This window comes from Cupressus sempervirens, chromosome 4 (genome assembly GCF_028749045.1).
Source record: "Cupressus sempervirens isolate cs-2001-9-10 chromosome 4, ASM2874904v1, whole genome shotgun sequence".
Classification (NCBI taxonomy): domain Eukaryota; kingdom Viridiplantae; phylum Streptophyta; class Pinopsida; order Cupressales; family Cupressaceae; genus Cupressus; species Cupressus sempervirens.
In genome coordinates, this window is record NC_143121.1 from 914,288,256 (window position 1) to 914,360,344 (window position 72,089).

General features: G+C 35.3%; 1 protein-coding gene across 1 annotated transcript; it reads right to left on the minus strand.

Moving 5' to 3' along the window:
- Window positions 1-17,491: 17,491 nt before the first annotated feature.
- On the minus strand, window positions 17,492-42,064 carry LOC149564379 (heat shock protein 90-5, chloroplastic-like). Its single transcript, XM_089827436.1, has 20 exons — window positions 41,839-42,064; window positions 41,308-41,541; window positions 41,136-41,209; window positions 40,788-40,913; window positions 40,596-40,689; window positions 40,420-40,500; window positions 40,096-40,239; window positions 39,857-39,973; window positions 39,688-39,735; window positions 39,474-39,551; window positions 38,423-38,527; window positions 38,185-38,325; window positions 32,231-32,323; window positions 31,696-31,773; window positions 31,231-31,485; window positions 30,985-31,087; window positions 19,015-19,189; window positions 18,724-18,829; window positions 18,166-18,255; window positions 17,492-18,049 (listed from the first exon to the last, which is right to left on the minus strand). The coding sequence occupies exons 1-20, from the start codon at window positions 41,944-41,946 to the stop codon at window positions 17,792-17,794; spliced, it is 2,508 nt and encodes an 835-aa protein (XP_089683562.1). The 5' UTR covers window positions 41,947-42,064; the 3' UTR covers window positions 17,492-17,791.
- Between the last annotated feature and the right edge of the window lie 30,025 nt (window positions 42,065-72,089).

The window sequence follows — 72,089 nt, forward strand, 5'->3', positions numbered from 1 at the left end:
CTTCATGAAAACATATATTTAAGAACAGACAAATAATTATGTAGCAAGTGATTTAGCTTTTCCAACTCCTCAAAGTAAGAGTTCTTTTATGGAGCCTAGGGGCCAAAGTGTGATATGAAATGCACTCCACCTCCATTCAACAACAAAGTAGTCAAATAATCCTCTTATAGAAAACACTATTCAATTGCATTCTTAGTCACAAGAGAAAAATTACATCCTAAGATCATAATTTCATAATCATGAACATGATAGTTTAGGCATTCATTGTATAATTGAATCATTATCAACGAGAGAGACAACATTTTACCTATAGTGGAGACCAAAATCCCTTGGTCCAGGTTTTTCTCCTCTATCACAGTTGCATCTTTATTGTGTACTAGTTATTATCACATCTTCAATAAATCTCATTGTCATTTGGAACCTTATCTAGAATAATCTAGGATATGCAGAAATTGACACCCTAACAAACACATCTCTGTATTAAATTATCTGCCTACAATTATTGTATTCAATATGGATGGGGGTAATTAATAGAAAATCCATAGAATATGATATTTTGATCATTTTCAATTTGACATGTGTTCGGTCTCAGGTACTCTAGTGGCTGAAGAAGAAATGTTAATTATTACATACTAGTCACTATTCTACACTTTTTTTGTGCCTCTCTATAAGATCGATAATTTCCCTTTGAATGTTCATCCTTTCCACAAAATCAACACTTTACATTTTTGCCTCTTGACTTTGATCTCTTTGCAAATTCATATTGTCTCTAGTTGTGGGACGAGTTTTCCAAAATCTATGTATAATTGAATAGATTATTTTTTAAGTCAACTATAAATATTTTGTATCGATCTTGGATCACACCAAACAATCCATCAACAAGGAGCAAGTGAAGAATAAGATTGTAGACATGATCTAGAAAGAAGCAACATGTAAGACACAAGGACTCTGAGATCAAGGGACAAAAGAGATGAAGAGTTGGTGAAGGAGAATGAAATTAAGGAAAATGAATGATTTAGAACAATACTAAAAGAGAGTAATTATAAAATTTTAAAAATTAAAACTAATAAATAAATATGTTGAATATTCTTTCAAGGCAAAATATCACAATTATATTGATTTGGTGAATATTACAACCATTAGAGTTGACCTTGATTCCAAATTGGACTAGCACTAGGCATAAGTATTGAATTACCACGTTCAAAGTTATTTTTTTCCTTATATAAAATCCTTGTTAAAAATTAATTAGAAACAAATGATTAACTTGAAGACTTTCATAATATCATGTCCAAAGGGTGATTTTTTGGAAAGTTATTTAATTAATTGTATGATATCTATGGGACTTATGAGTGTGTTATCCCAATGAAGTGTGTGGTTGTGTCCAGGGATTCTCCATGTACAAAAATGAATCACACAAATAATTTATGCAACATTATATTATATTTTTAGACCCACCTTGGAACCAAGATAACCCAATTTTTTTACCTATTACACCTATATCTTTGGGATATCGTAGGAAAATACCACTGTCCATGGCATGGGCACTCACCGTACATAAATCTCAAGGATTGACACTTCAAAAAATACCAATTGATATTGGTAACATAGAATGTGACAAGGTTTGAATTTTATGTCTATATCAAGAGTTAAGTCACTAGACAAATTACATATAGAACCACCATTCTCATTTTATCGATATGCAATCTAATGAAAAACAAATCCACATACAATTATTAGGCAAAAGGAAGAGTCACAATTGCAGCAGTTATCATTGTAGTGCAAAAGGGTACAAAATTTCATTCTTTCACTTATTATATATGAATTTATGTGTGTTCCCTTCATCACTTTTTAATTGGCTACATTTAACTTACATTTTAAGGTCATCTTTCCCTTTTGAGTAAAGTTGTTCTATTAAATGTATGGTGAGAAGATGCCCATTGTCCCAAAGTAAATCACATTTTTTTAAAATCGGTTTCTTTTTGTTTAAGAAATGGTCTAGTCATTTCATTTTACTTCATTCATTATATTAATCTTGTAAACAAAAAGTATTTACAAGCATCGATTATTTTTTGTCCAATTAGTTTAATTTGTGAGCAAAACATATACCAATCAAACTATCTTTGTGTTTTGTATACCTCTTCTACGTTTATTTTAGTTTTATAATTATTTATGTATATGAATTTATTATATATATTTTTATTTATTTATTTATTTATTTGTTTGTTTATTTATTTATTTATTTATTTATTTATTTATTTATTTATTTATTTATTTATTTATTTATTTATTTATATATGTGAGTAAATGATTAATTTAGTTTTCAAACTTTTAAGTTTCCTTTCATTTTATATTAAATGTTTAACAAAAACAATAAATGTTGACAACCATCTTATATAGATGTGCACCTTTTGTCACTATCAGTGTACCCCTTGCTCCTTCAGGTGCAAGTGGTAGTTATTGAAAATAGTAAATTATCGTTTTGATGTTGACATAGATATTGGCGTTTGTCCACTACCGAGCATCGACTTTCCTCATTTGAGATAAAATTTTGAATACTTTAGTCAAAGTTAAACTTATGACTACTCAAAAAAATAAAAAAAATAAAAATCTTTCTATCTTGATCTTTAGCTTTAACAAATTAAATTAAAATCTTTATATCTCGATCTTTAACTTCAACAAATTATGAGCATGTCCATGCTTGTGAAAGAAAATATTTTATCAATTTGGACTAAAGGTTGAATATATATGTATCATTTTTTTAAATACTTTTAGTGCATAAAATGGTTATCTTTTACATATTAGAGTATTTTTCGTTTATGCTTATTAATTAAATCATATCGATTTAATTATATAATTTTCTATTACTCTAGTTACTTAAGCTTCATTTAGGTACATTATTAATTAATTATTAATTATTAATGTGCAACCTAGTTTTTTTAGTTTAGGGTTTCTATCTCACCTTTATAAGGTTGAGCCTTGTACTTTTTTCATTATCTCTTATGCATTTTTCACATTTGAAAGCAACTTTTCTTCTGTCTCCATTATTCTTCTCTTGTGACAAGTTATTGGCTAATAGGTTCTTCTTGGGTTGTGTAGAATTGATATTAATCAATTCTTTCATTATATCAGAGCTCAGATCTGTGGCTGCTTGTTCTTGATTTGAAGAATTTTTTGGAGCTTCAAGGGTTTGATCTTTCAGAAGTTTTTTTTTGGTTGGATATGGAGATACACTTTTGTTGGAGGCCTCTTGAGCAAAAATAGACCTCGCCAATAGATTCAGAGGATCAATCCGAAGAATTTTGATATAAAATTCGACCTATTTTGATTACCAGAGCAATCTGTAAAAAAATTAGCCATTGACACGCAATTTGAGGTAAATTTTTTGGAAAATGTGCAAATGTTTTTTATTATTTTAAAAATTTGCAAAAAAAAAAAAAATTGGATTGATTTCTAAAAGTTTCAAAAAAATTATTACAACTTTTTCAAAAAAGTTGTTTGCATGTGTTTAAAAACTTTTTATCAACTTTAAAAAGTTGATTGGACTCTATGTAAGAGGAAGGTACACCTGCACAGAGTGTACAGTCGGCGTCAGGGTGCAACCTGCGCAGGCAGGGTAAGTAGGGACGTGTCAACAGGGTACGCTTGTACACCTGCACGTGTCAGGGGAATATGCCATTTTTTGTCATTTTTTAAATTTTAAAAAAAAAATTCCTTCTCCTCCACCATTTTTGGTGGATATTTTGGTGACATCCACCTTTTTTGGCGAGAATTTTGGAGATCTGCCAATTTTGGCTTTTTTGCACATGCAAAAAAAAAATTTGCATTTTTTAGCACGCATTTTGAGGTGCCACATTAGCACACAGTCAGTAGTGACATCAACATCCAGTCAACCTCCACATCAGCGACCAGTCAGCTAGTGATGTCAGCACCCAATCAACCGCCACATTAGCGCACTGTCATCGATGATATCATCAAAATGTCTTTTTCGGGTCTGTAATTTTCCAAAGAACTCCTCTTTTGGACATGCAATTGGTTTTTTGGTCATAACTTGGGCATACGGAGGTCTTTTTCCAATCCGAAAGAAGTCCCAGAAAGCTGGTTCAGAGACGGAGACAATGGTGTTGGTTTCATTTGGTTTTGATTTCATTTGAGCTTCCAATTTTAATATTGAAGTAGAGACTTCTATTTCTCTCTTCTCTTCATCCAAAATCCAAGTTCTTTTCTCAGTTTTTATGCTTTCTATAGTTGTTTTATTTGGTATTTGAGGGATATAATTATCTATTGTGGGGGGGGCACTTTCTTTTATGTAATTTAATTTAGAATAAGACCCTTCTACTTTCGTCTTCTTCTCTCAATCGCAGACTCCTATGTCGCCTGCCTTACACCACACAACTACCATACTTGGAAAGGACAGATGACTAGATTTCTTATGGCAAAGGGGTTATGGTCATGTCTCAATGCGGCTCAGCCAGTTCTACAGAGGCCTTATGAGCTTCTTATGCAGCGCAATAAAATGGATGAGGCAATGGGCCTCATTGCAATGAATATTTCAGATGGGTTACTATTTCACCTGGATGGTTTGAATACACACAGGGCTATGTGGGACAAGTTTTCAACTTTATTTGGCACAATGAATCAATTCAAGATTCTACAGATAGATGCAGAGTTTACCTCCTTGATTCCTGAATCATTTACCAGCATTGAGGATTTCTTGATGAAATTCAAGTCTCTTTGATCTATGTTACAGGTTGCTGGAAAGACAAAATCTGATAATGAGTGTATCTTCCTGATACTGTCCAAGCTTTGAGGACCTCATCAGATTTTCACTTCTACCTTCTACTCCACTATGGATGCTCTAGGTGCACGACATGTTATGCCTTCTTTTGAGACCTTTTGTGACTGGTTGACTCATGAGCAATCAAAGCTCACTCAGATGGATTCTCTTACAAGTTCACAGTCACAGGCATTGCTTCCCAAGCCACCTCAAAGCACACAAAAGCCGAAGTAGATATCAGATTCCTCTTCTCAACACTCTATTGGCCCACCATCTTCTTCTAAGAAGGAGAAACAGAAGACTGAAAGACCTACATGTTCCTATTGTCAAAAGGGAACACATGATGAGTCACTTTGCTATCAGAAGAAGTTTGATGGTTACGAGAAACAGATAGCGAATTTGCAAGCTCTTCTTCAGAAGAGCAATCTTTCCTCTCCATCCTCTTCTGGCTCACAGGGGTCTGCTTATCAGTCTTCTTCTATCAATCCTACATCTGGATAGGATCTTGGAAAGGGTCGTGCATTACAAGCTTCTTTCACATCCCCTTCATAGGTCCCTTGGATACTGGATTCAGGTGCTTCTCACCATATGGCATCTTCTCAAGAGATCTCTTCTTTTGAGGCTTCTCCTATTCCCCATATTATCATTGGGAATAAAACTATTATGACTATCTACGAGAAAGGCACTGTATGCATTCAGGATGGCACATTCAATGATGTGTTGTATGTTCCATCTCTGTCTGCAAACCTTCTCTCGGTTTATTAGATTTCTCATAGTGGGTCAGGGAAGACAGTTGAGTTCACTCTAGATTCAGTTTTCATCTGAGATAGTATGACAGGAGGTATTGTTGCTACAAGGACAGTTGATCTTTCCACCCGTCTCTACTCCTTTTCACACTTTGATCCACCTTTTCCAGAGCATGACTCTCCTCCTTTGAGAGAGCATCATGTGGTATAGTCAAGTTTCTTGAACCTTTGTGTGGTTCCTAAGACTATTGTTGTGACTGCCTTGCCACCTCCTCTTGAGCTCTTTTCTGTTCAGCATAATTCTTCTTCAACACTGCTTGATCCTCCAGCTCCATTCATCGAACCACTAGGTGCAGTTGTTGAGGATTCTACAGAGGACATTCATCTCCTCTTTGATGACAATGTCAACACACCTGTCATACCACTTACATTGGGGATTCCCTTTCAGGATCCTTGTGTCTACTCCTTTGAGCATCAGCTCGGCCTTCCAGTGACACCTCAACTTTTGAGTTTCCCTCTACAGTGTCCATTGACTTTCACTCCTCTAAATTGTAGTCATAGTGGTTTGTTCATTGATCCAGGGGTTCTTCCATTCTGGGGGGGCTTTAGAGCCTCAACCCTCTCTCATGGGGGGGTTGAAGTCACACTTTGTACTTATGGCTTTGAGAGAGTCTCTTGAAGTCATTACATCTCTTTTTGGAGAGGGGTTTTTCCCACTAGATTTTCTCCTTTACTCCGATTTATAGAGATTTCCTTGTACTGCGTACCTAATCAGGGCTTGTTGTCAAGACCCTTTTTTTTTTTTTTGCTTTCATAGCTTTGCTAGGTAAGCTTACTCCCTGCTTTCAACTTAAGGTGGGGTATTAGAGTATTTTTCGTTTATGCTTATTAATTAAATCATATTGATTTAATTATATAAGTTTCTATTACTCTAGTTACTTAAGCTTCATTTAGGTACATTATTAATTAATTATTGATTAATAATGTGCAATCTAGTTTTTTTAGTTTAGGGTTTCTATCTCACCTTTATAAGGTTGAGCCTTGTACTTTTTTCATTATCTCTTATGCATTTTTCACATTTGAGAGCAACTTTTCTTCTATCTCCATTATTCTTCTCTTGTGACAGGCTATTGGCTAACAGGTTCTTCTTGGGTTGTGTAGAATTGATATTAATCAATTCTTTCATTACATCTTTTTATTCTTATTCGTTTGTTTTTTAAATATAATTTTAACAAATGCCACATAGTGGCATGTACTTGCTTTCATAGTTTAGAAATTAATTATAATATAATTAAAATAATTATGTATTCTATTATTTAGTTATTCAATGCTAAATTTAGTATAATAAAAGAGCAAAATATATGTATGAAAAGATTCAAAATCATTTGTTTGAATTTTTACTCTTCAATATGTTAAATCATATTATAATTATCTCTTATTATACTAGTACAGTTAAAGTTATTTGTATCTTTTATCACGAGATTTCAAATATTAGAAATAATTAAAATATTAGTTAATGAATAAGTAAATTTATAAATTTATTCATTTAATTGTACTTATGTGCTATAGTTGATAATAAAGAAATAGATTGAATTTTATGAAGTGTTCATAAAATAATTTGATTTATAGAAATTGATTTACTAATTGATAAGTGAATTCAAATATATTTATTTTACTTGTGTTTATTATTAATAATAATACAAATTATATCTTGTATGTCTTCATCTAGAATGATTTTTTATTTCATATGATTTTTTAAAATCAATTTCTTTTAATCTATGTGTTATAGTAAAAATATAATTATAATTCTATTTTTTAATTATAATTACTAATTCAATATTTTACCATGTTCGAATATTTTGATTGAACATTTGAAATAATTATTTAAACTATTATTATAGAATGATAGGGTTTCAAGCTACAATTTACAACTTCAGAATTACAATGCAATCAAAAGATTATTGGTATTAAACTTGTATTTTCAAAAGTATATATTAAAGTCAATAATGAGATTAAATTTCTAATAAGGAAAAATATTATGCCCTCATTTTACTCATGATTGTATATGATTTAATTTGACATGAAACAATTCAAATTTTTAGTTATTAATTTGTGTCTCAAATTTCACATTACAATTTTTTAAGGTTATTCCCCTCACACTAACCTCTACAACATTTTTGCCTTGTTTTTTAATGCTTTCATTTCTTATATATATTGTTTTTTTCATTTGAAATTATATATTTTTCCATAAACAAATACAAAGCTATATATTTTACACTAATAGTTATATATTCATATTATTATGTTTGTATGAAAATTTAGAAAATAGCAAAAGGACATCACAAAAATAAATGTTTACAAATTTTAATATGGACGAAAATCTTGCCGAAGATAATGTAATATGGAGGAAGTCCCAAAAAAATGTCCCTATAACACAAATTGGTTTGAACCAATAAAATACAAATAAATAGTTTTTATTATAAAATATATATAAATTTAAACTTTGTAAAATCTATAGTTATTTAGAAAGAAAAAAAATAAAGTGTTGTGATTGGTTACACTTAATTGAATGTTTAGGCAAACTGAATGCAATATATTGCCTACGGCAAGTACAATAAATTTAAAAGTTAGGTTTGATGAAAATTGGATGTAAAGATTTATAATTAAATTTTTGTAAGATTTAAAATTTACTTGTTTTTTAATCAGGATAGAATTTTTTGGAAATAGCTAGGTGAGATGAGTTTTGACTAGTATGATTTTTTGTGAATAATTGAAAAAAAAAATTGAAAATAGCTAGATGAGATGAGTTTTGACTAGTATGAGTTTTTGTGAATAATTGAAAAATATTTACTTTAATAATTCTTTAATTTGTGATATATATATATATATATATATATATATAATTTTAAAAAATTGAGGAAAAAAATTTTGAATATATTATTGTTTTTCTACTATTTTGGCAAAAAGAGGGGTAAAAATTTATTAAGACAGAAAGGAATACAACAAGGAGAGCTCAACAAGGAGCTCGATCCTGAGCAACAAGATCATCAAATTCTTGCACCATCTCAAAGGACAATTGTCCCCTATCCCTAATATTCCAACCCGGATCATGACTAGATGCCCATTTGGCTAAACAATCAACAGTTCTATTCCATTCACAAGGAATATACGTGAACCTAATGAACTGAAAAGAGGAAGAGAAGAAAAGAATCTGCTTAACTACAGTGGCCAGCTGCCAACTAACATCCTCAAGCTCTTGCGAAGAAAGCATGTTCACCACCACCTGGGAATCAGACTCACAGATAATCTTACTCCATCCCCGCAAGCAACACTATTCCACAGCATATAAAATAGCCTGAGCTTCCATGAGATTGTTAGTATAATCACCCTTATGAACTGAGAAGAAAATTTTAACATCCCCAGAACTACAACGAGCCACTTCACCAATACCAGCCAGACTAGGATTCCCATGGGAAGAACCATCAGTGTTAATTTTCAGAACTCCACAGGGAGGAGGAGTCCAGTGCCCATCCTAGTTAACCCGACCCTTCCTCTAATGGTGAAGCTGCCTGGACATAAAAGGAAACCTATGAGCTGCAGCCCCATCCTGCAGATGAAAATTGAGGCGATTACAGATAGCAAGATCAACCGGATCCATACCCCCATCAAGCTCACACTTCACAAGAATAGTTTCCTGAAGAGAATGTGATATTTTCCACCAAAGATGCAAAACACCAAGCCGAACATCTTGGAATATGCGACGATTCCTCTCCAACCAGATATGCCAAAGCATAAAAGATGGGCCAGCAATCCAAGCAGCATGGAGAAAAGAAGACTTGGAGGGAGCAGTACCCAAGCGGGCCCAGAACTCGAGCAAATAGGAAGCATGCCGACAAGAGCAACCCCAAGCGCTCCACCAAAGGTGCCATATCTGAATAGAATAGGAGCAATGGAAGAACATATGGGAGACAGACTCCTCTCCATTACCACACAAAACACAATAAGAGGGGCCCTGAAATCCACGTTTACAAAGATTATCCCAGGTAAGACAACGGTTGTGAGCCACTAGCCACATGAAAAAATTGCACTTGGACCAAGAAACTTTATTCCAAACTTGCTTCCACCAAGGGACCTCAGCATCCCCAAATAATTGTCTAATTATCTCTTGATACCCAGCAGAGACATGATATTTACCAGACAAGGTACCACCCCAAGCCAAAACATCTGGACCAAGCAAAGAAGAACACTCTCTAGAGGCCAAAATTTGAGAAAGCTCCTAACGATCCATGTCTATACCTCCAAGAGGCCAATCAGAAGAATGCTTCCATCTGTAACCAACAACAAGTCCCAATTGATAAGGAGTCTTGTAATGAGCCACTTTATCCCATCCAGCGGCAAGAAAAGAGTCACAAAGAGGCTGAAGATGAGGGTATATGGATAAAATGGAAGGGAATCCATCCCAAGCATCAGACCAAAACAAAGCCTGAGAACCTCCTTTACATATCCAAAATAGACCCCTCTTTACCAACATCGCACCTATCTTCAAAGTATGCCAAACCATTGAGCCACGACCTTCAAGAGGAAGTGCAGAAACAGAGCAAGGATCAGCACCATGAAAATATTTATGAGTGATAATACGAGCCCAAAGTTGATGTTGTCTAGAGCACCATCGCCAATAAAGTTTAGCAGCCAAAGCTTGACTACTCAATCGAGCAGATCGAAGACCAAGACCACCTTCCTTTTTAGGCCTACAGACAGTTGCCCAATTAACCAAGCTCCATAGTACTACGCAAATTACCACTCCAAAGGAATTGCTGAGAAAGAGCATCAAACTCCTTGAGAAAGTAAATAGGTGCAGCGTGAACCATGCTTCGATAAGTAGGAAGAGCTTGGATAACAGCTTGAAGAAGAGTAACCCGAGCAGCAGTAGAAAGCCATCTATGAGTCCAATGATTTACCTTATCCTGAAGCTTAGTAATCAAATTTTGCCAGAAGAGATGTGGCTGCCTGGAAATAGCAATAGGGATGCCAAGATAAGTCAAAGGAAGTGATCCTATCTGAAACCGTAGGATACCAACGATCCTGTGCTTAATAGAATCAGGAGTGTTAAAAAAGTAAATGGAAGATTTGTGCTCATTCACTTTCTGGCATGAAGCTTCCAAATAAACATCCAAAGCATGTCGAAAGGCTTCATCTTCCTTGATCCTAGCAAGACCAACAAGAGCAGAATCATCAACAAATTGAAGATGGGAAAGAGAAGGTAAGCCATTACGCCACCGCCAGCTTTGAATAAAATTCTGGGACACCTGATGCTTAATGAATCTGCCCAAGCCTTCAGCCATGATGATGAATAGATATGGGGAGAGAGGGTCACCCTGGCCAAGGCCTCTAGAAGCACCAAATAGTTGAGAATGTTGACCATTAATAAGAACAAAAAAAGAGGCAGAAGTAACACAACTCATAATCCAACTCACCCAGTCAGAGTTAAATCCAAAAAAAAAAAGAATACTCCTTAGGAAGCTCCATTTAACTCTATCGTAAGCCTTAGCCATATCCAGCTTAACAAACATGGCTCTCTCCCTTGAAGTAGCCATAGAGTGAATAGCCTTAGTAGCAATAACCACCCCATCCAAAATTTGTCTGACAGCAACAAAATCACCTTGTTCTTCTGAGATAATAATGGGAAGCCACCTTTTCAATCTCTCAGCAATCAACTTAGTAATAACTTTGTAAACCACATTACATAAGGCAATTGGTCTAAAAAACTCCAATTGATTAGCACCCTCTCTCTTAGGAATAAGAGTCAAGAATGTAGAGTTCAAAGCTCGAAGCATCTGCTTGCTAGCATAGGATTCTTTAACCACCTCCAACGAATCATGATTAATGATGTCCCAAAATTCCTAAAAGAATTCAACTGGAAAGCCATCAGGACCAGGAGCCTTCCCCTTAGGCATGCCAAAGACCACCTCCTCCAGCTCTTCCAAAGAAATAGGACGCATGAGATAATCATTCATTTCCTGAGTGATAAGGGAAGGAATAGAGGACAAAATAAGATTTTCTTCATTATCAGCAGGAGGAGAGTCCTCAGAGAAGAGGGTAGAGAAGTACCAAATAGCCTCCTGGAACAAAGCTGGCAAGGAATTCAGTTGGATACCTTGAGAATTAACCAAAGAAGAGATAGTGCTCTGATTCCGACGAGATTGCACTGTTTTATGGAAAAAGGCAGTGTTACGATCACCTTCCTGGAGCCAATCAACTCTAGTCTTTTCCTTCCAAAAAATTTCCTCTCGAAGTTCCCATTCTTCTAGAGCTCTAGAAGCAAGGGATTCAACCTTGCCAAGATCCTCTGAGAAACCTCGATCTCTAATCTCCCTTGTGATGACATCAAGATCTTCTTGAGCAAGCCTCTTCATAAAGTGAAGGTTCCCAAAGCATTCCCTATTCCATATCTTGAGCTGCCTTTTAACATATTGAAGCCTTTTAGAAAATGAGAACATTGTAGTACCATATGCAGGAGCACCATCTTTCCACCAACAGAAAACACAATCATGAAGAGAGGAGTCCCGAAGCCACATCAACTGGAACTTAAAAGGAGGATGCTTCAGAACATAAGCCCCTATAGCGGAAAATTTGATTGGCCAATGATCTGAACCCCTCCAATCAAGGATTTCTAAAGAGATAGTAAGGGTGCCACTAACCCAGAAGCAAGAAACAAGAAATCTATCCAGACATTCTGAGATAGCAGCAACACCAGTCCTGCGATTATTCCAGGTATAGAGACCATTAGAAGGCTTAACATCAGAGAGATGCAAAAGAGATATATGTTGCCGAAGAAGAGCAGAAGAAGGCCCCAATCTAGCCAAACCACCATGCTTCTCCTCCAGACTTAAAACTGAATTGAAGTCCCCTGCTAACACCCAAGGATGATAAGGATGACAATTTCTAACATATTGAATATGTTCCCAAAGTTCCTCCTTTCCCACAAAATCAACAGGTGCATACACATTAGTAACCATGATCACCTCTCCTGAGTCTAGAGCAGAAGCTACCATAGAGAGAGCTGAGTGAGAAGACATCCAGTTGCAAACATAATTTAATAGATTTTGTCTCTATCAATTCATTTTTAAGGATGTTCTTTATGTTACTTGATCTTCGCATCTAGTAAAAGCTAGTGTAATATGTATTGTCTTGATTGTTCTTTTACATTCTTTTTTCTTCACCGTTTGATGGACCCTTCAAATGACACTGTTTAGGTTTACCTCATTCAAAATTGTTTGTGTCATGGCATCAATTTTCTTACAAATTAACTCCTTACTTTCACATTCATGGTATCTGTTTTAGGTGTAGAGTAAAAATAGATACTCCAAACATTGTGCTGATTACAATGGCCCAATCAACTGCTCAATTTCCATCATCACTACAAGAGATGCAGTGTGTTTCAAGAGTCGCTATATTTTTAAGGATTCTTGTGTTGGGTATTATCATCATTTGCAGGTGCATAATTGACCTCTATGTCACAACGACCTCATTGGATCCACCTTGCCTATGAAAATCAAACATTTGGATCTTTATGCAAGAAAGAATGAAGAAACATATATTCCCATTAGCTCAATAAGGCCATAGAAGCCACACTTGTGGGGGTTTCAAACAATGTCAAAATTGCTCACTATGGGTATGAATATGAGAAAAATTATGTGTTTCTCCCCCTTCTTCCACTGTCTATATAGGTTTTATCCAAATAGGTATGGAATATAATCTCAACAAAATTTAGTGATTTGATGAATTTATATGGTTCGTGAGAATTGACCAATATAGTATAACATTAATTTAATTGAAATCAAGTGTTAAAGTTGTATGTTTTGTTGGGATTGAGAGAATTCACATCAATTTTTTTCTCTCAAAACTCAACATCTTGTTCAATTCATATGTAAGGATTATTTCAAATTTGAAACATTTTTTATTTGAATATGCAGTTTTTGCTCCACTAATCCCTTTTTGGGATAGAGGGTTGTATTGGCATTGTCTTGGTATATTCTCAACAATATTGTGTTTGTGTTTGCAGGCCTATTCTTTGTATAAGTTGGTTCATACGCTACTTTGAAAGTAGTTAAATGGTTTTATGTAAAATTCACCCTCAAAACTCACAAAAGATGGAATCTATGCTCCTTTTCGTTGATGATATCAACAACTTTCTTAGAATTTTATTTTATTCAATTGTGTTCAATAGACATTAATGGACTTTTATATAGCACTTGAGCTATTTTTTATTTATTTAGAGTCAACTTTGTTGCATCTGATCAGATAGTTCATTTAGTAAACAGAGACATCTTGGATATATTAATGTTTTTGCTATTATAGAATAGATGAACCTAAATTTATTGGTAATGATTCATTTGAAGCCATTATGTTTTCTAGGGATATATGCTAGTTTTGTTGACTTAAAAATTTTGTTTTTCAACTTTGGAAGACATCGTTATCTACTTGTAAACTTGCTTATTGCCATGTAAGATTTCTTGGCATTAATTTTACATCTAGAACAAATTTATTATCTATTGTTTACAAAAGGTAAGGACTTCATCTCCATCAGACCTCTTGTTAATTTGAATGGCTAGAATTATTCTCCTACATTTTGATTCAAACTTGAATTGTTTACAAAAAAATGATCTAAGAAACTAATACTAAAACAAGCTTTGACAAATTATCAAGATATGAGGACTCAAAATGACAACATTTCCTCATACAATGGTCTAGATTATTAGTGTCTTGTGTGGGTTCATTTTATATAGTTTTTGTGGAGGTATTTATTGGAATTTGAAGTCAAAAGTTATATTTAACCCATCCAATGAATGGTTGAGATTAAGACTGAGTAATTCCATGTGATTCCACCTCATTGGCTTGATTTAAGTCATTTGTCCTTTAGTGGTTTGAGTGATATTACGACAATAAATTAATTCTACCCATGGCTTTTTTTGTCTTTTTTTAATTAAATAGGCTATGACAATTAACTAATGAATGCTCTTTGATTATTGATGTTGATGTTTTGATTACTGATGAATTGTGTAATTAAATTGATCGAATTCAATTAGACAATTGACTTGATTTGAAGCTTTGGTTAGGGTTTGACCACCTGATTAGAATTTAGGGCAATTATATAAGATTTACATCTTTTGGTAGAGCTAGACCAATTAAACAAGATTTAGGTGATTACAAATGTTTCTTTTGATATTTGTGTTTTCTTGATGCAAATTTTTCCACTCCTATAAGAATAAGGTTGCAATTGATGCAACTATCTAGTTGTCATAACTCACATTATTCAAAGACACCCATTCCATAACATCGTTAATTTAGTGATACAAAATGAAATCTACCATGAATTGTGTATCATTTTCAAAACACAGCGCCTGACTTTTTATGGAATTGAACATAGCTACAAGTATGTTAAGATGCACTCAAGGATGTAATTACTGATATATATCATTTAGTATTGGCATAGTGATAAAGTTTGGAAAGTTTATTGAAATCATATAGAATGGATAATCATAGTAATATTGTTTTTGGCAACAACATTATGGAGTTGATGGATCAGCCATATAGGCAGAGGAATGGATCAAATAGTTAGAATTGAGAGGTGTTCAGTGTGCCAGTGACTAGACAGTGAGTCATAGTATTTATGATGTGCAATGAAGAATTTTATCTTTCCAAAGTGTGTTGTTGATATGGAAGCATCATCAGAGGTATATCCACTTAAATCCAAATTTGCATCAATTAGAGTTCGGTATAGATTTGATATTTGATTAGTTGAATCAATGACAACGGCTAGAACAGAACAACTGACAATGCAAAGTTGTCTAGCTTTAGTAGTCCAATCAAGTCAAAATCAAATTAATTTGTTTGATCAATGAATTGTTTTGGGCTGACATCAAGGCATAGAAATTGATTGATATGATTTGATAGATTTTAATGACGTACACGAGACTAACGTAACCTATGGGACCCAAATGATCACCCCCCCAAGGCAAGAGCAAAACTAATCTAGTTGCAGAGTTTTGGTTAATTTGTCTCTCCTTCTCTAAAGTTTGATGATCAGAGCCACTGTTCTCTTCACTTGATCTTCCTCGAATAAATAATTTAAGTCCTTGTTTTGCAATATCTCTGTATAACCAGATCTGATCTCATTTTATGCCAGGCAATCCATAACAAAGTGCTGCTCTATCTCAACTGCTCCCATATTATAGAATAAACACGTTTTATCTACCCACTCTTCCTTTGGAACTTGCCATCTACCAATTTCACAATGCAGCCGGTGTGAACTAGTTCTAAATTGTGCCATCGGCATTTTTGCTTTCCAATTAATAGGTGCTCTTATATAGGCCTTTTCATCATAACTAAAAGTGGGGTTAAATTCATAAATGTAATAAAAAAAAATTCCGCCCTAGATTGAGTGACACACCAAATTTGAATTGCTTGTGGAGTTGACTCATGATAACACATTTTCGAGTTTTCTCATTGATTTGAAGCAAGCTTATCAATGGAGTTAAAAGATTGAATTACATTGATGTTGTTGGTGTTGTGGTGATTGTGATGCTTGAAGTTGTTAGTGCAAAGGTATTGTAATATACATTCAAAGTACAGAAATTGAGAAGTGCATTGGATCTATCAAGTTGTGAGAATTGTAATATAAATTCAAAGTAGGGAAATTGAGAAGTGCATTGGATCTGTCTAGCTGTGAGTGCTATCATCAAATCACTTTCACTCATTGGCTCTAACAAATTGTCCAGCTAAATCTCTTAACCGAGTCTCTACTACCACAATAAGCACGATCCTCCTAGGTCCAAAGAACAAATTTTCTAACCAGGTGACTCTCGAAAGGAGCTTAAAATCTCTTAATCAGGTAAATCCTAATAAGTATTTGTAATAGCTTTTAACGAGGGTTACAATTCACTGCAAGGAATGCTCAATTAAGGTTAAAAGGAAATATGAGATTATGACAGTACTAGTATGTTTTCAGCAGCGTCTGATGGGATCTCCTCGTGATTGGAGCAGCAACTCATAAACTACAGCAATTAATAATAATGATGGATGCAGTAAATTGGTAATGGTTGTAGAAGTGACAATGATCATATTATATGTGCAGTGTAGTAAAGTTGACATCAGCTGGATTTGAAAGGTCTAATTTTAATAAATCTCACTCTTAAATAAAGGGATCTACCCCCACTAAGGTAACCAAAAGAAAAGGAAAATATTGTTGATCAGATTTATAAGTTGGGATTTAATTATATTTGTTCACAATTGATTCACAAAAAGTCCCTCAAAAACCCTTTTAAAAGAATATTTCTATGATATATTAGCTAATAAATGTATGCACGTCATAAGAAAAGACAACACAGCACAGCAATTACACAAACAGCACATATATATTAGCTCGAGCTTGCCCATGAGACTTTGCAACCTGAAAACTTTGAAGAAGGAAATGATCTGTGGTTTTTGGATTGGCATGGAAGTCATAAACATTTCCTGCATTTAAACTTTTATTTTTTCTTTGTTTGGCAGGTTGGCTGGCAGATTGCATGGTTGGACGAGCACCCCTTTTCCAGCCAACATCTGTGAAAGAAATCTTCCTGTTGAGCAACTAACATGCATGACTATTATGTGTGGAGGTCACAAAACTGTTAAGGAGAATGCAAGGCCATGCAGTTAAGAGAGTAAACGCAAATTGATAGTAAAAGAGTCTTGACATCTGGTAACAAATTCTGAAAACTTGGAACTTCATAGTGTTTTATCATATTACAAGTGCAGCAGTAGATAGATGTTACTCTCCCTCTATGACATTGACTGTATATGGCAGCCATTAATATTTCTGAACCTATTTGGGTCAAAGGTTGGTTTTGGCAAAAAATAATCTACAAGTATAAAAATTGAAAATAAAAACAAATGGATGAAAAAAACTGGTGGAGACAAATATTCCAGCTACTTTTGCACTAAAAAGCCTGTTTGCTTAATTTATATATAACGCTGTTAACAATAACAACTCGTGAAGATCAGCACCATGACACCCTTTATAAACAACTTATATTTTGCTGACTTCAGAACTATGAATACTAGTAACAGCTTCATACCCACCTACAGCTACAAAGAAAGATAAGAAAATATGGGTGTCAAACTCGTGGAAATCTAACTAGCTTTCTCAGCCTACTAACCATGGTCAAACAAACAACTCACTAACACTCGAAACCACTATCCAATTCAGAATAATGCCAATCTAGAAAACCATCTAGTTCTTTGAAGAACTACTCTCAGCTTGCACTTCAGCAGATTCAATAATTTCTGCCTCTGAAGCTTCATTAACTTTTGATGACGGTTCTTGCTTTTGGCCAGCTTCAATGACTTCTGTCTCTTCAACTCCAACTGCTGCTGATAATTCTGATGCATTTTCATTAGATCCCTCTGTACTAGGACCTGCCCATTTTCCAGCTAATGCAATATCCATCATACTATAGATTTTACCACCCATTTCGGCAGGATTCTCAGGCTGCAATCAACAATAATATGATATCAAGTTTCTAGTTGCCAATTCTTTCAAATAAATGTTTATTGAATAAAAAAATTGTACATGATAATCTAGAAAGCATTTAAATAATAACTCACAGTAAAACCACTGGAAATCAAAGCTGTATCATATAAGAGATCAATTGCTTTCAGGGCATCTTCACTCCTTGGAGCTTCTTTGCATGCAGCCTGGACATAACAAAAAATCATATTGAGATGATAATACACATCATGATTCTATTCTTCACTTTTTCAAAAAAGTTGAACAGTTTGATGACCAACCACACGAGCTTGACCAAAACGTCAGAAAAAATTTAAAATAAATTTCAGTAGCCAACAAGAGTTTGATACAAAAAGACTGAACAAATTTAAGATATTGGCATGCATAACTCATCCTAGTACAACATTAAGGAGATTTTCATAAAACGGTTGCAGTTGTTGAAACAATAAGAATCCAGATCTTATCTTCAGATCACTCTCAACATAACCAATTTTCACATAAAGCAAGAAGGAAACAAGCCTCTAAATAAGAATATTGCAGTGCCACTTGAAAAATAAAATTGGGCAAACTGTACACAACTGGAATTGAATTGTTATAGAGCCTAATAAACATTTAAATATTTATAGTAGTATGTTTTATAAAGGCTAAATATTCACCTTTAAATTTTTTATAATAGCGTGATCTGGATTTATCTCCAAAATCCGTCTTGAGCGCATGAATTCCATGCTAGACGTATCCCCCATCGTTTGAGCCTTCATGAGCCTTCAGAACCACTATCTATGTTAATAAACGGAAATTTGAAATTCATGCCCTCAACATAATGAATTTCAAAATAGCTAGAATGTAAGAGATCCTGCTGACCCCATTAATTTAATGAGGTCTACTTACAAATTTTAACCATAGAATGAAAAATCTAACATTATATTTGATAACAAAAATAGCTTTACCTTTCCATATTTGCTGACCATCCAAACCTCCCAGAAACAAGCACGCAGGGTGAAGAACTTAGTCGATTAGTTATTTCAACCTTTGACACTTTGTCCCCCAGATGGTTCTTCATCCAGTCACAGACTGATGTAAATTCTTTTTTGATTTGTTTTTCCTTCACTTCATCCCTATCACCTGAAGTATTATATAGCCATGATATGCACATATCAGAAGATGTCAAATCATATTCAACTTACTTGACTCACTGCAGTACATCAGGAAAGACAATCTATGGTGCAGAGACAATTAAAGTTGAAGTCAACATTTGCCTCATGAGTCAGGTCCCTGCTAGTGCTTTAGCCTTTTTATATAAAGTACTAAATACAAGACCATACAAAAGCTTCGAAATCTTGAACAGAACAGAACGGCACACAATAGATCTTTGGCATTAAATGGCTAGGATAATGAAACAATTATACTAAATCTCACTGGTATTTAAAAGTGTTGCCTTGGCTGGTTTTCCAGCTCTAAGAACAGTGCTTTATTCTACAAAAGAGAGTTTAATTACACAGTAATACTAAAAAAAATATTGGTGACTAAAATTGTAAAGAAATTTAAACAGCTAACCATATCATGCAACACAAATGCCCCAAAATGTGTGTCTTGACACAAACAAGATCTAACCCTACATATACAGAAATATTAAACCAACAACAAGACAGACCAAACTGTCAAGAAACAAAAATCAAATATGAAAAGCAATACTTCTGAGCATAGAATACTAGTAGAGTACACAAGAAGTACCAAAAACTTGCCAAATTTTCGGCAAAAGCTCACCGCATACTTGTCGAGTTTTTGTTAAAAACTTGGTCACAATTCTATAACAACACTTAAAAAGCCAAAAACAGCCCAAATTAGTTTTATTTCTCATTTCTTCACTTGTTTTTTGCTAAGGTGCAAAATAGTCTTTAAAACACTTGAAACTGAATTCCATCGATTTGAGGCAGATTTGAAGTGGAGATTTGAAGTAATTTTTGAAGAGGATGGCATCAATGATTTGGAGAGGCAGGCTAGGGAGGAGGGAGGATGACATAGAGTTGAATTAGTCATTGCTAGAGACAGGAGAAGCTAGAGGCCAAGCTAAAGCCAGAATGGAAGATGAACCAGACTGAGTAAGACATACCGAGCGAGGAGGCAGTCATAGCCAGTGCAGACTCCTAGGAATAGAGCCCCTAGTTCTACCTTTCTCTTAGGTTTTATTAGAGCTGGGAACAGGTAGATGTAGTTGTAATGTTGCATTTACTTTTAGTATTACATTAAAAAAATTACTATTTTGCTTCCAGCCAGCAGCATTCCTTGGGGGAATGCAATTTTGTACCCACTATGTTAAGTATATCTAACTAGAACCTACAGGTCTGATAGTACAGACCGTACTTCCTCTTCTTATCATTATATATCTTCAGACTAGCATCATATTATGTATATCTCTTCCTACAAGAGTCCACGACTTCTCATGAAGAAACTCTATTATGCTTAACTAAACTAACACATTGTTAGTCAAGTATTATTAGATTTGTCTTCCCAGATTGCCGACTTAGAGGAGGTTTACTTAATGCTAGTTTAGGAAGGGATATGTCCCTTTGAGGGACATACCCTTTAGTAAGGATATATAGGAGGGTTATTGGTGCAGTTAGAGAACACACAGAAACAATTAAGTCTGCTCTTCTAAGCACCAATACCCTGCAATTATAGATCAGAAGATACTCTCAGTCACAAGGTTAATTATTACTTATTATATCAGCATAAGAGAAGTTCGGTGTTCTCCATATATTACACCATTAAGGTTATTTTCTCAGCAATATATTACACGGATATTTGCAGATATATATAATTCTCAGATCAGAATTATAAGTGTAAACTTCATCATATTCAGAACGTAGAAGATCATTGTCAGCAATCAAAGAAGGAAATAGAAGTCTGATTCAAAGAATTTTCAGAATCTTTACATGGTATCAGAGCTCTGGTAGTCAACCCTAAGCTCTGCAAAATTCAATTATCAGACTATATACATCTAGCAACTATCTTCTATCTTCAATGGCATACACAATCAGACCCGAGGATAGGTTTGATGGGAAAGAGCACTTTGAAACTTGGAAATTCAGAATCATGATGATTCTTGAAGAGAACAATGTAAAACAATTCGTTGACGGAGCATCCAAACAACCCCCAGTTGAACCTCACAAATCTATCTAGAGCAGAGGAAATAGAAAAGCTATTCAAATCATCTTGGATGGAGTAAAAAATGATATCATACCTATGCTTACAAAACATCAAACTGCCTTTGATATGATGAATGCATATGAAGTAAACAATGCAACTAGGATTCTTGCACTAAAAAGACAACTAAATCACATTTAGATAAAGAAAGGAGAATCGATAAATTCTTAGTTCCTACATTAGAGATGAACTATCAAGTACAGGAACCACCATTAGTGACACAAAATTAACACTTATGGCTATAGATGGATTGTCAAATTCATCGGAAACATTTGCACAAGGAATAAGTGCCAGAGATAATTTTCCAAACTTTAGCAAACTCGAGAACGATTGTCTTCAAGAGGAATCCAAAAAACTAAAGAAAGGAGGGAAACCGGAAGCAGAAGATTAAGAACTTCACATTCTTAATACAAACTCCTATAAAGGCAAGAAGAAGCATTTCAAAAAGAAAAAGGGAAATCAAAAGAATGGAAAACCCAAGAAAGATCTATCTAAAATGAAGTGTTTCAAATGTGAAAAATTTGGACACTACAAATCTAATTCTCCTGAAAATTCCCAACAACAAGCAAACTGTACAAATGTTATTAGAGAAGAAGATACTTATGATCCTAAAAACCGTGTTTTGTATTCCTCTCTATCAAATGAAATTTCAAATAAAGCATGAATAATTGATAGCGAATCTTCTAGACATATAACGAGATACAAAGAAACTCTAGACTCTTTATCAAAGAAGGTTAACGATGAAGTTGCAATTGGTGATAATTCAGCACACTTCGTTGAAGGAATTGGAAATTGTACTTTGAAGCTAAAATCAGGAAATACTCTTCTTCTTACAGGTGTACTCTATGTACCAGGAATTACCAGGAATTAAAAGAAACCTAATTTCAATTACAGCACTTGAAGATGACGGGCACAATGTTGCATTCGTGGATAGCAAAGCATTCACTTGGGCTAAGAACTCCATCAAGAAAGAAAAGTTAATTGGTCAAAGAAAAGAATATTTGTATGAATTGAATACAGACTCTATTCAATCTATTCAAGCCCTAGTTTATGACGCTACGATATAAATGAAATATGGCACAAAAGATTAGGGCATCTAAATTTCAAAACTTTATCAACTATGGAGAAGATGGTTACTAGATTACCTAAACTAAATAAAGACCACCCAAGTATTTGCAAAGGGTGTACTTTGGGTAAGAACACCAAAAGTCCCTTTCATGACAGTACTAGGAAAACAAATAATGTACTAGAATTAATTCATTCAGATTTATGTGGACCTATGTCTGTTCCTTCTCTTAAGAGTATTCTGGCATTATATCTTGTTCATAGATGACTTCTCTAGGAAAACATGGATTTACTTTTTTAAATGCAAAGAATCAGAAGAAATCCTACAGAGATTTAAAGAATTCAAAGCATTAACTGAAAAAAATTCCAAGACATAAAATTAAAACCCTTAGAACTGATAACAAGGGAGAATATACCTCAGACTTGTTTAAAAGGTTTTGTAAAGAATCAAGGATTAAGAGGGAATACATTGTTCCTTATAATCTAGAACAAAACACAGTAGCAGAAAGAAAAAACGGGACAATTATAGGAGCTGCTAGAGCTATGATTTTTGACCAAAATCTAGAATATTATCTTTGGGCAGAAGCCTCCTGTACTGCTGTATATATTCAAAACAGAAGCCCTCACTCCTAGCTGAAAGATAAAACCCCTGAAGAAGTATTTACTAAAGTAAAACCCAATATAAGTCATCTTAGAATTTTTGGGTGTACTGTATATATCCATGTTCCAAAAGAAAAGAGAACCAAGTTAAAACCCTCTCGGAGGAAAGGTATTTTTGTAGGGTATAGTGAAACATCTAAGGCATATAGGATTTGCATACCTGGACACAAAAGCATTGAACTTAGTAGGGATCTAATCTTTGAAGAGGATCTTGCATTCAAAAGAGCCATAAGTTCTGATGAACCTTCTCCTTTATCTAGTTTTGAAAAAAATAGTGAATCTAAGTCCCAGAGGGAGAACTTTGAAGAAATCAAAGAGGAAATTCAAAAAATGAACCTTGAAGAAAATTCAAAGAAAACACCACTTTGGGCCATTAAAACAGTTGACGCGGCTCAAGACTTTGTTGCACCTTACGAAAAAGTCAGAGAAAGCAAAAGACCTAAAAGATTCTCTAGTTATTCAACAAACATGAGTGATTTATCCAAAACAAAACCAACCAATCCTTCTGATGCTATTAAACATACAGCTTGGAAAGAAGCTATCACAAAAGAATACCAATCTATCATGAAAAATGATGTTTGGGAAATTGTTCCAAGACCTAAAGGAAAAATTGTTGTTTCTTCCAAGTGGATATTTAAAATAAAGCATGTTGCTGACAGTAGTTTTGAGAAGTATTGGAAGGTACATCAGATGGATGTAAAAACAGCATTCCTAAATAGAAAGATTTCAGAAGAATTATATTTGGAGCAACCTGAAAGATTTAAAACTCATGATCCTAACGCTTTTGTTTTTAGGCTCAAAAAAGCTCTCTATGGGATTAAACAAGCTCCCAAGGCCTGGTATAAAAGAATTGATAAGTATCTCACCAGCTTAGGATTCCCCAAGAATGAAGTTGATCCAAATTTATATTATGAAAGAGATAAAGATGATATGGTAATTTTGATACTATATGTCGATGATTTACTAATAACAAGTGATGATCATCTCATAGATCAATGCAAGAAAGATCTAACTAGACAATTCGAAATGAAAGATTTGGGACTCCTTCATTACTTCCTAGGACTGGAAGTACGACAGAACTCTGACAATATCATACTTAATCAAGAAAAGTATACATCAGACATTTTGAAGAGATTTGGAATGTGGAATTGCAAACCTATGTCTTCTCCAATGGAGACTAATCTACATAAACATAAGGAAGCAACAATAGAATCACCTTCCATAGATTCTACTCTCTACAGATAGATGATTGGGTCCCTTATGTACTTCGTAAATACAAGACCAGATATTTGCTATGCAGTTAATGCCTTAAGTCAGTTTATGTGTGAACCAAAGGAGATTCACCTAGTTGCAGTTAAACACATTATGAGACTAATCTACATAAACTTAACGAAGCAGCACTAGAATCACCTTCCAGAGATTCTACTCTCTACAGACAGATGATTGGGTCCCTTATGTATGTAGTAAATACAAGACCGGATATTTGCTATGCAGTTAATGCCTTAAGTCAGTTTATGTGTGAACCAAAGGAGATTCACCTAGTTGCGGTTAAACACATTATGAGACTAATCTACATAAACTTAAGTAACCAATAGTAGAATCACCTTCCAGAGATTCTACTCTCGGAAGACAGATGATTGGGTCCCCTATGTACTTAGTAAATACAAAACTGGATATTTGCTATGCAATTAATGCCTTAAGTCAGTTTATGTGTGAACTAAAGGAGATTCACCTAGTTGCAGTTAAACACATTATGAGATACTTACAAGGCACTCTTAATTTTGAACTCAAATACGAGAAAGTTGCTTTAGACTTACATGGATTCACCGATTTAGATTGGGATGGAAGTGTTAAAGACAGGAAAAGTACTTCAGGGTGTTGTTTTAGTTTAGGATCAGCAATGATATCTTGGATATGCAAAAAACATTCTTCAATAGCTCAGAGCTCCATAGAAGCCGAATATTGCAGCAGCGATGGCCTCTCGAGAAGCAGTCTGGCTGAGGAAGGTACTTGTGGGATTATTTGGGCAAGCTATGAATCCTACAATTATTCATCGTGATAATCAAAGTTCCATTAAGCTCTCGGTGAATCCAATTTTCCATGACAGATCCAAGCATATTGAAATTCCTTACCATTATGTAAGAGATATGATAGACAGGAATTCTATAAAATTGGAATTCATTTGCACTGCAGATATCTAGAGTGAAGATGGAACACTTCCGGAGGAGACTTGGTATGGTTAAGTTGTAATCCAATTGTACTCTCTTGATTATTAATAAAATAATTTTATTTTGTCAGGCTATTGACTGTTATGGGCTCCACTATTTGTGTTCATTATTTTAGAGGTGACGATCTCTAAAATGATGAACACTTGTATAAAAGGCATTATGAGAGATGACAATCTCTTAGATAATGTACTAAACAGTAGAGTTTTACTGTAAGATCTAGATGAGTTTTAGAGCATATTGTGATGTTGAAATTGCTATGTTCATGAATCACAAAATTGGATAAAGGAAGAATCTTAGTATTCTCCAGGTTTATCCTGCATTCTGGTAGATCTTAAACTCAAGATCTTGGTGTGATATAGAAATACCAATTTCTATGAATCACAACTTGGATAAATGAAGAGATTACTCTTCAGATTTATCCTGTTTATTATCACTGGTAGCAATGATTTGTCATATCACAAGCTTAGTAATATTGTCGTCAAGAAATAATGTAACAGGATGTGCCCGTTGGGGTAACGAGATGTAACCGTTAAGGCATCGGGAGGTATGTCGTCAAGCCGACATGTATCGGGATGTATCCGAAAGGTTCTATTATTGTAGTCGACATGTTGTATGTGGCTGACGGATACCTTCGAGAAGGTTCCTCGAATAGTATTTATATCCCCCTTCAAGATCATTGTAATCATCATATCAAAACCTAATGTAATATCTTGGCGTATGCGAATATAATTGAAAGAGTTATGCTATTTTGTTCTATTGTTTCTTTACCCACTACAGTAAACATTTGGCGTCGTTGCCCAATGGACTTGGAAAGGTAGGAGAATGAAGAGTAATGCCGAATCAACTGAACAAGAATAAGAACAAGCTAAAGGACAAGGATGAAATATGCATAGCACACGGAGATCTAATTTTGGCGCAATAAGCCGAACGCAAAAAGAGATTCCAAAAGATTGCTGCAGACGGACACAGAAGCGCAGAAGCATTGTTGGAGGAGATGCAACAGCGGGTGGAGTTGGTGGAAGAAGCACGCGAGGAGTTTTTGAATTGGTGTTCGCCGAGGGAAGACAATCTAGACGGAAGAGAATTGACTCGCACGGCTCGGAGTGCTGAAGTAGCAAGAGCATGGAGTGAACTCTTCGTCCGGGATCCACTTCCAGAAGGAACAAATTCACTTAACGAAGACCCTTCTTCACCAAACACAGCTGTCGGGATACCAAGTGTGAGCGTCGGCATATCAAGTGTGAGCGTTGGAATACCAAGCGTGAGCGTCGGGATGGCGGGACCAAAGGAGAAGTTACCTAAATTTGATGGTGATGGAGCAACTGATCCCATCCGACATTGTAAAACCTATGAAACGATTTGGAGAGCCAATGGCATAACGGATACAATTGAATGGATGAGGCAATTTCCGACAACCCTACGGAGTGTTGCAATTGATTGGTTTACTGATACCGATCCACAAAAGTTAAACAGTTAGGATAACATTAAAAAGGAGTTCATCGCCGAATTTCAACTCTTGCGTGACGATAATGAAATTGTAGCGGAAATATTCAATACTAAGCAGGGGAAGAATGAAACAGTCTGAGTCTTCGCAAGGAAATTGAAGGATTTGATCAATAAGATGGAGAATAAGCCAACTAACAAGTTACAGAAAAGATGGTTCATTGAAGGCCTTCACCCAAAGATGTGAAAGAAGATGAAGATTGTGCCACCATCGACATACATTGAAGCATATAACCGAGCAATGAACCTGGAAAGTGAGCAAAAGACCAAGAAGAAGAAAAAAAGAATAGTTCATCTAATTCAGATGATGACACCTCTTCACGAGAAGATAGCAGACCAAGAAGAAAAAAAAGAATAGTTCATCTAATTCAAATGATGACGCCTCTTCAGGAGAAGATAGCAGTGATGATGAGGGTAGCAGCAAGAAGGTTCGTGCCCTTTAGAAAGACATGATTTGAATGATGAAGGAATTCAAGAGCATGAACAAAGAGACTAAGGGCAATGAACTATGGTGCATGAAGTGCAAGAAGGAAGGCCATACGAAGGGATCCTGCTCGAAAGAGCAATATTGTGAGATCTGCCAAATTATGGGACACTCTAAAAAGGAATGCCCTTTCAATCTAAAAACAAAAACACCGCAGCAAGTGTTCTTGACACAGGAAGCGTCCGCGTCCGGAGGCAGCGAAAACAACAGTACAGAGGGTGCCACGTCGAGAGGATATAGAAATAATCGGTGCAGTCAAAACAACAACAACAGTGGCAACAACAATAATGGCGAGAGGAGTCGAATCCAGTATGATGCAAATGGCCGACCGATAGTCCAATGTCGCGCATGCAATCTATGGGGTCACTTCGCTCAAGAGTGCACAACAGCTAACACACCAAAGTTGTTATGCCGATGATATGGACCAGGCGATCATGACGATGCTAAATGCTCGAAGTCTAGAGTAAACTTGATTACCGTCGAGACGAACGAGGAAGAAGTTCTAGCAATCACTAGGAAATAGGCGAAGCTCTACCCTGATCTGACGGAGGAAAAGAAGAGATTGGAGGACGCACGGGCAGAGATCCAGAGAGCGACGCAGGCAGAAACGGCACACCTGAAGGACACGCCTGGTACCTCCATACGGAACTGCATAGAACAAAACATCATATCGACAAATATTGCAGGCCGAGGTACTCGTCAGGATAAATGATTTGTTGCTCACTATGCCTCAACTCCGTACGGCACTCACGAATATAGTCCCCATTGCTAAGCAACCAGTAGATCGAGAAAGCGAGAAACAAGGGGACGCAAGTGCAGAAGACCCGATGTTGTTAGCTCTTTCATCTGAATGCTATCCGGCGGTTGTCAAAATGGGCATTCTCGAAACTATGTTAACAGACACAATCGTGGACGGAGGGTCTAGTGTCAATGTGTTGCCAGAGGATACCTGGAGGAAGTTGGGACAGCCAACATTGTGGCCACCTACCTTTCAGTTGTTAACAGCCGATCAACATGGAATCAAACCATTGGGAATACTCACAGCGCAACCAGTAACGATTGGAACACAACCCTTCCTATTGGACTTCGTTGTCATTCCCCTGAGGCGGAAAGGATACGATGTTATTCTAGGTCGGGGTGGCTGATAAAAGCCAAGGCAAAGCACGATTGGAAGAAAAATACTTTATCACTTGAAAGCAAAGGCCGAAAGTATGTCATTGATTTGCACACTCAAATAGTTGGGGAAGAAGCTCTATCGTCAGATTCTAAAAGAGAAGAGGATGAAAAGAGGCAGAGTATGGAAAGAGATCATGAGGAAGTTCTAAGATTGGAAGGAGATGACGATTTGGATTCAGTAAATGGTCTTTACCATTGGCAGATAGAGGACTATGAATTGTTTCACAGTTGCAACGTACTGACAATAGAGGAAGGACACAATGTTGATGAATTTTCAAGGAAATTCACCGAGATGAAGGAAGGAATTGCGCCACTGGATGTGACACCCGCACATAAGTTCACCAAAGAGGAACCCATCAAATATAATGAAGCCACGCTGCAGACCATGAATTTAGGAGATGAAGCCGAACCACGGAACATACTAGTGGGAGATAACTGGGACCCAATACTGAAGGCAACAGCATTCAAGATATTTTTGGAATACAACGATGTGTTTGCATGGATATACAAGGACCTGAAAGGAGTACCCCCCAAAAATGTGTGTGCACCGCATCCTGTTGATCGAAGGCGTAGTACCTGTACGAAAGTGGCCCTACAAGATGAACAAGAACTACGCGGCATGAGTTACGGAGGAAATCAACCGGATGTTGGAAGTTGGCATTATCTTCAAAGTGCAAACTAGCGAATGGGTGTCACCGATAGTGATCTCCCTAAAGAAGGATACCACTCAGATCCGGATATGCGTCGATTTCAAATGCCTGAATGCAGTCACCATCAAGGATCCGTTTCCAATCCCATTCACCGACATCCTGGAGGAGGTTGCATTGATGGTAAAGGAAATGGTGGAGGAGAACTCACAGATTAGAGCTGATTTGCAGATACGGACAAATCAGGTGTATCAGCTTCAACGCAGCTGGTCTTCATAGTCAAAGACTCAGCCTTCGGCTTCATGATGTATAAATCCATGTTCTTTTTGCTTTATGAATAATGTAGTTAGTGGTTGGGTTTTTTTTGTTGTCTAGTTGTTGGGAGACGACTTTTCTTTTTGAGGGGGGATGATGTCATCAGGAAATAATGTAACAGGATGTGCCCATTGGGGTAACGGGATGTAACCGTCGAGGTATCAGGAGGTATGCCATCAGTATCGGGATGTATCCGGAAGGTTCTATTATTGTAGTCGACATGTATGTGGCCGACGGATACCTTCGAGAAGGTTCCTCAGATAGTATTTATATCCCCCTTCGGGATCATCGTAATCATCATATCCGAACCTAATGTAATATCTTGGTGTATGCGAATATAATTGAAGGACTTCTCCTATTCTTATCTGCTATTCTGTTCTATTGTTTCTTTACCCAGTACGGTAAACAAATATGACTTTGTATCATGTGTTCTATGATACCACATACTAAGAAGAATCAGAAAGATATAGAGTATTAATTCTTGCTTATTCATTTTTATTGGTGTTGCTAAATATAATATCTCTCTATAGGATTATCAGGTTAAGAGGGAGTGTTAGTATATCTAACCAGATAACCTACAGGTCTGATAGTACAAACCGTACTTCCTCTTCTTATCATTATATATCTTCAGACTAGCATCAGATTATGTATATCTCTTCCTACAAGAGCCGGCGACTTCTCATGAAGAAACTCTTTTATGCTTAACTAAACTAACACATTGTTAGTTAAGTGTTATTAGATTTCTCTTCCTAGATCACCGACTTAGAGGAGGTTTAGTTAAGACTAGTTTAGAAAGGGATATGTCCCTTTGAGGGACATACCCTTTAGTAAGGATATATAGGAGGGTTATTGGTGCAGTTAGAGAACACACAGAAACAATTAAGTCTGCTCTTCTAAGCACCAATAACCTGTAATTAAAGATCAGATGATACTCTCAGTCACAAGGTTAATTATTACTTATTATATCAGCATAAGAGAACTTCGGTGTTCTCCATATATTACACCATTAAGGTTATTTTCTCAGCAATATATTACACGGATATTTGCAAATATATATGATTGTCAGATCAGAATTATAAGTGCAAACTTCATCATATTCAGAACGAAGAAGATCATTGTCAGCAATCAAAGAAGGAAATAGAAGTCTGATTCAAAGAATTTTCAGAATCTTTACACGCTATGCGTTCAAATACATCTAGACTAAGCTTGCTTCTTTCATGCTCTCATTTATTGACTCATTGGATGCAAAAGAAATGCATTTCTAAATAAATTTAAGCAATGTTTTTAAGTTGGCAAGTATTTTGCCTGAGTTATTGCCTAAAACTGGCCAAGTTTTTTCCAAATATTTTTTCAGGCCTTGGCAAGATTTTGGATTTAAGGAGTTTTCCAACTATGCTTATGAGCACCTCAAAAAGAATACCCTAGGTACATTCAATATAAAGCAAGTGTTGCTTATCAAACAATTGATAATAACTTGGGAAAAGCATCATAAATCCCAAACAAAACCTTCTGGAATTACACAACTGCTGTACACGAAGGTAACATATGCACCAAAAATAAAAGCAAGAAAAGAATATTAGTGGAAGAATGGTATTCAATAAAATGCAAAATCAGGACCGTGCACAAGTAAATTACCTAAGTCTAGGTCTTCTTTAGTAATATCCACAAATGACTTGTCTTTGTAGTTCTTAAGGTTCTGAATAGTGACCTCATCAATTGGGTCAACAAGATATAGAACCTGTGAATCAAAGTTAAACAGCGAATCATACTTCAAGATAAATACCATTATACCAGTAACAATACACAATTAATAGTGTGTAGTCCTTAAACACATGTCATAAACACCAATAACAATAAACAACAGAATTCAAATGAAACTACCTCATATTCTTTCTCTAGAAGCTTTTCTAAGAAAGGTGCATCTCTGGCACTAGTAATGCTATCTGAAGCAATATAATAGATGTCCTTCTGCCCTTCCTTCATGCTCTCAATATACTGATCCAAGCTGATAAGCTCGTCCTCGCTATATGATGAAAAGAATCGAAGAAGAGGAGCCAATTTTTTGTGATTTGAATTATCTTCAATAACACCTATCTTAAGATTCTTCCCAAAGTTATCCCAAAACTTTTTGTAGTCCTGCATAAATATATAAGTACTTTGAGACTGATATTAAAAAGGTCAGAGTAAATTGTGTTCAGGAATAAGAAACAACAGACACATTCGAAATTTATCTTGATATTGGTATTATCAAAAATAGATACAGCACCCAAGTTGCATTATCCTCGCAAACAACTTTATATGTTTATGCATCATACAAGAGCAAACCACTTGAAAAATCTACAATACCTCTTTATTCTCACTAAGAGCAATGCCTGAGATCATCTCAAATGTCTTTTTCAAAAGGCGTTTCCTCATGACTCGAACCTGCATAGGAATGCCATAACATTATAATACCCTCCTAAGAGAAGCCTCCTTGCACAATCCCATTATTATAATCTTTCAGAAGTCGACCTCAAAAGAAAAACTTGGAGGACTAATTCGATATAAATAATACGCAAACTTTTCCAGATAAAATCAGTGGACCTTAATAATAATAAATTCAGGATGCTCAGCCACTCCTATAATTATACAAAGATAAGATTGAAATATCAGATAGAAATTTTAAAAGAACATAGATGTTAATTTGATAGTTTGTTCAAAAATCCCACAGAAAACATATTAGAGTAGACATCGACTAATAGACAAACTTGTCTCAACATGAAACTACAGATGACATATCAATAGATCACCTTAGTTCCAGTTATTCCATGATATTAAAACCATGAACTTGCATTGGAAAATAGATTTAAAAATATTTAAAATCCATAAATGAAAGACTTACAATGCGACTCTCCTGAAGAATCTCCCTGGAGACATTAAGCGGCAAGTCATTTGAATCGACCACTCCCTTAACGAAGCCCAAATACCGTGGAAACTACACAAGGACAACTGGAACTTTAGTATAGGATGCTAGAATCATGATTACACTAATAAACTATATTTAAAAAACAGCATACAGTTACATGAAGACCAATAAAAAAAAGTTAACCACTTTTAGATTAAATCAAAAAAGCAAAAGAACAGTATTCAGTAGGCCAATAGGGATCCAAGTTATCATCTGTGTAAAGTGTTCCTTTTAGATATTGTCCAACAATGTTTTATAGAGAGTCTTTACATTTAACAGTAGCCATCTTTCAAAATTTAGAGATCTAAAAATTGAGACACCTTGTAGAATACACTAGAGAAATTCATCAGCAATTCAGAGGGTTTAAGGGATTACTCTAGGCTCAAAATCATCTGCATAATAATGCATAACAAAACTATGCTGAATAATTTAGATTTAATAATGTTTCCTTCGAACTTTTAATTTAGCTGCATAGATATTTTACAGCCAAATTTGTCCCCAAAAACCAGAAATTTCATGATAGCCAAATTACCAGACGTTTCAATGATAGCCAAATTAGGGCATTTGCCCTTTTACAAATATTAGGTGAATTTAACAAGTGCATACAACATGTCTCTGCAGATATGGGAAGCTATCATGTAACCATCCCTCAAGAAACATTGTTGCAAATCCAGTATGAAAAAATTAATTCCTGCCCACAGAAGAAAAATTTCAGCATTCTCTGACAGCTGATCATTGACTTCAATATTAAGAAGATGTAGTTCTGTAAAAACTATAATTTTACTTCAATCCTCAAACCAAAAAAACTTTAGACACGGTGGCTCAATCTTCAAATGCGAAGTTCATGGAGCAATAACCAGTGCAATGTATGGTTGCAACAGCATAAAAAAATTTGGAAGGTTTAATTGCCTTTGGAATGAAAATCAAAAAGGCTTATTGTTCCCAGTGTACGGTGGCCAAAATGTTGATAATTCAACAGATAAAAGGATCAATGTTGACATTTTGTTTTACACTAACATTTTTTCTTTATATCAAGTGGGAGGTGCTATACACAAGGAACATATTTCCAGCAACTTGAGGATACTCATTGGTGCAGAAGCACCTTAGGGAAAGGCAAACCCTAATAGTGATTTTGGCTTGTAGATAGTCTAGCCAACCATTGCTTTAATAAGGACTAAATATAAAGTCCCAAGGTGTGTCTAGTGTGTGTAAATAGGTTTGAGTCTAATGCTTGCTCTTGGTTAGGTTGATAAGGCCTAGTTATTGTTCTAAGGTCCTGAGGGAGCCAAACTTGGTCAAAGTTGCAAAATACCTCAAAAATGAGGGATGTGTTAAAATGTGGTCCATAGGTGTTTTTGGATCAAATTGGATGGATATGAATCAAACTTGACAAGTTTGGAATGATACAAAGTCATTTTTGCAAAAATTGTCAAAGTTGTCATGACAACTTTTCCTCAAATGTTGGGGGGAACATTTGTTAGGTCTGAGGCTCGACCTTAGGGTCCAAACAGGTGGAATAAGAGTATTTAAGCTCATCCAAACCCTAATTATGGGTGGTAGACATTTGTGTACGGACTGAACCAAAAGAATTGAACGGACTGCTGTGCCAGTTTTGTGTTTTTGGCTTTCATCTATACATCAATAGATTGAAAAGCTGACTGTTTCTATTGATAAGTTAAGGTTCATCCTGTAATTGATCTGTGCATTGTTGTTTTGGAGGTTTGGATCAATTTCCTGCTGTTTTGTAAATTTTCTTGTTTCCCCAGTTTCACTGTCCTGAACATAACTGTTTGTGTGAAAATGTCTACAACTTGAGTTCCAGCCATGGGATCTTGATGGCCACTTGGAATCAAGAAGCAGCCACTGTATATATTGTAAATATGGAAGGAGTTGATCAGAGTCAATTTGGCATTTTTGCAAGCAAGCCCTAGGCAAGCATGGAGAAGTTTGGGTAGGAAATGGAACGCTTGCAAGACAGTTTACGGGAATTTGCTTGATTGGTTTGAGCCAATCTTGCTTGGGGCAATGATGATGCTGAAGTCAAGTGTCCTGGTCCCAAAGGAGAGGATCTGAGAAGAAGATTCAAGCATCTTATGAAACCAAACAAACAGAGTTTCTGTCATTTCCCTAGAAACCCTTAAAAGTAGGGTTTTTTGGATAGGTACAGTACGGACACTTTGGAGGGCTAAAACCTAGAAAATCCTCAACTCTAGGTTCATATGAAGAAAAGTCTAGAAGACATCAGAGGGGCTTGTTAAGACATTTTAAGATTTATTCCAGATTCCTTGTTTGTAGGAGGCCTAATTGGGGCTCATAGCTCTACAAGGCCTAACAATGCAAAATTGAGATTTTGAAGCCTAATACCTTGAAAGATAGTGCAGAAAGGTTGGGAAATGGTCAAGAACCTTGTGAGGGTGGTCAAAACACCTATTTGCCTTGCTGGAAACCATTGGTGAGTTTGTTTGCTCGTTAAGCATAAAGTTGCATATTTGGGTTTTGAAGGTTTAGGAGAGTAACTTAAATTGATAGGTGAGTTTCTAGGTTGGAGAGGACTAGGAAGAGATCCTCTGAAGTAGGGTATAGAGAAGGGACCATAGGAAGGCTAGGAGAAAGCCTTGGATAGAGCAAGAAGGCTCTAAGTGTGAGAAACTCCCCATCACTCATTGATAGGGAGACCCTAGGAGTTGGCTTCTTTTGATCTTGACACCAGGTCTCTACACCACACAATGAGGGTGATCCTGCAAGTCTTGGACTCCCTTTATTCAGCTCTTTAAGCTTTACAAGTACCTCCCAAGCAACACAACCAAACTTACCATTTCACCCTAGCTTTGTTCTATGGGGTTGGCTCAATACCTCCACAAATGCAGTGATGGCTCAATCAGGAGCAGATTGATCCTAAACATCTCTTTCCATTGATAAGTAGGAGATATTTTTCCACAGCAAATCGAATTGTGATATTGCTATCAAGATTTAAATGAGAAGTTTTTGAGTCAGAATCATTGACTCGTGTTTCATGAGTAGTGATTCACAAGAATCCATCTCTCATAAGAATAAATGGAACAATTGATGAGCTTTAAGGGGCTTTCTAATGAATGGTTCATAAGGCACAACACTTGGTAAAGGTTTTGCAAATGAGGTTGCAAGTTGAGTGGGTTTAAACATGGAGGAAACTCCAAAGTTAAGCGTGCTCAAGCTGGAGTAGTACTGGGATGGGTGACCTCTCGAGAAGTCTCAGTGCTTCACCTCTGTGAACATCACCTAGATAAAATGAGTGTTGTGTTCCATTTATTCTCATGAGAGATGGATTCTTGTGAATCACTACTCATGAAACATGAGTCAATGAGTTTGACTCAAAAACTACCCAGTTAAAACTTGATAGCAATATGACAATCTCTTTCCATACTTTCCTCAACTCAATATGAAGATTTCTTGAGCTCAAAGATCACTATTTGCAAGAGTAGTCAAAAATGACCTAGGAATGAGCCCCAATTAGCCCCCTTATTTTCAGTTTTTGTAGCTTTTCTCAAAACTTTGCCAAATGACTACTAAAACAAATCACCATCTCAAATACCCATTTGAAAGACCTACAAGATTTTCTAGGTCTTGGGGCCATGACCTCCGTACAATGCCTTAAACCAATTTTGGACCTATTTTGCTTATCCAAGGTAAGAAACTGAAAGTTCTTGCAAGAAGATGGTAAAATGAATTCATCAAAAGGTTTCAACCAATCACTTGGCCTCTCATGACTCCTACCAACACTCTCCAAACATTGCTTTATTTAAATCAATCAACTCTTGCAACTTATACTGTCTGCTATATCAAGAACCTAACCAGGCATGTTGTCCACTCGCCTAGGGCTTGTATGCAAAATTCACAAACTGGACTTTTAGGCAATCTTCTAATTGGAACATATAGTACACAGCCTCTAATAACATTCCTCCAAAGATCATTAATTCTCCATGGTGGAAATGGAAGTTAGAGGCTTTTTATTCTTCAAAACCCTAAGTCTACAAAAGACCGGAAGATTACAGTCTAAATTTTATTTGCCACACCAAACCACTAAGGAATTCAAAACAGCTATACAGAAATGGAAAACAAATTGAATTCTAACTAAATGCAATGAAAACAACTCTATCTAATCCATTAAACTATAGATGCTTGAGTTGCAAGTTGACCGTAAAAGAATTGCAAAAAATTGCCGACTGCTTGATATTGCCAAATGACAAAATTGAGTGTCCAACCCTCATAGAATCAATCTTGGAGTCTTAGATGGACCTAACTGCACCCACCCATAACTGATTTTGCTCGAGATACATAATGTTGCAAAAAGTTGCACGCAACTTTTGCTCAAACTTCCAAATCTCCCTTCTTTTTGATGCAGAGTGGTGTAATTTGACTCCATAACCATTGTGATATTGCCATCAGGATTTAACTGTGTAATTTTTGAGTCAAACACGTTCACCCATGTTTCATGAGTAGTGATCCAACATGAACCCATCTCTCATGAGAATAAATGGAACACTTAGCACTCATTGGATCTAGGTGATGCTCACAAGGGTGAAGCACCGGTGCTTCAAAAATTACACAGTTAAATTCTGATAGCAATATCACAATTTGACTTGCTGTGGAAATTATCTCCTACTTATCCATAACCATTCTTGAACTCGAACATTAGCCTTACAACCCTTTTACATCCAAGTGCATACTTGACCCTTAAATGACAACATTGGCAAACTTGACAATGTTTTGGCAATTTTGACCCAACTACAAACAAATGACATTAAATCTGACACAAGCAACCTAATGGACAATCAACCAGGACCCATACAAGGGCCTTCAAGCCAAAATTTGAGGGTTTAACTGTCAAAACCCTAGGTGCTCCAGCACCACACATTAATTTTCCACAGACTTAATTGCAAATCTTGGTTACTTTAATCATTATAGCAGTGTCTCTCATTGAGACAAAACAGCTTTAAGGACAAGGGTAACCATGTTTAGCACAAAATCCAGTGCAACAAAAAAAAGAATCAGAAATCATACATCTCAGGATTCCAAAAACACTCAATCAGTCTACAAAGAAAGAGGATCTTCACAGAAGAGTAAATGGTAACAGCTAAAATAACATTTTGGCTCTTCTATACCTCTATCTTCTTTTATCTCTACAAGAATGGGTCAAGTGCAAAAAAATTTACATCTTTTGAAGCTACATAGGTCCTAGGACCTGACTCATCATGACTAGTTCAATTATCATTTCTTATACATATAGGCTGTCAAGGCTAGATGATTGATTAGATTCAATTCCTCCAATGACATTGGAATTATTCCTAAAGACCAGACAGCTGAGTTCTTCAAAGCACATTCTAAAACCGCTAGCAACCTGACTCATCATGACTAATTCAATTATCATTTCTTATATATATAGGCTGTCAAGGCTAGATGATTGATTAGATTCAATTCCTCCAATGACATTGGAATTATTCCTAAAGACCAGACAGCTGTGTTCTTCCAAGCACATTTTACAACAGACGGATTTTGTTTTTACAGCTTCTTTTGTCTTTACTATCACTGATTAATAAGGTTACTTCATATCAATATTGTTAATATTATCTATAGAAATACAGAATCAATAAAATATGCAAAACATATGTCAAAAATTAGTAAAAGATGCATATAATCCACAGGAAGTTTCAATGATTGTTATAAATTCCAATAATATCTTACAAATGGATTTTTAAAATTTCAACCGTAGGGAAAAAAAAAATTTAATAAATTAAGAAAATTGAACACACAAAACACCAGAAGTAAATATTTTCAACACTTGCACAATACAGAAATTATGAAAGGTTACTTCAAATCTGTTGAAAAAATATCCCTATATGAATTTTACTTACCAACTCCCCATCAAAATCATCTGAAATAAATACGCGCTTAACATACAGACGAATGTTTTTGGTCTTTGGATTTGCTATGTCTTCCCTGCCCATGGGAGCTATGGCAGGTATGTAAAGTACACTCCTGAATTCAACTTCACCCTGCATCCATCCAAACACATTTCATTTCAATAACTAAAACTTGACAAAAACATAGCACCATTTCTTAGTGAAAACTAAGAGCTTGGGTGAATTTTACCTCTGTATTAAAATGAGTGCATGCAAGAGGATCCATGTATTCGTTAAAAGTCTTCTTGTAAAATTCGTTGTACTCCTCTGAAGAGACACTCTTTGAATTGCGCATCTAAACATTAGAGTAAGCAAAAAACTATTAGAAAAGGTTCAGTTTGAATACAATGCAAATCAACTAGAAAGCCTACATGCCTTTGATAATTTGATTACTTGAAAAATATAACCTTACACCAAAAAATAAAGACTACGCTACAATTACAATTTCTAGATAATACAAACCAATTATTCTAGTTTACAAAATTCTGATGCGCAACTTAACTATTTTATCAAGATACAAATGAATACGGTATGTGGGAAACTTCAATTTGCAGGAACCCGAGGAAACAAAATAGCATACAACTGGTGACAGAAAAATTTTAAAATTTGAAAACCGCTTCTATCTTTTTTATCCAAGGGGCTCAATAAAAGATTACAATCCTAAAAACTATGAACTTTAAAACTTACCTTGATATGCATCTTGGGTTTTTCAATACTCTGTTAGATAACACAGAAAACTCACAACTGATAAATTGCAGTTCTCATTTAATGTGATTTCTTTTTTTAACTTCTGCAGCAAGATTAAAACACTATGCTAAAATGTTGCGAGTAGACAGTAGAACTTTGTTGCTAAGAAAGCTTCTTCCAGCAAATAATTCTTGTCTCTCAGCAGCATTGGCTCAAAATAAGCTATGGATCTGACTGAACGTAAAACTAAGCTTAAAATAGAGTGGACATGGAGTTGACTATGGTCTAAATTAAATCATTTCTGACTGATGTGAAATTAGAAGGGCCAAGGATAATTCCTACTACTAAAGCAATTGAATCAATTTAGAATATAATCTAAAACCAAAACCAAAAAAAACCATAAATTAGCAAAGAAATTACATAAACATAAAAAAGTATATCATGCAAAAGATTGCACATTCAAGTTAATGCGAATATAAAATTTCAGAATATTACAATATTTAGTGATAATGCTAATAACTAAACATTCTCAGCACATGCAAGTCCATTCTTACCCAGATAGGTTCGGTTTCATTGGCCAACTCCCAATCTGAGTATTTTTCTGTAATAGTTTTTGTTTTCTTCTTCTGACCCTGAATGAAAATATATATATATGCAACCTTTTTTTAGCAATGCAAGCAAAGGAATTGAATGAACCAAAATGAAGGCTGAATAATTGTGTACAGCCAATTATAGATCATGAGATATCAGAGGTATAAATAAATTTACCTCTGGTGCAGTTGCTTCACCCTCCTTTGTTTCCTCGTCAACTTCAACCTTCAAAAAATGCCTACTACACTCAGTTCACACAATATGATACCAAAGGCATATTTGTCGACACATACAACCACCTAATAGCCTCAAAAACTCCTACACTCAAGCTTGAAGCCAATCTCACCTCAACAGCTTGTGTCTTCTCCTTCCATATATATATCGGAAAAGATACAAATTGTGAGTAGTTTTTAACAAGACTCATAAGCTTTTCAGTATTTGCATACTCAAGCTTGTCCTCGGTCTACAACAAACCATAACATTTGAAAAGTTAGTTTGTAACTCTTAGACAGATAGTCACTACACAGCTTTCAATGCAGGAAATAAAGAGGCCACACATCAGGATGCTAATAGTAGCTTCTTTACCTTGAGGTGTAGCGTAATACTTGTCCCTCTTGGAATAAATTTGTCAGGATTTGTCTCTTCCCGTATTGAATAAGAGCTGGTATCAGCCTGTCCTTCCCACACATATTGCTTGTCTGATTTCGCGCTCTTTGTTGAGACAACAATCTACAACACAGAAAACATTAAACAGCTGCAAAGATGTTGTGCACTACTTTCAAATGTAAAGTCTAATGTCTTCAAAATGATGTTCCAGAAGTTGATCAAGAAATTACAAATGACCAACTAGATGTCAGCATTTAACAATATGCCTATATTGTAAACATGACCAGATGAATGTCAACCCACCTTATCAGAGACAAGAAAAGCTGAGTAAAATCCAACACCAAATTGACCGATCAAATTGTCAGAACCAGCTTCTTTGCTCTCCTAGAGACATGAGAGCAAATACACAAGTAAAAAAATTGTCTCTAGTAACAGAAATCTCATCAATCTATTTCCAATCAATTAGTTGATCATCCAACCTTCAATGCTTTCATAAACTTCGCAGTTCCACTCTGTGCTATTGTTCCTAGACAATCTACGAGCTCTTCTTTAGTCATCCCAATACCAGAATCGCTGCAGATATAACGAGCAACTGCTTGCGTTACACAAACAAAAAAAAATTCACAATTCCAACCAAGCTCAAAGACCAAAGATTTCTTTGCACTACTCACAGCAGCGTAATAGTTCCATTTTCTTTATCTGCCTTAATTCTAATCTCTAATTCACCACCATTTCCAAGAAGGTTGGGCTCTGTTACACTTAAAAAGCGGAGCTTGTCCAAGGCATCACTGGCGTTACTGTTTGTAATCAAAGTTCATATCAAGTAAATGGCACATCAGTTCGATGTAAGACATTCTGAGTAGTGAAATTAATAGTACGTTCAATAAACAACATTCTTCAAATTAAAATTTAACATCTTGCAGAACAAGTTTACACAATCATTTATAAACTGTCTAAAGATAAAAGTTTACATATGATTCATACCAAAAAATTGTACTCATGTTCATAAAATTCCTTACCTGATTAACTCACGTAAAAACACTTCCTTGTGACTGTACAAACTATGCACAATCAAGTCTAAAAGTCGACTAACCTGCAAGTTCAAGAATACTTAAAAAGTCAAAAAAATAAAAGCTTGACATTAAAATCAAGGCCACACAATATACCATTCAACAAAGTCAAGAATACAACCTCTGCTTGATATTCATATTTTTCAACTGGCCCTTCGGTTGTTTCCACCTCAGCAACAGTAGCCTCGCCCCGGACCGAGCCAGGTAAAGTCATAAACCTCGACCCAAATGGAACTGCTGATGTTGAAATTCCTGGCTTAATAGAACCCGTTGATCCTAACGCGAAAGTGGATAAAAATCGTGCAGAAGAAAAGCTGGGGGTTGCAGTGCTTCCTCCATCGTTATTATCATTAATCTACAAAATAAATCAAAACATCAGTAAGATGAAAATAGAATGTTCAAAGTAAACTCAATGCTTCGAATCACTATGGAACAAGCAACTCAGCAATTGAACATCCCACCGGAAATGCGATTGTTTGTCTGTGAAAATTATTGATATAATGATATCAGAGCCACACATTAGTAAATTACATCCATAACTGTAAATGCAGGAAAGATTGTTCAGTGGCGCATATACAACACCTGTAATCCTCATAAAAAAATGTAGTGTTTGAGAGGCAGTTTTGGGGAGCGAAAAAAGACAGAGAAGAACCTTTTCGTAAGCACAATAATGGCTGAATTTTACAGGAGCAGTAGAACCCCGAATTAGTGCAGGGGCTCGAACCGCTGCCGAGATGGAACGCCTCGAAGCCTGATACATCCTGCTTCAACTTCTTCACCAAGTGTTTAGTTCTGCAAGCAGAAGTTTTGGATTTGTTATTTGGCAGCTCTGGCTCAGAACTGGAACAGGCATCAATTTGAGCATAAACCCTACAGCTAGGGTTTAAGTGGTTTTACTTCGCATTTTAATGTAGAGAAGAAGGTTCTAGACCGTGCTTATCTCCGACAACCCTAGCGTAGACTTATCTCTCTTGTGCTCTTCTATAAATGTTTAGATGAACCATCAAATTTTTAATGGAATTATGAAAATATAGAAGGAAAAATTAAAATTTTATAGCCAAACTAGTTTTGATAGATATCTAAAAGTGGATAAGTGGGCTTTTGGTTTCTTGGTAAAGTTAAATGGTTTTTAATAGAGCATTACAAATTAAGTCTTGTTAAGTGTAATACTAACATCAAAAGGATGAGGTTGAGATCCTTTTTATTCTTTAAAAATATATATATATTGAAGAATCTAAGGAAGTTTTGATGCAGTAGTATCCTAGTTTTTTAAGCAATCCTGAATGTTGGAGGTATTTTGGTTAGGAATTGTGGATTCGATCATCAAACAATGGTGTTCGGTCATTGAAGGGTATAGTTGTGGTCGAGAAGCTCAGTCATTAAAGGGGCTTGGCAAATACAGTCTGTTTGGCATTCACTGCAGTGCTCGACATGTGTTGGTTGCTCGACACTCTCTGTGTGCTCGGCTTGTGTTGGTTGCTCGACATGTACTGGGAGCTCAACATGCACTAGGAGCTCGGCATGCACTAGTGTTTTGGTTGATGCTCGGCTTGGTTTCTCAGATGCTCGGGTTGGTCTTGGTTCCTTTAGGTGTTGAGTTGTCTATGAGTTGACTTTGGGTATTTAATTTGTGTTGTAGACAACTTATGGCTCAACATAATTTAATGTAAGTGATTTAATTTAATTTTGTAATGGACTAGACCAACTTGTGCCTTAGTTGGGTATATGTAGGGGGTTTTGTGGAGTCTTTAGGCATTGTGATCCATCTTAGAGAAAAGGATGCGAACTTTGAAGGGCTAGTGGTTGAGGCTTGAAAACTAGGAGATTGCTTAGTGGGCTTGTGAGCACAAGTTAAGATTTCTTTGGTGGTTTTCTTCCAAAGTGTGGATCTGGACTAGCTGGGAGTAGTGTTTGGATTAGATCTTGTTGGATCTCGCAGAACTATTGTTGTTGTATTGGTCCTAACCTGTAAGGTCTTGCAACTGGGCATATTGCATGTAATCAGTTATTTTATGAATAAAGAGTTGTGATTTGGTATTAGAGTTTGCATTATTGTTGCATTGTTGTGGTGTTTCTATTGTGTGGTTATTTGTTGGGCCTTAGACATCTCTTTTGGGGATTCTCCTACCTTGTACTGCATCAAGTGGTAATAGAGCGAAGGTGTTCTTGAGTGTGTAGACAGATCGTCGATGTTGAGGCAGTTTGCACCAGGACTTGGGTGAAGGTTGGAAGAGAAGGTTGATCTAGAGAGTTGATTGATCTTCTGGATTTGTGGATCTATTGCTTAGGGTTTGCGATGTTTTTGGAAGATGCCTCCAAGAATATTGGACCTTAGGATGATCTTAGTGATTTTGTGGAGGAAAGGACCTCAGAGAAGATTAGAGCACAATTCATATCTTAGATTGCATTGATGAAGAGTGATATGATTGTTGAAATTATGAGTGTCTTAGGTGGTGTACCTAGGCATGTGGGTACTAAAGATGGTTATGAGGAAGTTGTTGAAGACTTTGAAATTGTTGAATCTAGTAGTGAGGACTGAACTGACCGTGTGGAGAGACCTATTAGAACTAGGGCTAGTTAGTTTGCTAGGCCTAGATCCCAATTAAAGCTGAAGCATAAGATGGAGGTTTCTAACTGCTCAAGTACTTTAACTCCTGAATACTTGATTGGCTAGATTGGTGAACTAGAAGATTACTTTGAGTTTGAGGATATTGATGATCCACTCATAGTGAGGTTGGCACAAACTAAGTTGAAAGGACATGATGCTCTTTGGTGGAAAAAAATGCAAAGAGATAGAGAGGAGGGAGGTGAAATGAAGATCACTAGATGGAGGTTGATGGTGACTAAGTTGAAGGCTAAGTTCATTCATATTGATTATGAACTTGAGTTGTTTAAGAGATTGCAAAATTTGAAGTAAAAGGATATGTTTGTGAAAGATTATACCGAGGAGTTCTAGAAGTTGAGTATTTGGTTTGAATATAGAGAATTATCAAGGAAAAGGTAGCTCGGTACATTAATGGTTTGAGATTCAATATCTAGGATGAGGTTGGTATGTTGAATATTTCTTCAATTGAGGATGCTTATCAATATGCTCTGAAGGCAAGAGATAGGTTGAAGAGAAAAAGTCAAGGTAATGCTAGAGGGAAGGAGAAGCAGGATAGCTCAACAAAGGCTAAACTGAGTGCAAAAGGTGAACCAAAACCTTTTGATCAGAAGAGAAGGACAGGTGGAGGTGGGCTTAGTGGTAATTGTTTCAGATGTTGTGAAGAAGGGCATAAATCTTTTAAATGTCCCCATGGTAGGAAAGTTCTTGTTGAATGAGGTTGTGGTCCAGGACAATCACCCTAAGTAAGGAGAGAGTTTACTAGCTCAGTGAGTACTGGTTGGTCAGAAGACAATAGAATCTTGTCAGAGAACTAGTTTGTTCAGGACTTGTTGTAAGGCGGGTGGTAAAGTATGCAAAGTGATTATAGATGGTGGTAGTACTGATAACCTTGTCACTGAGGAGATGGTTCAGAAACTTAGTTTGAAGAGAGTGAGACATCCTTATCCTTATAGGATTGGTTGGTTGCAAGGTGACCATGCTTTGGAAGTGAGGGAGAAATGCCTTGTTGATTTGTAAATTGGGCAATATAAGGATCAAGTGTTGTGTGATATTGTGGACATGAACAGTTGTCATGTGTTGCTTGGTAGACTTTGGCAATATGATTATAGAGTTGTACATGATTGTGTCAAGAATGTGTTTACAATTGAGGAAGGTGGCAGGAAGCATTCCCTGATTCCTTTGCAGAATGATGAGCGTAGGAGGAACCTAAGTATTGGTAGCTGAGTTGAGTTGGCAGATTTTGAGAAGGTTGGAGATCAGTGTGGAAAGCAGACTTGTAGCACACCTAGGATGGATGTGAAGAAGTAGAAGAAGAACAAGGGAAAGAGTGTGCAAGTTGAAGACTTGGAAGATATGTACGTGAAGAACTAGTTTGGCATTTATGTGCTAAATCCTAGAAGATGTTCTTCCAGCTACTAAGAACATCTTTTCGAACTCAGGGTGTCTAATGCAGGAGCATCCTAGGGTTTTTAGTAGTCTTGCGTGTTGGAGGTATTTTGGCTAGGAGTTGTGGACTCGGTCACCAAACAATGGTGCTTGATCATTGAAGGGTGTAGTTGTGGCCGAGGAGCTTGGTCATTGAAGGGGCTCAACAAATATGATTTGTTCGGTATTCACTGCAATGCTTGGCATGTGTTGGTTGTTTGACACTAGCTATGTGCTCGACATGTGTTGGTTGCTTGGCATGCACTGGGAACGCAACGATGCTAGTGTTTTGGCCGATGCTCTGCTTGGTTTCTTTGATGGTCAGCTTGGTCTTGGTTCTTGTAGATGTTGAGTTGTCTGTGAGCTGACTTTGGATATTTAATTTTGTGTTGTAGTCGACTTATGGCTCAACATATATTTAATGCAAGGGATTTAATTTAATTTGTAATGGACTGGGTTGACTTGTGGCTTAGTTAGGTATAAGTAGGGAGTTTTGTGGAGTCTTTAGGCATTGTGATCCATTTTGGGGAAGTGGATGCAAACTTTGAAGGGCTAGTAGTTGAGGCTTGGAAACTAGAAGATTGCTTGGTGGGCTTGTGAGCAAAAGTTAAGATTTTGTTGGTGGTTTTCTTCCACAGTGCAAATTTGGACTAGCTGGGAGTAGTGTTTGAATTGGATCTTGTTGGATCTTGCAAAACTATTATTGTAATTACTGTTTTATTTGGCCCTAACCCGAAAGGCCTTAGAGCTGGGCATATTGCATGCAATTAGTTATTTTATGAATAAAGAGTTGTGATTTAGTATTAGATCTCGCATTATTGTTGCATTATTACGGTGTTTATGTTGCGTGATTATTTGTTGGGGCTTGGAAATATCCTTTGGGGATTCTCCTACCTTGTACTGCATCAAGTTTCAAATTCATGCATATAAAAGTAAAGACTTCTCTCATCTTTAATGCAAGTTTTCTTTGTTTGTAGATAGTAATTTTGATCTATGGATTTCGTGATATTCAACTCTCTCAAGAAGCATTTTACTCAGACATAAATTTTCTAGAAGACCAAACATGATACAAAATGTATACATATTAAAGGAAAGAATATAATTGTGGAGTAGATTAATGACAATCTTCCATTAAGGAGTGTGTAGTGTTCTCTCCCACGAGTACTCTCCTTGTGTTTATTGACTACTTGTTATGTGAAGCCTAATAAAACTCAGAGTTAATTTTTTCCCACTTTAGTTAGCACAATCCCCCTAGATACTACTACGAGGATTTAGAGGCAGCGCCCCCAAGACAAAGTCAAGGGGCAGCTCCCCTTGCAAGGTCTAGGAGAAAAGTCATAGGTGCACTCCCTACAAGGATTTTCGGTGCTACATTCTCGAAAGCTCAACTGACTTCACTATTGTAAAAGATGTTAGCTACTATTTTTTTGTTAGACGACTTATTCTAGCCCTAATTTTGTAAGTGATAAAAAGATTGTATAAAATAGCTTAAGGTCAGGGATTTCATAATATGTATGATGAGATTGTAGCTTCTTGTGGTGGTAGAGCTATAAGGGATTATAGTTTATAATCAAGTCTTAATCATTGGATAATAAGAATATTGGACTTGGATTTGGTGGACATAACACCAAGGATTGGGTGAACCACATTAAATCTATGTGTCTTCTGTTCTCTTTTATCGGGTTTACTATTTTTTGATATTGGTTACATTTGCATGTAATTGTTACTTCTCTTTAATCCTAACAAGTTGCATCAGAGCCTAATTGTTTCAGTATAATAAGGTCTCACGGTTGAGTGGGAGTGATGGCATATAAGGATAAGTTGAAGGATAAGAAGTTTGATCAACAGATCTTTTACTTATGGAAAATACAAATGGATGACTATCTTTATCAAAATAATTTATGGCAGCCATTACAAGGAAATTTCAACAAACCGACAACTATGACAAATGAGTATTGGGATATTTTTGATAGAAAGGCACTTGGAAGTGTTTGTTTATGTCTGGCACAATCAATGACATTTAATATTACGAAAGCTAAGAGTATGGAAGAGTTGATGCAAACCCTAGCGAAGTTATATGAAAAGTCCTCTGCTTCAAACAAGTTATTTCTCATGACTCATTTAGTGAATGTGAAGATGACAGAAGGTGGATTAGTTGTTGATCATTTAAATGAGTTTAATATGGTTACTAGTCAATTATCCTCTACAAATGTTAATTTTGGTGAAAAAATGATGGATCTCTTGATTTTGTATTCTTTACCTAAGAGTTGGAATGGCGTGGTAATGGTTGTGAATAAAAAAAATTCGGATCTAATACACTAAAAATTTATAATGTGATTGATGTTATTCTGAGTGAGGAACTCATAGGAAAAGCTTGGGTAGATCTACATTAGGAAGTGTTTTGAATGAACAAAACAAACGCAAAATGAATGAGAGGAAACAATTATGGAAATCATGGGAAATCAAGAGGAAAATAAAAAGGAAAGAGGTCTCAATCTAAAGGGCTAAGAGATTGGTGGTACTATGGGAAGCCAGGGCATAAGAAGAAAGATTATTGGACTCGATAGAACAATGAAGGAGACAAAAAAGAAGGCAAATGTGGTAAATAATAAATACAAAGAGGATGCCTTGCTTCTTTCATTAGAAAATGTTAATGATTCATGGGTATTAGACTTGGGGGCTTCATTTCATGCTGCTCCTTATGGAGGTTATTTTCTTGAATATGTTTAAGAGGATTTTGGGCTAAGTTTATTTGGGTGAGAATGAACCTATATATGTGAGAACATAGCTTGTCGAGAGTACGCACTAACAAGAAAATATTAGTTGCACATGTATATCAAAGATTCAAAGTAAATCAAAATACAATTAATTTTATACTTGAGTTATAAAACTTAATGCAACCGAAAAGAAAGAATCTGCATGCAACCTCAAAGCAACTCAACAAGGGAGCCCACAAGAGGCCTTGTGGGTGTGCTCAATAGTGAGGGATGTGGATGTGCTCTCCTCAAACACAACAATGGATCAATCCCTTTAAATTGTTCGAATGAATGTAAGAATGCATATATGAAAACTATGCTAAAACATATGTGGAATAACTTCAAGAAATGGCTATGAGTAAGCCAACCTCAAAAGGATTCCAAGGATGTGATTGTGGAGATGATATGCAATGAAATAAACTAATAATAGTATACTACCATAAAACTATGCAAAATCTATAAATTGAAACAATGCAAACAACTGCCAAGGGTTAGCTCTAAGTATGAAAATCTCTAAAAGCTCTAACACTATACTAGCATGATAACAATGCAAATGGAGGAGATGAAGAATGCTTGAGATAGGGGCACTATTTATAAGCTTGAGAGAGGCCTTGAGGAGGTGGCATCCACATAGTTGTCACAAGGGAGGCACACTGGCTAAGGGGACAATCCATGCAAGGGTCAACACAAGTCTTTTTGTGATTAAGATGGCACAAGACGTGCTCACGCGTGTGAGAAACCTTGGAGAAAGGAAAGGGGGACAAGTGTATAAGTGTGTAAGAGGCTTTTAGAGAAATTAATGAAAGGGGGGGCTTTCTTGGGCTTTGTGTGAGCAACCACTCAGGGGCTAAAAGGTGTTTAGGAGGGTATTTAGGATATTAAAGTGGGATTAACTAGTGGGTAGGCTTAGAAGGATGAGAGTGATGGGTAGTAGGCTCAGTTTTAGGTGGGATTAGGATTAAATCAAATAGGTTTAATTTAATCATAGGATTATAGAATTTAATAAAGTGGAGGGAAATAAAATAAATTGGAATTTATTTAAAAGGGGATTTATGGAGCACTATGCATTAAATAAATTTAGCATGTTAAGGAGAAGTATTTAAATTAAATTTAAATACATTAGGGAAGTGAATCCATTTAATTAAATAAATATAATTAAATTAGTAGAGGAACATGACATATACAATTAATTATAATGTTAAGGGAAATATTAAATCAACTAATATAGTGTTTAGGAAAAATTTAAGTGTCTACATTTTGCCTCTCTTTGATGTAGTGTTAGGATGACATTACATCAAAGAAAAGAAAATACAGGTTGTCCTAGTAAGGAGAGGAGTCACAAGAGTCATGTCATAGCGACGATAAGGGAGGAGGGTGCCCCCTTGAGGAAATGGGGTGAAAGAGGAATATATTTTGCCCCATTTTCTCGAAAATAGACACGAGAAGGAAAAGGGAAAGAAAAAGGATTAAAAGAAGGCCTTGCATGACTTTTTGATAAGATTAGAATGAAGCAGGGTGAATTGGATATGATTTAACTAAATAATGAATCTAAATGCCTCCTAACTACATGAGTTCATGGGATTCAATTGTGTTCATATGGGAGATCACACGCTGGTTTGATTTTGCAAAAGGAGTTATGCATCAAATGCTATAGTAGCATAGATGACAAGATTCCTTTGCGTGGACTAGACTCTCAACAAAGTAGAGACTTTAGGACAATAGAAGTAATTTTCATAGTCATAATAGAACAAATGACATATACGCACTAGAGAGGTCTAGGCACACCCAAATTCTTTTTAGGGATCTTGGTGGAAAGTGTGCTAACCGGGTGCCCCCAATGAGCAATGCATAAACATAACTTGAAACTATTATAGATGTACTAGAGAATCATGAAAATAGATGATATCACAAAATGACCCGTGTAATCAAGTCAAACCTTTCAAATGATACCAAGATATTGAAGATCAAGGCACACTTGGAGAGCCTATCACTAACACACAAATATAAAATCAACAAAAGAGCTTATGAACAAGTAGTCATTTAGTCCATAGTTCTTGCCATGAACTTTATTTTGATGGTGAATTTGTTAAAGCCTGTGTAGGAAGGATGCATCCTGTAAGGCAAAAATTGATTGTTTGATTGAATTGTATTAAAATGTTGATTGGTCACTAGCAATTGTGTGAAAGGAACGAGGCTCTCAAATCATTTAGTCTCTGTGTGAATCTGTGCACATTTATTTTTGCAATCGCTATTTTGATAAGCTCAGTTTGATGGGTTGAAGCTCCACATCATGAGATGAGAAGATGAATATAAGAATTTGGAGAAGATGATGGATGAAGGAAGAACTTGATTGGATTAGAAGAATGGTTGTGATAAGATTGGGTTAGAAGAAGAAAGATATATAGGATGGAAATTGATCTGTAGGAAATGATTGGAAGAAGGTAATTTGATTAGATCAGAGGATAAATGAGTTTATTGAATTGAATTAGAAGAAGTAAAAATTGATGGAAGGTGGAATAGATTAGAACAAATGATAAGGGAGAACCAAGGAATGGTAAATGAATGGGAAGGGTGGGGAGACTTTTATGGATGGGATAATATATGGATGAAATGAAAGGTGAAATAATATGGGCGACCAAAGGATATGGTATCGGAAAATGGGGAGCCGAGGACCATGTTGTAAAGGAGTTAAAATGCCCCATACCAAGGATAGGAAAATGGAAGGAAATATGGTGGGAAAGGCTACATGGAAATAGAAAGATGGTGTGTAAATGATAAACATGGAGGAAATGGAGGTTCATGAATTGTTTCCAAAGTACATGGATATTATGACTTTTTTTGGTTGTTTTTTTTTTTTTTTGTTCCTCTAGTTTTGATCATAAGCATAGGTATGAAAATAGAATATGGATGGGCAAAGGATATGATGCAAAGGAATTGAATATGATAGGAATAATAAAATGAAGGATATGGATGAAATATGGAACGTGAAATGGAGGAAATGTATGAGATAATCAATACCAAAGGCATATGAAAGAATGACCAAATTATGTAGGATTATGGATGGAGGATGATGGAAATAATCATGACAAGGACTATGGGATACAAGATAAGGATAGGATGTCAAGATCAAATACATGAAAGTGGATGGAAATATGTAGGATAATGGATGGATATGAAAAGTGAGCATGAATGGATGAAAGAAATAAGATAGTCAAGATCAAAGATGGAAAGGATAATGGATGATATATGGAAACATGGAAGATATGTAAGGCAATATGGTATTGATTGAGCTTGCCCCCAGTGTAGAGTGCAAGTGGGAGAGGAAAAGTGAATGGATGGATAAGTGGAATTGGAAGACACTTGATATAAAGTGAGGACTCAAGCATCTAGATACATGGATGGTATCCCTTGATATTTATTTATCTTTCTTTGTTATTTTCAAGGAATCTTTACTATTTTCTCATAGATGTTGGTAGGATAGGGAAACAAAGGATGAAATGGGCTGGGAAATGGAGGATGGTGACTTATGAAAAAGTTTGGATTAAGGTGGTGGAGTGGTTGGCAAGAAGAAATGGTTGATGAATGCTAGGTTAGGAAAATTGTGAATAAGTGGATGGAGGTGGAAAGATCGTCATTGGCACACACCTTGAAGGGTGATGGATAGGAGGAAATTTTGGAGGATATGTAGGAGAAAGTTTGAATTTTGGGATAAAGGGAACCAAAAATGAATGAAGGAGATGATGGATATAGGATGTTGGATTTTGGGGCATAAGGACCCAAGATGGAGTTGAAAGATGGAAGATTTGAGAATTTATGGATGAAGAAAGCCTTTGGATTAGCGAAATTGGATGCCATTTTGAATCTTTCTTTCAAATTCATTGATCCATTAAGTAGCTATGGAATCCACATTATTTTTTTATTTTTTATTTTCAGCCTTTGTGGCCTTCAAATTTCTTTCTTTCTTTTGGATCCTATTTTTCTTTTCTTAAACATGTCTTTTAGAGGGGACATGTTAATCCTTGGATTTTTGCAAATTTTTAGCTTGATTTACTTTATCTTTGGCATCCAATTTGCTTCCATTGACCATGGTATGGGTGTATGATTATAAATGGTATGGAGAGCTTATGGATGAAATTATGGACAACGAACATCAGAAGGAATTCAAGGATGTGTTCCTTTATTGATCTTTATTAGGAGCATGAGGGGATGAAGTGGAAGAATTGGATATGTAGATGGATGTATGCAAGGACCCAAAATGGATGGAAGGGATGAAGGGTTTGGCTTTGGAACATAGGGACCCAAAACAAATGGAAATGAGGAAGTAACCAGATTATGGATATAAGGTCCCAAAATGGACTTGGAATATGGATGATGGGAACAATTAGGTCTGGATGGAGGAATTTTGGATTTGGAAGGAGTTGAAGGTGTACCAACATCTAGAGACATTCTTTGTTCAATGGGATACTTATTATTTTCAATACAAGATTTGAGTCCATATATAGGGGATTCATGAGTGGATTGGATAGGTGTGATAGGATCATGTGGAGGATTAGGATCATGAGGGATAATAGTATCATGAGATGGATTGGGATCATTAAATGAAAATGAAGGGGTACTTTGATCTTGACTTATAAGAGGATCATGTTGTGGAATGGAAGGAATGATTGGATCACGAGATGGAATAGAATCATAGAATGGAGTGGAGGGAATGGATCCATGAGATGGAGTGATTTGTCTTGACATGGAGGAATCATAAATGAATGAAGTAGAAGGAAAATCTTCATAAAGTGGAGGATCAATGGATGCTAACTCATGAGATGGAGGGGAATCAATAATGTGCGTCATACATGGAATGTCTTGATCTTGATTAGTAAGGGGATCATGAGATGGATTAAGAGGGATAAATGGATTTTGAGGGATAGTAGAATTATGGGATGGGGGATTTCTTAGATCTAGAAGAGAAGAGGAATCCATAATAGCATGTTTTAGAACAATTGTTTGACATGGCATTGGGTGCATGACTTTGGTTGATTGGATCACATCATTTTTAGTTTTGTATTTAGACAAGCTTTCTACCAATGATTAAGGGACAAAGACATACTTATTACAAGGTGGGGATGGTATTGATTTTGGAGGATTAGGATTGTGTGGTGATTAAGAGTTAGGTAGAGGATTGAAATGATGGTTTTGGACATTAAGCTCAAAGTATGAGGAATTACATGGAGGATTTGGATTGGATGGAACATGAGGATTATGGACTTGGAAGCATGGGGGAAGAGGACATGTGTTTTGGAAGGTAGCTTTTTTCTTTTGACCCCCATTTTGTAGGCTAAGGACATAAATTTTGAGTTCCTCAAATTCTTACGCAATGGAATTTATGTTTGAGGAATTATGTGGGTTATGAGGCGAATCATATGTGGATGAAGGATAATGAGGTGGATTTCTCTTGTCAAGGTAGAAGAATGAGGAATGTGAGATGGATTAGGATTGGACATGAAATTTTGAAGATTGATTTGGTAGGTAGGTTGAATTGGAGGTATAACTCTAGATTTCCTTTGAAGATCTTCAACCATTTGCTTAAGCGAATTCTCATCCATGGAGCTTAGACGAAGAGTGCTAAAAAAATTGATGATCTATGAAATATGACCTTAGGACTAGGAGAAATTTTGGTTTTTTGTTTTGATTTGGATTGGATTTGATTTGATATTGGATGAAGGTTTGAAATAACCTTGATGTAGATAAATACCTTATGATATTGCAAACAATTGGATGTTGGATTTGGATGATGATATCTTTTCCACTCAGAGATGTACAAATGATCCCAAGTTGGAATAGGATACAAGATAGATGACTCAATACTTGGGGATGGACAAATGATCTCAAGTGAGAGAATGTAACTATGACAACTTTGCTTAAGGATCAAGGCCTAATATCACACTTTGGAAAGATCTTTCTACCTATAGATTGGATTGAATCTTGATGAAGGAGAACGACGATTAATGGTGTTGATTTGAGTCAATCAAGATAGCTAGGATTAAAGTCCAAGGTTTATGATGGTGTTCCTATGTCCAAAGTGGAAGATTTTTTTTGAAAATTTGAATTTGAAGAAGATTTATATAGATGAAATTAGAAATATTGATTTTGGATGAAGATGTAAATGGATTGAAATGGGAATTGATTAGAAAGGAATGAATTTGACAAGGGATTGGATTAAGAATCACGAGGATGAATAATTGGATGGGGGAATTAGATCTTGATATGGATTATGAATCATGACTAGGATGAAGATTAGGGATTTGATTGAATGATTAAGAAGATGAAGTAATGATTAGGATGGTTGAGATGTTGAAGAGTGTGATGAAATGTATGAATAGAAGAAGTGATGTGGAAAACAAGAGTTTTTTTTTTAAATGTTGTTGGATTTTGAACTTTTATTATGTTCTCGAGTTTTTTAGTTTTTTCAATGTTTTCGAGTTTTGACATTTTTTGATTTTTTTCTTCTGGATTTTGAAAGTTTTATATTGTTTTTGGATTTTTCTTTGAAGCATAACATGCAAAGCATACAACGAAATATATATAAAAAAAATTTAGATGGTGTGTCCCCTTCGAATGGGGAGGGTTTTGAACACTCATGAACATCAAATACACCAACAATCCTATACGGTTTTGACTAGGATATACAAGGTTACCTAAGGATGTCCTAAATATATGCAAGGTACATGAAGCCCAAATTTGTAGATGAAAGAAAATAATGCCACACAATTGGGAGGAGAAAGTAACTCAAATCTTAAAGTTCTTTTGGTTTTAGCCGAGATTGACAAAATTTTACATCCAAGAGGTGTGTCTTTTGATTCACTTTTTGATATTTGTACTCTGCCAGAACGCTAGGGTTGAGGTCATCCCAAGGGGTGATGAAATCCCTAAGAAGCCTCCCTAAAAGAAAAGTGTAAAACAAGGCCACTTATTTCTTGTGCACTCATGATCACTCGAAGGCACAAGAGGATTGAATACATTTGTGGTCTTGGGTTTAAAAGACACTTATTCTTTCCCAATGGAGCTTTAGATCTTGTAATCTATTCTTGGAGACACTCATGTTTAAGCATGAAAAGTTCTTTACAACTTGACATCATTGTCAACATAATAAATAGAGGATTTGTGAACAAAAATAAATAAATCATTGTCAACATAAGAAAATTGCTAAAGATGGAGAAAGTTCCTTTAAGTCATTCAAGATTGAGTGCTTGTTCATTTTAAGCACCAAATCCAAATGTTTATTGCAATGATCTTTGAACCTTTAAGCATTCAAGATTGTGTTTTAACAACATTCATCCAAATGAAAGGTTTTGTTCAATTGATTATGCATTCAAGATTGGATTTGCTTATTTTAAGATTAGTCATTCAAGGGTGTGTTTGATTTATCCAATTAAGTGCAACATGCATGCAAAGCAAGTGTTTAAGCATTCAAGTTTATTTTCTAAAAGCAATAAAACTATAAGGAAAACCTACAAGACACATGATTAGTTATTTCTAAAATGCTCCAATATGTAATGCTGCAAACAATCAACTTGATTAGCATCACCAAAATCCCCAAAATGAATGCTTGACTATGTGAAAAAATATTTTAACTTTTATTATTATTTTTATATACGTAAATTACTTAGAATAGCCCATATCCTATGGAACCACTAAAAGTCAAATTTCATTTTATACTATTTTATTATTATAGTAAAACGTAAATGATAGAAGAGGAAAAAATGAATACCTAATACTTACTCTGGTCAATTGCAGACGATAGTAGTAGAGCAGAGATGCCAAATCACACAGACACCAAAACTTGCAACTGTTGAAAAAATCACAAATGACCAAACTAGTAGTCATTGACAAATCACAGAAGCCAAAATAGTAGGTCGTCGAAAAATCACAGATGAAAATCTATAGATGGAGATGTCGGTTCAAAGGCGAAGATGATACTCAACTTAAACTACAAATTTTCAGCCACCCACAACGCAAAAGACAAAACATTAAATTGTGGAGATGACAGTTAAGTATGTGGAGACAATGAAGCATCTTCACAAATAACATTACATCCTAATAGAGACAACAGTGCATGGTTTGTTTAAGAAAATGCTGAGTTATTGACCAAATTTAGGTGTGAAAAAAGGGACGTGGGTCCCAACAAGTGTGCCAAAATGTATAGGTGAAAAACCTACCATGTCAGAAACACGCGTAAACAAGTAAATGTTAGTTGTATATGTATATATAAAATTCAAAGTAAATCTAAATACAATTAATTCTATACTTGAGTTTTAAAACTTAATGCAACCAAAAAGAAAGAATCCTCATGCAACCTCGGAGCAACTCAATAAGAGCGCCCACAAGAGGCCTTTTTGGTGTGCTGAATAGTGAGGGACATGGATATGCTCTCCTCAAACACAACTATGGATGAATCCCTTTAAATTGTTCGAATGAATGCAAGAATGCATATATGAAACTATGCTAAAACATATGTGGAATACCTTCAAGAAATAACTATGAGTAATCCAATGTCAAAAGGATTCCAAGGATGTGAGTGTGGAGATGATATGCAATGAAATAAACTAACAATAATATACTACCATGAAACTTTGCAAAATCTTGAAATTGAAACAATACAAACAACTACCAAGGTTGGCTCTAAGCATGAAAATCTCTAAAAACTCTAGCACTATACTAACATGATAACAATGCAAATTGGGGAGATGAAGAATATTTGAGACAAGGGCTCTATTTATAGACTTGAGAGAGGCCTTGAGGGGGTAGCATCTATGTAGCATCCACATAGGTTCCATGAGGGAGACATGTGGGCTAAGGGGACAAGTCATGCAAAGGGCAACATAAGTCTTTTTGTGATTAAGATTACTCAAGATGTGCTCACACATGTGTGAGCAACCTTGGAGAAAGGAAAGAGGGACAAGTGTGTGTGTAAGAGGCTTTTGGAGGAATTAATGAAAGGGGGGACTTTCTTGGGCATTGAGCTAAAAGTTGTTTAGGAGGGTATTTAGGATAATAAAGTAGGATTAACCAGTGGGTGGGCTTAGAAGGATGAGAGTGATGGGTGGTAGGCTAGGTTTTAGGTGGGATTAGGATTAAATTAAATAGGATATAATTTAATCATAGGGTTATAAAATTTAATAGAGGAGGGAAATCAAATAATTTGAAATCTATTTAAAAGGGGATTTATGGAGCACTGTGCATTAAAGAAATTTAACACATAAGGGGAAGTATTTAAATTAAATTCAAATACATTAGGGAAGTGAACTCATTTAATTAAATAAATTTAATTAAATTAGTATAGGAACATTACATATATAATTAATTATAATGTCAAGGGAAATATTAAATCAATTAATATATGTTTAGGACAATTTTAAGTGTTTGCAGAACCTTATCAAATTATTAAAAGGGGAAAATTAAGATTAAGTTGCAAAATAAGAATCATCAACTACTACAAGAGCTAAGACATGTTCCAAGACTAGGTAGGAATTTGATTTTAGTGAGGCAACTGAGTAATGAGTTGCATTATTACTTATAATGATAAAAATTGGAAGGTTTCAAAAGGTTCCTTAGCAGCAGCAAAAGGTGTGAAAGTAGACACCTTATATATTTGCACAAGTCATAATGTTCCTTCTACTTTAATTATTTTAGAGAAATATGAATGTTCAAGAACAAGTGTCACAGTTAATCAGGGAGAACAAACAATTGCTATAGATTCTAAAACAACACTATGTCATAACATACTTGGGCACATGAGTGAGAAAGGTATGAAATTACTTCATTCAAAGAAGATTTTACTAGGTATGAAATGTGTCAATATGGATTTTTGTGAAAGTTGTGTGTATGGAAAACAAAAGAGAGTTGGTTTTGTGAAGAGCGGGAAGGAAAAGAAAAATGAGAAATTAGAGCTTGTGCATATAGCCAATGGGGATCAACTTGGGTATCTTCCCTTGGTGACTCTCATTATTATGTTACAATTGGAAAAATATGGGTTTATTTCCTTAGACAAAAATCTAATGTATTTTTAACTTTTAAGAAATGGAAAAGTTGGGTTGAAAATGTAACTAGTAAAAGGCTAAATGATGTAGGGGCATCCTAGGGTAGTTAGCAATCTTGCATGTTGAGGGATTTTGGCTTTGGAGTTGCGAACTCAGTCACCATAGGAGTGGTGCTCCGTCGTTATTGGGTGTAGTGTTGGTTGAGGAGCTCATTCATTGAAGGAGCTCAACATGTGAGGAACTCCACAATGCTTGTAGGAGCTCAGTCATGCTTGGTGGTATTTGTTGATGCTCATTAGTTTGGGCTTGTTGAACGAAGTTCTTGCAAATTTAATCAATCATCTTGTAGCAATTAATGCATATGGCATGAGATCGTGACATGGAGCAAACGTGGGAGTTTGTGTGGACCTAGTTGGGTCTTGATTATTTGTGCTAAGTGTATTCAATGGGTGTTGTAAGCCCTTCTAATATATTTGGTGTTTAATATCTATTGTAGGCCGACTTGTGGCTCAAATATGTATTGCTACGCCCTTAATATTGGTGTATATAGGGTTATGAATAGTCAACTTGTGGCTATCTTAATCCTTAATTAAGTCATGTTATCATTATTATTTTATTATTTAGGTAGGTCGGCCCAATTTTTATGTAGGGTTGTGTTTATTCAACCTAAGCATAATTAGGTATATATAGGAGGTTGTGAGTCTTATTTCAACATCATATTGTGAAGTGTGTTTTCATTGGAGATGTTTGGAGGTTGCCCCCTCGAAGTGGCCTATTACTCTAAGTTATTATCAAGTATTTATACAATATTTCATATTATTTCTTCTATTGTGCAAGTTATTTCATTACAAGTGGTATCAGAGCATGATCTTGGCACCATAGAGGCAAGATTTTTTCTCAATATTGGGGTGATTTTGGAAAGAGTGTAACTTTCAGATTTTAGCAAAATTTTCAAAGATTTTTAAAGGGTTTTTGAAGAGAATATTAAAGAAGATATAATCCACAATTTAGAGGAACTGAAGCAAATTAGAGAAAATTATTGCAAAATTACTATTTCTACACAATTTTTTGAGATCTTCATATCTCTCACATCCTGCCGAATTGGAGTATAACTTGTATTTGGGTTTTTTAATACATAGTAGAGGAGACTAAATTTCAAAGCTTTGAGAAATTGAAAAAAAAAAGCAAGATATTGCAAAATTGGGAAAATTCGCTCTCAAGGCAACAAATTTGCTAATTTTTTGGGATTATTTTCTATGTAAGGGTATCTTGGCCCTAATAAATTACAGTAATAAATAAATAAATAAATCAGAGAATTTACATTTCATTTGTGTGATTTATTTCAAAATTATTGGTTTCCATCATGATGGGGCCTTCAACAAGTGGCAAAAAGAATGCTACCACATTGAGGAAATCCCTTGATCAAGATTGGGAAGCAACAAAGGATAGTAATCCCAATTAGGAGCTTAGTAAGTTCAAGGAAGAGGTTAAGAGGGATATGTGTGACCTATGAGGAGATATATAAGATATATGAAGCATGCTAAGCACCTATATGAATGAAACAAGGAAGGAGCTCTCAAACAATCAAGGTGAAACCTTCAAGTCAACTAATAATGACACAAATTTTATTAATACTATCGGATCTAGGAATTTTTTTCAAAGGTGGATATGCGCAAATTTGATGGAAAGGATCCTTTAACATGGATAAATCAAATGGAGATTTTTTTGAAGTACATCAAATCCCATATGGATAAAAGGTCACAATGACTTCCTTATATCTAAAACCAGATCAATTCATTTGGTATCATTGGCTTTGTACTCATAGGAGGATAAAGGGTCTCACTATATCATGGTCAATTTTTATAGAACTCCAAGCACGATATAGCAATGGTGTGATAGAAAAATTCTTTAGCCAACTTGCCAAGCTTCAAAAAATAGGATCAGTTAAGGATTATATTCAAAAATTCCAAAATCTATCCTTAAGAGTGGATACAATTATAGAGGAGAACCTAAATGATTTATTCTTATGTGCTCTCAAGGATCACATTCAAGATGAGGTATGTATGTTTTGTCCCCACTTAGTAAATGAGTCTTTTATATTGGCATACAGGGTAGAGGAGAAGTTCTGATTCCTAGAAAGCAAGGGGCTAATGTGACGAAAGAAAAAGGATATTCAACACCTTCTCTTCCTCAACCTACTAGGTTGACTCCACAAAAAATTGAGGAGAAAAGAGCAAAACGGTTGCATGTTTCAATTGTGATAGCAAATATAGTCGAAGACATAAATGTAGTGAAAAGAAATTATTCTATATTGAAATCCAAGTGAAGAAGAAGAGGATGAGCCCATACAAAGGAGGATAGGGAGTCAGGTGAGGAATCACATGATTCTCAACCAATCATTTCTTGTCATGCACTTTGAGGTTTAAGTGCACCACAAACTATCAAGGTAGTGGGTTTCTTAAAGAAGTAGAAAGTAATAGTGTTGATCGACTCAGGCAGTTCTCATAATTTCATCAACAAAAAGTTGGCAACTCTTCTAAATTATTTTATATATCCAACCCCAAAGTTTTAGGTTTTGATTGCAGATGGGGGCACAATTAGTTATTCACAGAAGTTTCATAACATCAAATTATTCATGGGAGATTATCAACATGATACCTCGATGTATGTGATATCCATGGGTGCAACAGTTATTATTTTGGGAGTACAATGGCTTACTACTTTGGGAACAGTTGAGATGAACTTCCAAGAACTATTCATGCGATTTCAATCAAAAGGAAAGGTAGTGGAGCTAACGGGATTGAAGGCAAAATTTCCACAGATGGTAAGCTCTCATCAAATGAAAAAGTTTCTTATGAAAGGTGTGGATGGATTTGTGGCCCAACTATGTTCATTAGAGGTCTCTCAATCTAATGCTCTTACTCATCCAAATTTACAAGAAATAATTGATCATTACTTAGTGATTCTTGGAGATATGCCTAAAGGACTTCTTCCTAAGAGGGATCATGACCATGCCATACAACTAGCTCTAGGGAGCCATCCACCAGATATCATGCCTTATAGGTACCCACACATACAAAAGAGTGAGATAGAAAAAAATGTTGAGGAAATGCTAGAGGCAGGAATTATCAAGCATAGCCAAAGTGCTCACTCCTCACCTATTGTGATGGTGTGTTGGTGCATGTTTCCAGATTATAGAGTGCTCAACAAGTACACCATTAAAGATAAGTTTCATATTCCAGTCATCAATGATCTTCTAGATTAATTAAATGGAGCTATGTATTTTACCAAGTTAGATCTTAGATCGGGTTATCACCAAGTTTAGATTACGGAAGAAAATATTTCTAAGACAACATTTTGAACTCATGAGGGTCATTATGAATTTTTGTTGATGCCATTCGGTCTTACCAATGCACCATGTACATTTTAAAGTTTGATGATTTCCATTTTTAAGAAGTTCTTGAGAAAGTTTGTGTTAGTGTTTTTTGATGATATATTAATTTATATAAAGAGTTGGGAAGAACATTTGCAACATGTAGATCAAGCATTACAATTACTCAAAGATCATCAACTCTATGCCAAGCCATCCAAGTGTGCTTTTGGTTAAGGAGGTAAAGTATTTAGGACACATAGTTTCACATGGAGTAAAGATGGACCCTAACAAAATTAAGGCTATCATGGAATGACCTATTCCAAAAACTATTAAGAAGTTGAGGGGTTTCTTGCGATTGAGATAGGAGCAATTCTCATGCAAGAAAGTCGACCAATTTCTTTTGAGAGTCATCAATTAAAAGGTGAAAATCAACTCAAACCTATTTAGGATAAGGAAATGCTAGCAATCCTTCATGTAGTTAAAAAATGGAGGCCTTATTTAATGGGTTGATACTTCAAGGTTAAGACAAATCATGATAGTTTAAAATATTTTTTCGGAACAAAGACTATTGTCAGAAGAGAAACAAAAATGAGTCACTAAGATGGTTGGATATGACTTTGAAATTGTATACAAGAAAGGGAAGGAAAATATTGTGGTTGATGCCCTTTCCAGGAAGGATGAAAAAGATGAAGCCTTATTGTGTGCCTTTTCAATATTACAAGAAAACTGGGTGATAGAAGCCAAAGAAGAGTGGAAAAATGATCTTGCAACAAGTAATCTCATCCAACAAATTTGTTTAAAGGGGTATATCCTTTGGTATAAAGAGTGCTTGTATCTCTACAAGAATTCCACTCTTAAACACAATATTCTCAAAGAGCTACATGAGTCCCCAATTGGTGGTCATTTAGGATTTTTGAAGAGATATCATCGGGTCAAGCAAGATTTTTTTTGGGAAGGGATAAAAGGTGATGTTCAAAAATTTGTGGTTGAATGTTTGGTTTGTCAAAGAAATAAGGGGGAAACAATTAAGACACTAGGTCTCTCGCAACCTTTATCTATTCCTAGCCAACATTGGAAAGAGGTATCCATGGACTTCATCACAGGGCTTCCAAATCTAAAGGTCATAATGTTATCATGGTAGTAGTTGATTGCCTCACTAAATATGCACATTTCATTGCATTATCACATCGTTTTACAACAAGTATAGTGGAAAAAGTTTTCTTGGAGAATATCCAAAAGCTACATGCCACACCTAAGGTTATTGTTAGTGATCCCGATCTTATCTTTACAAGTCACTTTTGGAGATATTTATTCTCATGTTTGGGTACTCAATTAGCTCATAGTTCTTCATACCATCCTCAATCAAATGGATAAATTGAAGTTGTTAATAAATGTTTGGAAGGATATCTACATCGTTTCACTTCAAAAAAACAATCTTAATGGGTAGATTTGCCACCTCTTGCAAAATGGTGGTATAATACATCTTTTCATAGCTTTGACACTTTATGGATATCATCCTCCTTCGATCACATCATCATTCAAGGTGTCACCAAGAGTTCGTGTAGTAGGGGACCACTTGCTTCATCAACAATAGGTACTTTTACGACTCAAGGAGAATTTAGCTATGACACAAAATCAAATGAAACAATAAACAAACTGACATCGTGGTGAAAGAAATTTTGGAGTTGGGGATTGGGTCTTCTTGAGATTGCAGCCTTATAAACAAATCTCAATGAAGCAACAAAAAGAGAATAATAAGTTGTCTCTAAGATATTATGGACCATACCAAATCATGCAAAAAATTGATAGTGTTGCCTACAAGGTTGAGTTGCCACCAATAACAAAGATACATCCAATTTTTCATATTTCTTATTTGAAGAAGGTAATTGGGTAGAATATTCCTACTCAAATAGTACTACCAGAACTTGATGAAGAAGGAAGAATAATTTTGGAACCATAATGCATTCTTCAAACATGCACAAATAAGTTGAGGAACAAAACCGTGACTCAATATCACATCCCATGGAAGAACTCATTAGTTGAAGAGGACACATGGGAGGATGAGGAGTTCATTCAAAAGAATCCACACTTGGTTAGCATTAAGGACAATGCTTCTTTCAAGCGAGGGGGCATGCTACACCCTTAATGTTGGTGTATATGGAGGTATGAATAGTCAACTTCTAGCTATCTTAATCCTTAATTAAGTCATGTTACCATTATTATTTTATTATTTAGATAGGTAGGTCGACCTAGGTGTTATGTAGGGTTGTGTCTATTTAGCCTAAGCATAATTAGGTATATATAAGAGGTTGTGAGTCTTATTTCAACATCATATTGTGAAGTGTGTTCTCACTGGAGATATTTGGAGGTTTCCCCCTCGAAGTGGCCTATTACTCTTAGTTATTATCAAGTATTTATATAATATTTTATATTATTTCTTCTATTGTGCAAGTTATTTCATTACATATATTTAATGTAAGGGTTTATGCAATTTTAAACTTGTTAGGCCGACTTGTGGCTTAGTTGGATATAAGTAGAGCGTCTTGTGGAGTCTTGAGTCATTAACATTGGGCATGGAGAAGAAGAGCAACTAAGAGGAGCTAGTAGTTGTAGCTTGGGAAACAAGAAACTTGCTTGGTAGCTTGCAAGCACAAGTTTAAATTCTTCTTGGGTTTTTTACCAGATTGTGGATATGGGTTAGCTAGGGTTTGGATCTTGTAGGTCTTGTAGAATTTCTATTGCAATTACTTATTATTTTGGTCGTAACCTAGAAGGCCTTATAGTAGGCATGTTGGATGAAAATCTTATGATTTTATTATGGGAATTGGCATTGTTGTGGAACCTAATATATGTGTTATTGTTTATATTCCACTGTGTGGTTAATTGTTGGGAACTAGATCACCTCCATTGGGAGGTTCATCTAGTTCTACATTGCATCACTAAAATGTCTCTCATCTGATAATGGTGACGAGTATTGTAGAAATGAATTTGAAGATTATTGTTCCCCAAATGGTATTCATAGGCAAAAAACTATTCCAAAGACTCCACAAGAAAATGAAATGGTTGAACACATGAGCACGACAATAATGGAGAATGTAAGGAGCATGAATTTGCATGTTAGGATGCCCTTAAACTTATAGGTGGAGGTTGTCAATACTATATATTTGATTAGTAGGGGTCTCTCTAATCCTTTGGGCTATACTATTCTAGAGGAAGCATGGACTAGTAAGAAGGTGAGTTTCAGTTGTGAAGCATTTGCACATATAGATTCTAAAAATAGAACCAAGTTGGAAACTAAGTCAAAGAAATGTGTATTTGTTGGATATGACATTGATGAATTTGATTATAGGCTTTGGGATTTTCAAAATCATAAAATTGTAAGAAGTAAGGATGTCATAGTTATAGAGATCTGTTACAATGACATGAGAAGACAAAAAATAATTATGTAGTACTCAATGATACTACAAAAGATGATGTTCTAGTAGTTCCTTATGCTCTACAACAATAGCAACAACAAATACCACAAACACCAATGAATGTTAGATGATCAACAAGGCTAAGTAGACCTCAAAAAAGAAATTCTCCCTCTTTGTATTCTATTTTATTAAAATATGCTAGTGAACTTGAATGTTATGATGAAGTCGTATTGGTGGATACAAGACTTCAATGGGAGTATACAATGATAGATGAAATAGACTTCTTGTTGAAAAATAATACTTGAGTTTTATGTAAGTTGCATGTACGTAAAAGGGCTTTATAGAATAAATGGGTTTATAGGTTGAAAGAGAGGATGGAGGTAAGAAAAGATTAAAATCTAGGTTAGTTGTTGAAGGATTTGCACAGAAAAAGGGCACTGCCTTTTATGAGATATTTTCTCTTGTTGTTAAAATGACTTCTATTCACACTATTTTAAGTATTGTGGCTACTAAATATTTGTATTTGGAGTAGCTTGATGTTAAAATAACTTTTCTTCATGGTGATTTGGATGAAGAAAGATATATGAAACAACTAGAGGGATTTGAAGTCAAAGGTAAGGAGAACTTAGTGTGCAGATTGAAGAAAAAATTATATGGCTTGAAGCAAGCACCTTGGAAATGCTATTTTAATTTTGATAGTTTTATGCATGAGCATGGCTACACTAGGTGTCATTTATATTATTTTGAGAGAATGGATGATGACACATACATTATTTTATGTTGATGATATGCTTGTAGCTGGGTCTGACATAGATCACATTAAGGGGTTAAAACAAAAGTTAGCACATTCATTTTCTATGAAGGATTTGGGGGTAGCAAAATAAATCCTCGGTGTGAAAAATTGCACTGATATATAAAAAATAGGAAATTGGTTTTATCTCAGGTTCCTTATATTGAGAAGGTGTTGCAATGTTTCTCTATGGAGAATGCCAAAGTTGTCAGCATGTCTTTTATTGGTCATTTGAAATTGACTAAGGAGATGTGTCCAAAGACAAAAAAAGAGGAGGATAAGATGTCAAAGGTACCTTATGCTTCAATTGTAACAGGGAGCTTAATGTATGTCATGGTATGTACTAGGCCAAATATTCTACATGCAATGGGAGTTAGTAGGTATATAAGTCATCCTAAGACAGAGTATTGGAATGCAATCAAATGGATTATCAGATATTTGAGAGGAACATCTAGTAAATATTTACATTTTGGGGGCTCTACTACTAATTTACAAGGCTATGTTGACTCTAATATGGTAGAGGAACTAGATACTAGGAGGGGTACGATAGGATATGTATTTATTGTTGGTGCAACAATAATTAGTTGGATTTCTTGGTTACAAAAGATGAATGCTTTATCTACTATAGAGCCAAAGTATATTTATTCTACAAAGGAAACCAAGGATACAGTATAGCTTCAATTATTCATGGAAGAGTTGGGAGACCCTCAGATGGACAATTATTTATTTATAGATAACCAGTGTGTCATTCATCTTGTGAAGAATTTTTTTTTACATTCAAAGACAAAATACATGCAGTTGTGGTAACATTTCATTTGGTCAGTTTTGGATGATGAACAGTTAACAATGGAAAAGATGCATATAGATGCTCAAATCCTACAGCTATGTTTACAAAAGGAAATGACAAGAGAGAAGTTGAAATCCTCTTCAACTTTGGTTGGTCTTCTAAACTGAAAAAGATAAAAGAACAACAAAGCCCAGGGTAGTTTTACATTCCAGTGGGAGCTACAAATTTAGCAGTGCTATGATCAGTCTCCAAGTGGGAGGTTATTGTTGTGGAGTATGACCAATCTCCAAGTGGGAGATTTTTGTTATGTGGATCCTAATTAAACTTAGAGGTTGATTTTCTCCCACTTTATTCGGTGTGGTCCCACCCCCCCATATTGTACTATGGGGGTTTGAGGGCAATACCCCTTGCTAGGTCTTGGGGCAACGCCCTAGGTGTGCTTCTTGACTTTATTATTATAAAAGGTGTTTGCTGATATTTTTCTATTAGACAACTTATTATAGCCCTAGTTTTGTAAGCGACAAAAAAGATTGTATAAACTAGCTTAGGGTTAGGGATTTCATAATGCGTATGATGAGATTATAGCTTCTTGCAGGATATTGAGCTATAAGGGACTAGAGATAGTAATCAAGTTGTAATAAGTGAATAATAAGAATATTTGACTCATTTTTTAGTGAATGTAGCCTAGGGATTGGGTAAACCACGTAAAATATTTGCTTCTTGTGTTCTCTTATGTGTGGTTTATTATTTTCTAATATTGGTTATATTTGCATGTAATTGTTATTTTCATCTTTTTAATCCTAACACGACTCATACCATCAATGGAGTGAGTTTTTTCAAAAAGCTGTTGATTCCTATTTGTATTATACATTTTTATGGATTTATTTTTTAACTCAACAAATTTGTATGGTTTTGCCTTCAATTGATAACATTTAATGTAGCACAATGTTTTGAGCCTAGTTATACCATAGAGTAAACAAAAGGTGGTGATAGTGCATCAACTGATCCTCCTAGCAACCAAGAAAGGATGAATGTTATTAATGAAAATATTAAAAGAAATGAGAGGTCTTTTTGAGACATTTTGACAAAAAAACAATGAAAAGAGTATTTTAGCCTTTGCAAGGTTTAATACTATGAATAATGGTGGGTTTAATGAAGAAGAAAAGGCCAAAGGAGGAGAAGAAAATGACCCTTCTCTTGAACCTTGGAAGCTTTTTGTCATTCCTAACTTTGAAATGTTAATTGTGGTAGATATGGAGGAAAATGGTTGAAAAATGTTACAATCTTTCTTGAAGCTCTTTATTGTGGTAAAATCCCTATTGGAAAATTTAGAGATGGATGGTTTAGAAATGTGTGGAGTAAATCATTTTATTTAAATTTTATAAAGGGGTTTGTTGTCCACAATTGGTATTCTTCGTTGGTGAACATTTCAACGTTGAACTTGCCTTCTTTTACCATTAGTTCCACTTAAATCTTAAATCTCTCACCAAATGTTATAAATATATGGCACCAAGACCAATTATTAGGGGTTAGAAAGATTAGAGAAATAAACAAAATTAAATATAATATAAATAAAAGACACACAGTAAAAGTTCATAATCTAAATTAGCACTAGGGTTAAAAAAATCTTGTCTTTCAATGACTCCAACATGAATTTGGATGTCCTAGATCATTCCCATATACTTGTGGAATTTGAATCAACACAATGTCCTTATGACACCTTATGTAACCCTTAATGACTTGGGCTATTCTTAGGGGTTTTAATATCCCAACTACACAAAAACTTCCATGTGCCTTCAGTGGATTGTTCTCAAGCCAATAGACATCTAATATAACTGGTTCCAATCTTCCAAGATGATCCTAATGCTTGATTTAGGATAGTTGCCCCAAATAGGCCTAGTTTGTTAATTTGGTCTACCTATTTGGTAATGAGCTTGGAACCTTTGATTCACTAGTGATATTAAAAGTGACATTTTCATATACCTTTTGGTCCCCTCAAACAATGTCACAAAACTAGGTTTGTATCAATTAAACATAACATCAAATACTTGGTTATCTACTATGCCTAAAGGGATAATTAGGTCTTGATTTACAAAACAATAAGGAATTGAATCAACCTTGTCAATCAAATTACTCCTTCATCCTTTAACTAATCAAGAATCATCCAAAAAAACTTTATCCAACATTAAAACCCCTTCCTCTTTCATATCAATCAAATTTCATGCTTTGATTATATATATTCCTACTTGTCACATAGAGTCATGAGACTTGGTGTTTCTTAAAAAAATAGGCCATTGGATTGTAGTACTCTAAAATTTTGGTAATATTACAAGGAATACTAAGACTTGTCAAAACCCATAGTTTCATGAGCTTTTACTAGAGGGTAATAGGCCAAATTCTATGATTTTTGTCAAAACCTTGAGTTTGTAAGGGTTTCAAATCACCAAATAAATATATTTATGTCAAATTCATTAGAGAGGACTTTTTAGCTCCAAAAAAATGAATTTTTGAAGTAATAAACATAAGAATATAGATATATTATCAAATCATGTCTACCAATCCACAGTTTATGCAAAATACAAATACAAATACAAATCTCAGAAACTCCAATGGTTTTATTGCTCCCAAAACTCCAAAATTGCAAAAAAATCACATGCCTTGATTCCCGAGGCACTTATAGAATTATTTTGAATGATCATAAATTGACCTAAGACAAATTTTGAATTAGGTGACTGCTATTTTCTAACTTGACAAAGGGTGCCTAAAAGTTGCAGTGTTGTCGTGACAATATTTTGACAACATTGCAACATTTTTTAAACTTCCCCTTTTGTCTCATATAGGACCTTGATATTATTGTATCTTGCATATTTAGGAAAAAATTGATCCATATCATGTGTTTCCAATTTTTTTGTCATCATTTAACCACTTTGACCCACATCACACCAAAATCCCTAACATACCCTAAAGCTCATTTTTGCCCAATTTGGGCTTACAATATGATTGCACCCTTACACCATGAACCCCTATGATCCATTAGGTCTTAAATTTTGATTTCTCTAGCTACTTCTCAAGTTCCTTTAGGATTATATCATAATTTAAGTCATTCTTGCACCATGCCCCCTAGGAAAAAAATGTCTCAAGTCCTCTTAGAGACTAATTTCTGTAAATCTCCCCCTTACTTCTTGATGTCTTACTTCAGCATCTACATGGCTTCTTCTTCAAAAAATCATTTCCATTTGATCAAATTCTCATAATATTTTTTATTCCTTTTGTTCTTTCCCTTTCTTCTTTGTAGGATGCATTCCATCTTTGGGGGTTCATTTATTGGCGTTTGATTTATCTAATCCTCCTCTTCCTTCATTGTTACTTCATCACCATATCTTGTATCAAAAAAATCATGTAGAGGGTTATGTTAGACACATTAGAATTATGAGAAATGACAACTATATGGGTTATTTTAATCCTATATACGTTGGGTATTAAGATTAGTGAGACATAAATAACATTTATCTGCAAATATAACCAATTTCAGAACTGAATAAAGCACATTAAAGAGAACACAAGACACAAAGATTTAATGTGGTTCACCATATCCCTGGACTATGTCCACCAAACATAAAGTTCAATATTATTTTATACCAATTTCAACTTGATTACAATCTGCAATCCTTTGCAACTCAATACTGTCACAAGAAGCTACTAATTCATCATACATCATAAAATCCCTAATCCTAAGTCATTTTATACAAGATTTATACCGCTTACAAACCTAGGGCTAGAATATTTCATCCAATAGGAAATTAACTCTTGACAACCTTTTTATAATATTAAATTCTTTTTTGGCATTAAGGGCATTGCCCCAAGATCCTACAAGGGGCGTTGCCCCTTAACTCCGCCTTGGGCACTACCTCAGGACCCTACAAGGGGAGTTATCCCTTGACCCCAAGCAAACCCACTAATAAATTTGGACTCAATTTTTGAGAAAACTAAATTTCCAATACATTTCCAAGTGTTGATGTGTGGCCATGAATAGCCAACAAGTGTGGGTTAAAGTGGTATTTTGCTGAATTCTAAACAATGCATGACCTGTTCATAGTAGAGCTTTACCAGAGAATGCAAAGTGTTGGGGAGGAACTGACACCATAACCTCATCAAAATCATAAGTGCATTTTACTTCCTTGGCTTGAAAGGTTTGGTTCTTCAATATGCATCTAATGGAAGCTTAGAAAAGCGTTTGTACCCTAAAACAGATCATCAAAACACTTGTCAATTGGGATTGAGTGAATGTTTGAGCATTGCCACAAATGTAGCACATGGCATGGAATATCTTCATTATGATTGTCCTTTGTAGCTTGTTCACTATGATTTGAAACCAAGTAATGTGCTCCTAGATGCCGACATGACAATCCTTGTGAATGATTTTGGTATATCTCATTTAGTTGCTACAAACCCCATAGATTTGCTGAGTATAGCAACATTTGCACTGAGAGGATCTATAGACTATATTGCTCTAGGTAATTTTTTTCTTGAGTATCTTTTATAGTGACATTGTCATTTTCCTTAATAGATTCTCATGAATAATTTTTTTTGCAGAGTATGGGCTGGGTGGGAATGTTTCTGTGAATGGAGATGTGTATAGTTTTGGAATCCTAATATCTGAGATGGTTGCAAACCAATATAAAGGATTAATCGATGCAACATTTTGTGAAGTGCATAAAATAGAGTCAAATAGTCTTAGACAATCTAAAGAAAGACTTAAAAAATGGCATTGGTTAACTTGCAACAAAAATGGATCTTCATTCATCAGATGGAACTTGTTGAAGGACTGCATCACAACAAAACAATATGTAGCAGTCAAACTTACCAGATAATTCTTACTCTGAAAACATAAAATACTTACATGAAAAAATTAAGAATAAAAGTCATACTCTAGGCACATGAATTTCAAAATGTATCATTGTATATTTAGAAACCAATATAGAAAATGATGTGGAACATTTAAAATACCAAATTGTCTTGCCATTCTAAATAAACATGTTGATATTTAGTTAAAAATTAAAAACACTAATATTTAGCTGAAATTTTAAAATGCTAATATTTGATGTGCATTACATCTTATGTTTTTTTTTAGAGTAGGAAAATACTTACAGTGCATAGAAAAGAAGCAAAGAAATAGCTTTTGTAATATCCCTGTCCAAATCTAATTGAAACTTGCCATATTTGCTTTTAGAAAAATTGTCAAACACTTGTATAGCAGAGGGATATATGACTGATTTTATTTTCAATTTGTTTTCAGAATAAGAAAGATGACTTCTAATATCATAGGATGACTGAAAAATAACTTCTCTTCCGCTTCGTCTACACCTAACGTGAAATGCAACTCTTTTTTTGTTTTTTCTTGATGCAATATATGACATCTATTCAATGCAAATTAACACAAACAACCAAGTGACATTATGTCAAATAGTTGGCATGCAAACTAACATTATATTTCAAACTTGAAAATTGATATTTTGTTGATATAAAATCAGGTTACAATGCCTTCAACAATCTAACTAGACTATCCATACAGAACCATGTACATGTATTTTCAGATAATGCATAGACATGAAGATAAAATGAAGGGAACTTGAGATTGGTAGGAAGCTTAAAACTGATCAGAATCTATCATGTACTGTAGCGGTATTGTTCACAAAATTATAGCAATACTATTCATGATC

Bases quoted from the DNA above. Each gene is read 5' to 3' on its own strand.
- LOC149564379 (XM_089827436.1), bottom strand. From the start codon at position 41,946: ATGTATCAGGCTTCGAGGCGTTCCATCTCGGCAGCGGTTCGAGCCCCT. The intron at 41,210-41,307 runs GTTGTATTCTTG...TTGAACTTGCAG, and splicing joins AATATGAATATCAAGCAGAG to GTTAGTCGACTTTTAGACTT. The intron at 18,050-18,165 runs GTGAGTTATTAT...TGTTGATTGCAG, and splicing joins TGATTTCCAGTGGTTTTACT to CCTGAGAATCCTGCCGAAAT.